General features: G+C 43.8%; 1 protein-coding gene across 5 annotated transcripts; it reads left to right on the forward strand.

Moving 5' to 3' along the window:
• The first annotated feature begins 1,721 nt into the window (after positions 1-1,721).
• On the forward strand, positions 1,722-44,489 carry LOC147424052 (pentatricopeptide repeat-containing protein At2g33680-like). Of its 5 annotated transcripts, none has more exons than XM_086501574.1 (4): positions 1,722-4,865; positions 4,982-5,035; positions 5,110-5,201; positions 44,305-44,489. In XM_086501574.1, exon 1 carries the CDS (start codon positions 2,165-2,167, stop codon positions 4,769-4,771), a length of 2,607 nt encoding a protein of 868 aa, XP_086357700.1. In that variant the 5' UTR covers positions 1,722-2,164; the 3' UTR covers positions 4,772-4,865; positions 4,982-5,035; positions 5,110-5,201; positions 44,305-44,489. The 5 variants fall into 5 exon arrangements, with proteins under 5 accessions (XP_086357700.1, XP_086357701.1, XP_086357699.1 ...); XM_086501575.1 differs by lacking the exon at positions 44,305-44,489 and adding an exon at positions 43,835-44,037; XM_086501573.1 differs by lacking the exon at positions 44,305-44,489 and adding an exon at positions 39,954-40,659.
• Positions 44,490-72,089: the final 27,600 nt, after the last annotated feature.

Consider the following 72,089-nt stretch of genomic DNA (forward strand, 5'->3'; position numbering starts at 1 on the left):
AATAATCGATTATCACATTCTATTGCTTGAGAGACGAACTCGCTTAATGTATGAACCTTTGGCATAGTCAATAAAAGATCTTTTACATCATTCTTCAATCCCCATTGAAATTGGCTAATGAAATATTCTTCATGCCAAGTTAAATCACATGTGAGATGTCAGAATTTGGATGCATAAACTAATGCAGGCCTTGACCCTTGGTGGAGATTCTAAGCTTGGTTTCAGCTACACTTGCTCTATCAATATCCCCAAAGGTCTTAGAAAATTCACGTATAAAAGCTTCAAAGTCATAGGGGAGGGGAGATTCATTTTCAAGTAAAGGAGCAAACCAAGAGAGAGCCTTACCTAAGAGGAGTGTGCCAATAAGGCCTACTTGAGAAGCATCATCTGGATAACGCTCTTGTTGTCTTCCAAAAGAGGTTGCTCTACAAAATGGCTTTGTTAAATGAACACAAATCTACCCCTTATACTAGGAATGAAGCTTCATTCTTGTTCTAACATTGTACCAGGCTTTTGATATTCAACGATCTTTGTAGAATCACTATTACTATCTTTGGTCTATGGTTTCTTAGAACTGTTTTGCGTTATTTACATATATGTATTAAAACATCTACACACAAAGTTTTGTGATAAACCCATGGGAGAAAGGGAAAGAGAACCCCAATAAAATAAAATAAAATCCATCATCACAAAGGAAGAACTAGTTTCCCATAATTTCAGGATGACGGATATGGACACTCGATCGGGAAGAGAGAGTGAGAGAGCCACATCATTATCATTTGCATGCACCACTAGTATTAACGCTTATCAGATGCGCTTCTACGTGGCATCCAAGGAATTACACATCGCGCATGGGCACATGGAGGTGGAGGTGAAGGCCAAAGGGAAAAAGAACATTGGTTGCGCAAAAAGAGCATGGGCAACCACTATGGCATGCCCATGCTCAGGTGGGGATTGAGCTTTCCAGCCTCAATCGGTTCCCTATGTTGCCTCACAACAACTAATTGACACCATTTTTGGGAGATGGATCGGTGGTCCACAATCTTTGAACAATGTGGATCATCTGATTGCTTTCAGGAAAAAGAAATATACATCCGTTTCTGCCCTAGGTTCCTCCTACACACAACACTACCAATCAACCGCTAAGCTATCGTATGCCAATTGAAAGGTAGGTGGGAATATATGTTATTATTGTGAAAATTACTGTGAGGGGTTTACATGCCGTTCATATGGGGTTCACTTTGGATTCAATGTGATCACGTAAAGTTCACTTGGGAATTAGAGCGTTCGCTTTGTGTTTACAGTTCACATTATATTCACAACGGGTTTACTTTCATGGGGTTCACTCGACGTTCAATTGGTGTTTAATCCAAGATCAGATAGCATATGCCCGCTACGCCACCTTGCTGGCATATTCATTATTCAATTTTATAAAAATGGCCCCGTGATGCTTGCTTCTCTCTCCTCGTCAACTAGATCTCTAAGGTCTCTTGGGATAGTTTTCTACGACATTGAAATTCTCTTCTTCTTGGGTGTGTGTGTGGGTGTGGGTGTGTGTGCTAATAAAAAGAGGAAAATGGTATAATCTTTGTATTACCCAAGTGTGGTAGATTGATTATGCCATTTCCCTCTTGACTAATAGGTCTCGAGTTCAACTCTCCTCGTCTGCTAGATCTCTAAGGTCTCTTGGGATAGTTTCCTACGACGTTAAAACTCTCTTCTTCTTCTTCATCTCATTGTGATTAAACGGGTTGTGGGATGGCAAACATAGTGACGAGGATGGCAATGGTGCAGCTTCACTACCCTTTAGCTTCCTCCACGCTGCTCGGGCTACCCTCGCAGCATTAGTAGTGCCACAGCAGCGAGAACTTTTACCGTCAGACTTTCCCTCTCCAACTCATACGTATGTGTCCTCTAAACACATATCTCTGTACTTATGCACTCTTTGAGATCGATCACTTCTCTGCAAATCATGGCTTAGTCTGCTGGAAGGTCATCGTTTTTGCTGATTGTGCACTCAGACTAACAATCTGCAAAACAAATACCGGATGCGTCTCCCTCATACAGACTTCTGTAAATATGCATTGCTTTGGCTTGTTGTGTCTCTCGGAAATAGACTCATCAGAATTACAAATCATTTTTTGGCCCGAACTTATCTGGAGCAATGGAGGCGGTTGCTTCCCAGCAGGGCTTGGATGTCACATTGACCAATGCCGCAAGCAACCCTTGCGGACATGCCAAAGAGGAGGCATTGCATTGTGCATTGGATGCTGTAGAGCTCGAGCACCGCCAAGGCATTTTAATCTCGAGAGAAACTCTCTTCTCTCTCCTGCAGAAATTCCTTCTACAAAGCAACATTTCACTTGCCCGGCGACTCTATGCTCTCATAAAAAACAATGGATATGCTTCAATTTCTATCTTTCAAGACCATCTGATACGCTTGTTTGGTTCATGCCACAGCTTGCCTGAAGCGCTTCAAGTCTTTTCGAATGTTGCCAGGCCTAGCACGCACACATGGCATGCCATTGTTTCAGCTTATGCAAAGTGTGGAGAAGGCCAAATGGCCCTCAAATTGTTTGACAGAATGCAGCAGTCGGGTTTAAAACCAGATGTAGCTCTGCTTACTACGGCTTTTAAAGCATGCAGCATGGTAGCAGATTTACAAAAGGGCCAAGTAGTACATAACCAGATTGTGGAGGCTGGAGTTGTCATGGATGTGACAATTGAAAATGCTCTCATACATATGTATGGAAAGTGCAACAGATTAGAAGATGCGCACAAGGTTTTTGATGACATGATGCATCGAGATGTGGTTTCTTGGAATGCTTTGATTTCTTCATATGTCAAACATGGACATGGCCTTCTTGCTATTGATCTATTCATGAAAATGTGTGCAAGAAATATCGCACCGTGTGACATTACATTTTCCTGTCTGTTGAAAGCTTGCAGCCAGCTAGAAGATGTTCAGACAGGACGATTCATCCATGAAAGGCTCGTGTTTAGTGGGCTGGAATCAGATACTGTTATTGCAAACACCCTTATTGACATGTATGCGAAGTGTGGAAAGTTACAAGAGGCGCAAAGCATTTTCAACTGTTTACAAGCCAGAAGTCTAGTATCATGGGGTGCGATGATTTCAGGCTATGCCAGGCAGGGGTGTGGTCTCCTTGCTTTGAGAGTTTTTAATGATATGTTGCAGGAGAAAATTAAGCCAAATCGTGTTGTACTCTCTTGCGTCTTAAAGGCGTGCGGCTATGAAAATGTGAGATGCCAAGGAATGTTTGTCCATTACGTCATTATCAGAAGCAATCTTGAATCTGAAATAACTATTGGAAATGCTCTCGTTGACATGTACATAGCATGTGATAGCATTTTAGATGCTCAGAGAGTGTTCACTAGATTGTCTCAAAAAGATGGCACATCCTGGAACGCAATGATTTCTGGATATGCCCAACAAGGTTACTATATTCTTGCTCTTGAACTTTTTCAGAAAATGCAACAGGCTGGTTTTGATCTATGCAAACCTCTGGCGCTGTGTATCATCAAAGTGTGCACTAGTGTAGGAGAGATGGTTCAAGGCATGATATTGCACTTGCTGCTTGTAGAAACCGGACAAGAATCAGATGTCATGATTCAAAACACACTTGTGGATATGTATGCAAAGTGTGGCAGCCTGGAGGACGCTCAAAAGATTTTTGATACACTGCAAGACCGTAATCTTGTTTCATGGAGTGCATTAATCTCTGGCTATGCAGCTAATAGACAGGGCCAGCGTGCTTTGGATACTCTGGCTGAAATGCAGCAGGAAGGAAAGGTAGCCAATGATGTAATTTATTTAAGCATTATGAGGGTGTGTGTAAATAACGGTGAACTTGAACAAGGGAGGCTTATTCATGATCAAATCATCAGGGCAGAGCTTGAGTCATTACCACTGGTCAGTAACATGATTATTTACATGTATACAGATTGTGGGAGCCTGGATGAGGGACGAAAAGTATTTGATAACTTGCCTGTTCGAGATGTGGTGTCTTGGGGTGTGATGATGGATGGCTGTGCTCGAAATAAGGATGGGTTTCTTGCCCTTGAGCTTTTTGAGAAAATGCAAAAGGAAGGCATACAGCCAAACAAGGTTATTTTCACACTAGTCTTGAAATCGTGTGGTATCACTGGCTCAATAGAGCAAGGTCGCCTGGTGCATGATCAAGTGATTGACTCTGGAATTGAAGCAGATGTCGAGATAGGGACCACCTTGATTGATATGTATGGCAGCTGTGGGAGTCTAAGTGAAGCATGCAAATTGTTCAACATGCTACCTAGACAAGATGTATTTTCATGGAATGCTTTAATTGCTGGTTACTCTCAGCATGGCTATGGGAAGCTTGCCTTGCAATGCTTCCAGGACATGCAGGGTCAGGGTCTTCAGCCAGATGCTTGGACGCTCACAAGTGTATTGGCTGCCTGCAGTCATGAAGGCCACTCTGAAAGTGGCACTTTCACTTTTGCAGCAGCAAAGAGTGATAATGGCCTTATGCCAACAATGGAGCATATAAATTGTGTCATCGACAATTTGAGTCGGGTAGGTTCCCTATGCGAAGCAGAACAACTGCTTCAAACCATGCCAAATATGCCTAATGCTATAGGCTGGCTAACTTTGCTTACAGCCTACAGAACCTTTGGTAGCAACATGCGAGGCAGAAAAAGTTTCCATGAAGCTGCCCATTTGGATTCAGATATGGTCTTCATGTCACTTGATGCCAAATATAATTGCTAGTTATACATTGGAGAGTTAAGCAGGTGCAGCAGGTTAGACATGTCTCGTCTTGCCTGGAATTGGTTGAGTGTTTGGAAACAGCATTAAATACAAGGTAGGAGCAAGGGGGATTTAAAATACAGGATTTTTGGCATTCAATTTGCTCGATGTTGAGCTTGGTGCCCAAAGTCTTGTATATATAATTGTTTTCGCTTGCTATTTCTCGAACAGGAAGAAGCTTGGGATCTTGGAAACGGAGTAAAAGTATTCCAAAGTTTGCTATAGGTATGATTCTAGTTCTTCTCCTGGACTTGTTACCTCACCTCCTAGTTGACTTGGACATTTTGTTGTTTGTTCAGCTTAGTGTATCAGGAGGAGCTAGCAGATTGTTGGAGCCAATTATGTTTTACCAAAAGCTTTTCCAGGCAAGCAGCACCAAATATATAATAAGGTACACTGTTTTCCAACATGTTTAACCAACTCTACCATTTTTCACCCGGAGTTTGAATCACAATCAAAAGCTGAATGTTGACCATGAATCAGGGTACTGAAGTTCTTTTTTTGTTCTTGCATTTTACTGTAGGTGCACAATTAGGGATCCATTTCAGTAGAGTTGAAGGCTGCAAGTGAAGCCTAGAGGTTTAATGTATTTGATTCTGGAAGAGGGTGAATATAGTTTCGATTAGGATACTCTTTTGTGATCTGCTTCCTGGCTGTCTTCCTGGTGGTTTTTTTATTCTTTAGGTGCTGATTCCTGAACTGATATTACCAACTAGCTATTTCTGTATAGAAGAAACTTAGTACATTAATGAAACCTATCATTTGTGTGGTGATGATTTTCTGCTTTTATTGTTTTCCTTTGTAAGGAAAATATCTTCCATCAACAATAATGTGACCATGGTACGTGAGGCCCAAGGGCACAGATCTGAAAGTTCAGTACAAATATGCTGGTTATAAGAGGGAGTGACCCTAAAAATATAGCCACATGGAACAGGGAATAGGGTACCAGCAATGGAGAATTGGGGGACTGCAGGGGCGGGGGGGGGGGGGGGGGGGGGGGGGGGGGGTGTGGGGGGGGGCGCGGCGGTAATGAGAGTAAAACATGGTAGGGATTATTACCTACAGAGAGAATCATGTTCTGATAGTCGATAACCATGTCCAAAAACATTCAGTCATTATGTTGTATTGATGTCACGGTTTGCAGACATGGAATAGCCACCATACAGGAGCAAGGTGGTAAGAGTCTTGGAGGTCATTCCTGCATGTCCAGATCTAGCGAGTGGGCTTCTTTGTCACTGTGCCCGGCCTTGGGAGGTTCTACTAGTGTCTAGGCAGCTTGGGGATTCACTAGACAAATCTGGTGTGCCCACCACTAGGCCATTTTCAGTGAGCCTATTTTGATCTGTTGACTTTTCATATTCATCAGATTTATGGGTCGTGGTATATTTGGGGGAGGTCTGGCAGATGGTTATCATCCCTCTATACGGGAGGGGGGCTGCCCCATATCTGGTAGATTGTGGTAACAGTTCACTCTCCTTTTGAGCAGAATTTGCCTGCAGGGCTCATGGAGTCTAGAGACCAGAGACAGCTTGGGCGTTTTCTACTCGAGATTCAGGTCATAGAGACCTGATACTACAGTCCTCCAATGGGAGTAGATAGTACCAGCTTACAGATTTCTTTCACCAAGCGACTCCAATCACCACACACAGAGGGGTTACTCTCCAGCAGGCAGATGTGACTCGAGCCAGGAGACGACCCAGAGCAGTGGGATATTGTGCTCAATGGGCACACCAGAGGGAGATCTACCAGATTCGGACACAGCATGAGCAGACTAGGCAGAGAGAGAACGAGTCTTCTCCGCATATGTAAGGTGCAGCGCACGTGAATGTTGAACTTTGCTCAAGATGAGTGCTCCGAACTGTGATCAAGGGTTCCTTTTACTTATGGAAGGGAGAGCCTTCCGTTCCTTTAGTGAGAGAGTGCAATAAACACAAACAAAGTGGTGAACACTGTGAATGAAGGTGCTGAGACTGAGAGATAGAGAAAAAAGAATACAACACCAGAAAAGTTGTCAAACCCTCCTCCGAAGGCCCCACTCTCTATGGCAAGAGCGGTCTACTATTGATTGCACAAATCTCTGCAATGCAATGGACTTGCCGACGATGTCGACGACGAGATGAGCTGAAGTCTGAAAACGCTAATGGCCGAAATCTGCAAATCTTTATCTGCTGAATTCTGACTCTATGTCGATGATGAAGATGCGACGACGACGCGCTGAAAATGCAGATGCTGAAATCTGTGTTTTCCAGACTGAATCTGCAAACGTTGGCTGATCTGATTGTGCGGCGAGGATCTACTGCGGGAAGGTGAGTGTTAGGTGCAGCGGAATGAATGTTGTATTTTCTCAAGATTAGTGATCTTTATTGCTCAAGGTTTCTTTTAGTTCTTAGGGAAAGAGAGAGCTTTCCGTCTTATAGAGAGTGTGGTGATCACGAACAAAGTGAGTGGATCTAGTGCGTGCAAGTGAATGAGACTGAGAGAAGGAGAGAGAAAGTTACGACACCCGAGAGGTTGTAAAACCCTCCTCCGAAGGCCCCACTCTCGTCGGCGAGAGTGGTCTATACTTGATTGCACGAGAGAGTACAATGCGAATGCAAAGGACTGATGCTGTTGGACTATGCCGGTGACGACGACGATGGTGATGTCGACGGCTTCGTGGCTGAAACTAGGACTGTTTTTGTCGCTGAAAATGGACTGTTCTTGTGGGCTTATGGCTGAATCTGAGTACTGGGAAAAACGCTAGGTTTAGAGTTCTCTGAGGCTGCGTTTTTGGGGATAAACCTTGGCTGAGAAAACGCTGATGCAGCAGGGTTTTTATTGCTGAAATTTGACTGTTTTGCAAGGGCCAAATCACACATACTGCCTGTGGATCTTCTGCTGCGACTGAGGGTGAAAACACTGCTGCTGACTGACAGTTTTCCCTGCGTTAGTGGTGCTGATTTGCTGCAGATCTGCCCTGCTTCGTAGCGTTAGTAAATGCTGGTTTATGGCTGCCAATGGAATAGCAAATCGCTGGATATGCTGAGAATGAAATCGCTGAGATCTGCTGAGGATGCCTGGCGTTGGTGGTTTGATGAAGACAATGCTGAATCTGCCTGTTTGCTGGCGATGGCTGCAAGAGGGGAAAACGCTAGCATTGCAAGAGAAGAGGGCGACACCAGGGGACTGAGGTTGCGGGGGAAATGGGCCTCACCAAAGTAGGAGAGGTTCTTGCTGAGAGAGGGAGGGAACACCTGCCGCTTGGGGGAAGCCTGTTGTGTTCTCTGTTCATCTGCCAATTAGTGCTAACTTGGGTTTGCTTATAAATTAACTTACCCAATTTGCCCTACTGACTACCCAACAAAAGTCACTTAATAAATAAGTGAAAAATGTCAAAAATAGGGAATAATGGGATAAAGTCATCTGAAAAATCCCCAAACTGATTCTGATGGAATTTGATGGAAATGCTTATGCTTATGCAAGGTGCAACCAGAGGATATGCTTCTACACTGAGTGACTGGGCATGCACGGTCTACGAATAGACTCACAAAAGTGCTAGATCACTTTTAATCTAACTTGACTGGACTTGACGGAAACCCTGCTATGGTGTAGCTTGTCCACGGACACATAGGGTTGGGATGTGTCACGTGACAGTGAGATCTGCAAGGTTTGGGGGCTGCAGTGCAGAGTCTATACGCTGAAAATGCAAAACGTTGATGTAGAGAAGGTGATGACACCGGAAAACTGCAAAAATGCTAGGCTGAGTTGAGGCCTGATGCAAAAACGCTGGTCCTGCTGTGTCTTGCCGTCGCCAGGTGGATCTGCAAATGCAAAATGCTGGGCTGATCTGCAATGTTAAGAAAACGTTGGCTGGTCTTGTAGCTTGAAAACGATGGGTCTTCTTGCTGGCCTTGTTGAGAAGGTGCACTTGGTCTGCAGCCTGCTGCCTCTTTGCTAGGAAACCCTAGCGCTAGCTTTCTTATATACTGCCTTGGCTAAATTGCCCTACCCAATTTTCCAACAAAGTCACTTATTAATAATAAGTGAAAAATGGCTAAAATAGGGAAAATAGGTTTTCTGCACTGTAAAATGCTCTTGATGGAATCTGATGGTACTGCTGATGATCATGCTGTGTGCAACCAGAGGATATGCATATACTCTAAGTGCATGGACTGGACATGCACGGTCTGCGAACAGACTCACAAAAGTGCCAGAACACTTTCTAAGCTAACTGAATTGAACCCATGTCATGAAGTAGCTTGTCCATGTACACATAGGGTTAGATGTGCTCGTGACATCCCCTCCTTTTTAAAGTGAGGTATTGGTACCGTTCTGCATGGCTTCCTTGTAGGCTGCCAACAATTCTGGATAATCTTTGAAAAATTCTTCATCAACCCACACTGCTTCATTGATGCCTCGATCCTTGAACTTCAAGAGGTATTCTCACTTGCTTCTTTGAACCATGGCGAAACCGATGCAACAACACTTGCTCCGGCTCCATGACTTCAGCTTCATCGATCTCGCGGTACCAAGGGATTTCGAGGAGGACGTCACAACCTTCCTAAGGGCATTACGTAGAAGTCCTCGTGCCCTACATACGCCTGACATTGCAAACGAAGTTTGCCAATGATTGGTGTAATGGCAACATTCCGTCCAGGTGCCGCTAGAACTGCCTCCACCTGTAGGCCGCCAAGGGGTGCGCCCGCAGGGAAGAGTAGAGCTAGGGTAAGAGAAGATCCTTCTCTAACACAGATTGCAAGCTAAAGAAAGACCTCAAGAACCTCAAGAACTCAAGGACTCAAGAACCCAAGAACCCAAGAACCTCAAGAACCCAAGTTCCTTGTGGACTTAAGTACCAAGAACTTAGTGTATGGTCATCACCCGAAGCGGAATGGATACTTCGCGTGACGGTGATGAGCATGGAGGTGGCGAAGAAGAATTTTTCCTACCAGGAGGTTTTCTCGACCCTCCCCCTTCCCCATCTACGCCACGGTTTGCACCAAATCCTACGGAGGCTTTGGTCAAGTCGATGATGGACATGATGCTACAACAAGAGGGGCAACGTGCCACCTTTGATCGCGAGTGTGAGCAAGCGCGCTTGGCAGCCAAAGAAAGACGGTTAGCCTTGGAGCGTGAGCGCGCTTGGCAGCCAAGAAAGAAAGGCAGCCTTGGATCGCGAGCGTGAGCAAGCGCGCTTGGCGGCCAAGGAAAGGCAGAATTGGATCGCGAGCGCAAAGATAGATGAGCGGCCTTGGAGTTAGAGCGTGAGGCGCAGAGAGACCAACGCATTCAAGAGTTGGTCCTACATGTACTTACCTCGAAGCCCGAGCCGGTCAAAGGTGTCACGTGACACATCCCAACCCTATGTGTCCGTGGACAAGCTACACCACAGGAGGGTTCAGTCAGTCCAGTCAAGTCTAGATTAGCAGTGATCTGGCACTTTTGTGAGTCTATTCGTAGACCGTGCATGCCCAGCCACTTAGCATAGATGCATATCCTCCGGTTGCACACAGCATGATCATCAGTATTCCCTTCAGAATTCATCAGGTTCAGTTAGGGGAATTTCCCAATGCATTTAGCCTATTTTCCCTATTTTTGGTTATTTTTACTTATTATTTTTAAGCGACTTTCCAACAAAAGTAGGTAGGGCAATTTTGCTAATTTAATATATAAGCAAACCCAAGTTAGCACTTTCTGGCAGAAGAGGCAGCAGGAGCTTCCCGCTCAACAGGCAACTTCTCAGCAGTACCCCCCAGAACCTCTGGCGTTTTGGCTTTTCCATCCTCGCCTACACCATCAGAGCCCTAGCGTTTTTGGATACAGACATCAGCCCGGCGTTTCCTCTTGCAGTTACCGCGGCAACACCAGATCCCCAGCATTCCCCCCTTGCATCATCGCCAACACCATCAGCCTTGTAGCGTTTTTGCTCACCAATCACCTGCTGTCCATTCCAGCGTTTTTCAGCATTGAATTGACCTGCTGATCCAGCGTTTTCAGCATGCAACAGTAGCCTAAAACGCAGCCTTATGGTACCAACACATCAGCGTTTTCATCTTCAGCAGTAACCCCGACAAAGCCATCATTTTCAGCCATAAGGACAGCAATAAAGCAATCCATTTCAGCCCCGAAACAGTCCAAGAAATTCAGCATATAGAAGATCACAGTTTTCAGCCTAAGTCGTCGTCGTCATCACCATCGTCGTCATCGGCATAGTCCCATTGCATCAGTCCATTTCATACGCATTGTACACCTTTGTGCAATCAAAGTAGACCGCTCTCGCCGACGAGAGTGGGGCCTTCGGAGGAGGGTTTTACAACCTCTTGGGTGTCGTATCTCTTTTCTCTCCTTCTCTCAGTCTCATTCACTTGCACGCACAATATCCACTCACCATAAAGATGGAAGGCTCTCTCCTTCCCTAAGAACTAAAAGGAACCTTGAGCAATAAAGATCACTAATCTTGAGAAAATACAACATTCATTCCGCTGCACCTTACATTGGTATCATAGCTTTGGAAGTGTTCTGCATTACTCAAGGAAAGAACCACAAGAACCACAATAAATTTTTTTTTGTTGGTTGCGGTCGCACAAACCCAAGTTTACTTGGGCGTGGCGATTCCTAATCGTGTTTTGTTGAAGAGTGACAGGAATCCCAAGAAAGAAGGGCTTGTCCAGCCTCCCCTTGTGTCTCTTTTCACTCATTGAGAGCAGACCGTGCACTTAGCGGCCGGCCAATCGACGTAGGTGGGAAAAAGCAACCTTGGTGTGAGCGCAAGGCCGCCGAGGGGTGCGCCCGTAGAAAGGAGTAGAACTCGGGTGAAGAGAAGATCCTTCTCCAACGCGATTTGCAAGCGAAAGAAAACCTCAAGAACCCCAAGAACCCAAGACCCTCAAGACTCAAGAACCTCAAGAACCCAAGATTCTCACGAATCAAGGACCCTAAGATCCTCAAGAACCCAAGATTCTTACGAATCAAGGACCTCAAGAACCTCAAGACCCTCAAGACCCTCAAGAACCCAAGTTCCTCGCGAGCTTAAGACCCCAAGATCATAGTGCATGGTCGTCACCCGAAGCGGATTGGATACTTCGCATATAGGTGATGAGCATGAGAGAGGCGACGAAGACTCGTCCCCACCCGGAGATGATTTCTTCAACCCTCCCCCTTCGCCATCTACGCCACCAAGTGCACCAAACCCTATGGAGGCAATGGTCAAGCAGATGATGGCCATGATGGATAGACAAGAAGCAAGTCGCCTTGCTCAGGACCGTGAGCGCCTTGCTCATGAACGTGAGCGCGATGAAAGAAATGCAAAACTTGCCGCACAACAAGAAGAAAATCGACTTGCTCTCGAACGCGAGCGCGATGAACGAAATGAACGCAAAGCAGAAAGGGACGCCGAGCGAGAAGCTCAAAGGGAGATTCGCAATCAAGAATTTATTTCCGAAGTGCTAGCCTCGAAGACCGAACCACCCAAAGATCGTGGGAGTTCGTCAAGTGGCACAAGCCATGACGCGGATTCCAACCATCTAGTCACAGAAAAGTTGACTTTCAGTAAGTATGATTGTAAGATGGATGCTACAGTTATTCATTCTTGGTTGCATCAATTTAATGCTTATTTTGCGACAACTAAGAAAACAAGAAATAGCAAAGTTTTGACGGCAGCTATGTACCTTGCCGGTGATGCCATCAATTGGTACCACGCATGGCAAGAGGCACAGCTAGCCGCGCACCTAGAGGCAGCCGACGATTTCACGCCCCTCTCTTTTAGCTGGGCTGATTTCCAAGACAAGCTCAAGGCGCGGTTTATGCCACCTCAGTACCTCGCACGCTTGAAGGACGATTGGCGCGCTCTCAAGCAAAATGGTATGCCGGTTATGTCTTTTTTTAATCGTGTTTTGCAGCTAGGTATCCAACTACGCATGTCGGATGATGAGCGCAAAGAGGCTTTTCTCTTTGGATTGGACGAGTATATCAAGTACGATGTCGAGGTACTCGATCCAATCGATCTCAACAAGGCGGTAGCGATTGCTCTCACATAGGAGAAGAAGCACAACAAGGGAAAGCCTAAGGAGAACAAGACTTCCACAAGTACCTCGCAGACTTCTCAGAACCCTCAGAACGGTAAGAACGGTAAGAATGGTAAGAATGATAACTCTGCTAACCAATCTACCAACAGTATCTCATCAAAGAATTCTTCGAATGAATCTAAGGGTAAGGCTAAGACAACTGCTAAACCTAAGCTTACTCCAGATGAAAAGGTAGCACAAGGAATTGTAGGAGGATACATCACGTCGGAAGAACAAAGCACTTATTCTAAGGAAGGTCGTTGTTTTCATTGTCAAATTAAGGGTCACATAAAAAGAACATGTCCTAAGCTTGAATCGAATGAATCTAAAGAACCCACAACACCCACTACATCTGTCAATGCAATGAATGATAACACGGGTGTGCCCAAAGTTTCTCAGGACCCTCCCATTGATGATTCTCTCATTAAATGTTATGGTCGTACGTCGGGGCGCCGTTTTGTCATATTGTTTGACCCAGGTAGTATTCATGATGTGATCAGTTCCTCTCTTGTTGAGAGAGCCCGCCTTGAAGTTAGTTCGAAATCTCCTATCGAGGTCTTTGGCTTTCGTCCTGGTATGGTTGCTCTCATCACAGAGGAGTGCCTTGATGTGTTGTTTGCAATTCAACAAACTGCCTTCACTAGAAGATTTGTTATTTCTCCTCTCTCAGGATGTGATATGATTTTGGGCATTCGTGATAATGATGCTCTCATAAAATTTTCGGCTAACACTAACTCTCAATGCCGACAATGATTCTCCTACTGTCTTTCATGGAGTGGACATTGCTCCTTCTCCATCTCTCATTGCTAATATGCAGGACAAGGTTGAAAGGATTCAGGAGAAGGAGACTCTCTCAGTCTTTTTTTCTCCACAGCATAACACAGGATTTGCATGATTATGAGAAGCATGATGATTTGAATGATAATGATTTGCATGATCAAGATGTGATTTCTTACAAGCATGATGATTTGCATGTTGAAGATGTGATTGTTCACAAGCATAATGTGTTAGTGGATGCTTTTCCTAGCGAAGCTAACCTCGTTGTAGATTCGATCAATCACGAAGATCCGATCTTGGCTTTCGAGTCGAGGTCCAACGAACCCCCACAAGACGATTCGATCATTCAAGAAGAACCGATCTTGGCTCTCGAGCCTTGGTCCAAAGAACCATCACAGGAAGTATTGTGTGTTCGCATGATTGATACGCAGGCATTGTTCTAGTGTTTCATTCGTGAAGGTTTCCTGTATTTTAATCAACATCGTTATGTGATCCCTTTTCCTAGGCATGACATATTGCATGTTGAGCACGTTTCTCTCATGGATGAGCACGAATGTATGCGGATTGTTCATGAAAAGTTGAAAAGTTTGTATGTCAGGAAGTCACATTCCATGTCTCTTCCTTGGCATGACACAGTTGTAGAAAGAGCACATGATAGTATGAGCACCAAGCATGGGCATTTCCATTGTGATTTGCCATAGTTGATTGATTTCGATCAAAGAGAAAAGATTCGATCGCATTGTTTGCATATGTGTGGTGAACGGGTTGTCACTCCGTCTCTATGTTCATCTACATTGCATACACAGTCTTTAGAGAAGACAAGATTTTTTTCCTTCACTTTACATGGAATGGGTATGTTCATGGTTTTGTGTTGGAGATGGTTTCAGGATTTTTCAGCCATGGAGATTCTTGAAGACGAAAGAAGTAGGACTCTAGACGAAGTTGAAGCATCAAAGGAGCCACAAAAGACTTTGAGTCGCTTTCAGCGCGGCCCAAAGAAGCAAGCATTGCAGACCTTTATGAAGTTCAAGTACTGCACGACCCGCACAGCAGAGTGGGCCGACGAAGAGTCCCTTCCAGGATTCCGGATGCTGTTGGTGATCTCTCTCGACGCCATACAGTCCGGTACCAGTACCTCACTTTGAAAAGGAGGGGATGCCACGTGACACATTCCAACCCTATGTGTCCGTGGACAAGCTACACCACAGCAGGGTTCAGTCAGTCCAGTCAAGTCTAGATTAGCAGTGATCTGACACTTTTGTGAGTCTATTCGGAGACCGTGCATGCCCAGTCACTTAGCATAGATGCATATTCTCCGGTTACACACAACATGATCATCCGTATTCCCTTCAGAATCCATCAGGTTCAGCCAGGGGAATTTTCCAGTGCATTTAGCCTATTTTCCTTATTTTTGGTTATTTTTACTTATTATTTTTAAGCGACTTTCCAACAAAAGTAGGTAGGGCAATTTTGCTAAGTTAATATATAAGCAAACCCAAGTTAGGACTTTCTGGCAGAAGAGGCAGCAGGAGCTTCCCGCTCAACAGGCAACTTCTCAGCAGTACCCCTCAGAACCTCTGGCGTTTTGGCTTTCCAGTTTTGGCGTTTTGGCTTTTCCATCCTCGCCTACACCATCAGAGCCCTAGCGTTTTTGGATACAGACATCAGCCCGGCGTTTCCTCTTGCAGTTACCGCGGCAACACTAGATCCCCAACATTCCCCCCTTGCATCATCGCCAGCACCATCAGCCTTGTAGCGTTTTTGCTCACCAATCACCTGCTGTCCATTCCAGCGTTTTTCAGCATTGAATTGACCTGCTGATCCAGCGTTTTCAGCATGCACAGTAGCCTAAAACGCAGCCTTATGGTACCAACACATCAGCGTTTTCATCTTCAGCAGTAACCCCGACAAAGCCATCATTTTCAGCCATAAGGACAGCAATAAAGCAATCCATTTCAGCCCCGAAACAGTCCAAGAAATTCAGCATATAGAAGATCACAGTTTTCAGCCTAAGTCGTCGTCGTCATCACCATCGTTGTCATTGGCATAGTCCCATTGCATCAGTCCATTTCATATGCATTGTACACCTTTGTGCAATCAAAGTAGACCGCTCTCGCCGACGAGAGTGGGGCCTTCGGAGGAGGGTTTTACAACCTCTTGGGTGTCGTATCTCTTTTCTCTCCTTCTCTCAATCTCATTCACTTGCACGGACAATATCCACTCACTTTGTTTGTGATCATAGCACTCTCCATAAAGATGGAAGGCTCTCTCCTTCCCTAAGAACTAAAAGGAACCTTGAGCAATAAAGATCACTAATCTTGAGAAAATACAACATTCATTCCGCTGCACCTTACAAAAGGTGTTGGTAGTTCATCGAGTCGCACAAGCAGAGATTCGGACTCCAACAACCCCGTCACAGAGAAGTTGACATTCAGAAGTATGACGGTAAGATGGATGCTAGTGTTATTCATTCTTGGTTGCATCAATTTAATGCTTATTTTGCGACAACTAAGAAGACAGGGAATAGCAAGGTTTTGACGGCAGCCATGTACCTTGCCGGTGATGCCATTAATTGGTATCACGCATGGCAAGAGGCACAGTTGACCGCGCACCGCCGACGAATGCGTGCCCCTTTCCTTCAATTGGGCCGACTTCCAAGACAAGCTCAAGGCGCGGTTTATGCCTCCTCAGTACCTGCACGGTTGAAAGAAGATTGGCGCAATCTCAAGCAAAATGGTATGCCAGTCATGTCTTTTTCTAACCGTGTTTTGCAGCTCGGCACCCAATTATGCAAATCGGATGATGAGCGCAAAGAGGCATTCCTTTTATGGGTTGGACGAATATATCAAGTTTGATGTAGAAGTCTTTGACCCCGTGGATCTCAACAAGGCGGTAGCAATTGCTCTCTCCCAAGAGACCAAGCACAACAAGGGAAAGCCTAAGGAGAACAAGTCTTCTCAAAGTACCTCTCAGGCTCCTCAGAACCCTCAGTATAGTAAGAATTGTAACTCTTCTAGCCAATCTTCCTCTAATCCTTTGGAAAAGAACTCACGAAATGAATCTAAGGGTAAAGCTAAAACACTTGCTAAACCTAGGCTAATCCGTGATGAAAAAGTTGCAAAAGGAATTATAGGAGGATATATAACGGCAGAAGAACAAGTCATTTATGCTAAGAAAGGTCGTCGTTATCAATGCCACGTCAAGGGTCACATTAAAGCGGCTTGTCCTAAGACAGCCCCACCTAAAGAACCTAAGGCACCCGCAGCTACCACAAGCACTCTAATGAACCAGTCTGAATCTTCACATGTTTCTGACACACACATTGATGAGTCTCTCTTTAAGTGTTATGGTCATGTGAAGGGTCAGTGTTTTGTCAAATTGTTTAATTTAGACAGTATGCATGATGTGATTAGTGCCTCTCTTGTAGAGAGAGCCTGCCTAGAGGTTAGTCAGGCGTCTCCTCTTGAGGTGTCGGGCTTCGCTCCTGGTATGGACTCTCTCATCACGCAAGAGTGCCTTGATGTGTTGTTTACAGTTCAAAAAGCTGCCTTCCGTAGGAAATTTGTCGTGTTGTCACAACCCAGTGACGTGGCATGGTGGATACAGCATACACACACACACACACACGATGCAGTCTGGCTGAAAATCGGAAATTGCGCTGCGATGCTGATGTGATAGGCAGTGTACCGACCAGTCTGGATTTTTGTCACGTGACACATCCCAACCCTATGTGTCCGTGGACAAGCTACACCACAACAGGGTTCAGTCAGTTCAGTCAAGTCTAGATTAGCAGTGATTTGGCACTTTTGTGAGTCTATTTGTAGACCGTGCATGCCCAGTCACTTAGCATAGATGCATATCCTCTGGTTGCACACAACATGATCATCGGAATTCCCATCAGAATCCATTAGCATCAGTTAGGGAAATTTTCCAGTGCATTTAGCCTATTTTCCTATTTATTGGGATTTCCACTTATTAATTTTAAGTGACTTTCCTACAAAAGTAGGTAGGGCAATTTTGCTAAGTTCATATATAAGCAAACCAAAGTTCACACTTTCTGGCAGAAGAGGCAGCAGGAGCACCTTGCTCAACAGGCAACTTCTCAGCAAGACCAACCCCCGCGACTACTCTAGCGTTTTCTCCACAGAAGACCTAGCGTTTTTGCATCAGATCAGCCTTGGCAATTTGTGCACAGCAGATCAGCCCCGGCGTCATCACGACACAACAGATCAGCCTAGCGTTTGTGCATTTGCAGAACCCCGGCGATAGAAGGACCAATTTCAGCCCCTGGCGTTTTTGGATTTCAGCAGCAAATTAAGACCGGCAATATTCACCTAAAGTGTAGCAGATTCAGCCCGTAAAGACCATCAGTTTTCAGCCCTAAGAAACCTCATTTTTCAGCCAAGAAAACGCAGCCAAAACAGTCATTTTCAGCCACCGAAACAGTCCCGAAATTCAGCGATTAGAAGATCTCAGATTTCAGCCATCGTCGTCGTCGTCATCGTCACCGTCGTCGTCATCGGCATAGACCAAGTTGCATAGTCCATTGCATACGCATTGTACACCTTTGTGCAATCAAAGAATAGACCACTCTCGCCGACGAGAGTGGGGCCTTCGGAGGAGGGTTTTACAACCTCTCGGTGTCGTATCTCTTCTCTCTCCTTCTCTCAGTCTCATTCACTTGCACGCACAATCCACTCACTTTGTTCGTGATCATAGCACTCTCCACAAGACGGAAAGCTCTCTCTTTCCCTAAGAACTAAAAGGAACCTTGAGCAGTAAAGATCACTAATCTTGAGAAAATACAACATTCATTCCGCTGCACCTTACAATTTTGCAACGCAGTCCATGGGACTGTACGAAAATGTTGACGTGGCAGCTGGCGTACGGAAAGAAAAAAAGCAGAGCAGTCTTTTGCGGCAGTTTTTACTTTCTTTTGCCTACGCAATTTGGGAGAGAGAGAAAACCTTATAATTGCTTTATTTTTGAAAGCCTTTAGAGGCAGTTTTTATGGGCAGCTTTTTAAAGAACCTTTTGGGGCTCTGCTTTTGGCATCCCTTGTACTCTTTAAATAAGCGGAGTGGCCTTATAACTTAGAGCATCTGGACGCAGAGTCTGAGTGTGAGTGCTTGCCCGCACTCTTGTACTTTGAACTCAGATTAACACAAAAAGAAATACCGAAAGGGGCGCCAGTCTTTGGGGCCAATATCTCTAGGCACGGAACTTCGCCGGGCCAGTGCCGAATAAATTATGAACTGTGAACTATTTTGAAGTGGTTATTTGGTGCTGTCGCGGTAGATTCTTGACTTGGAGTGTCCAAGTCTGCTACAGTGGTGTCAGAGCCAGGTTTCGATCCTGGGACCTGTGGTATCATTGTTTTCTCCAAGAATGAGGCAGAACATAGAGATCATCTGCTTCAGGTCTTTCAGGCATTACGAGATCACAAGTTGGTGATTAATGCGAAGAAAAGTGAATTTTTCCTACCAGAGATACACTTTTTGGGACACATTGTGTCAGCGAGCAGGAGTGCAGATGGATCCAGCCAAGATAGAGACTATCCGTGATTGGCCCGATTTGAAGAATGTCCATGAAGTTAGAAGCTTCTTGGGATTGTGTTCGTACTACAGGCAGTTCATTCAAAAGTTTGCAGAGGTGGCTTCCCCTTTGCATATTTTGACACAGAAAGGAGTCCCTTTCTCGTGGGGACCCACAGAGGTGACTGCCTTTCAGACTTTGAAAGAGAAATTGACTATGGGACCAGTTTTGACTTTGTCGGACTTGCAGAAGTCATTTGAAGTATATTGTGATGCTTGTGGTCGTAGTCTGGGTGCGGTCTTAATGCAAGAAGGCCACGTCATTGCTTACAAGAGCCGATTGTTCTCAAGGCCGGAATTGACAGCACAGATTTATGAGAAAGAGCTTTTGGCGGTTATCCATGCTCTTACTCAGTGGCGGCACTACCTACTCGGAGCGGATTTTACTGTCTTTACAGACCATCAGAGTTTACGCCACTTCTTGTCACAGAAGCAGCTATCGGAAAAGCAGACGTGGTGGGCAAACATCTTGTTAGAATTTCACTTCCAGATTGTCCATGTTCAGGGACAGAAGGATTTGGTGGCAGATGCTTTGTCTCGGAAGCCGTTGGTTCTGGCTATTTCCGTGATACATCATAGGAGCTTCGAGGATATGGACGACCAATATGCCATAGGTCTGGATTTTGCAGAGGTTTTCACACGGATACAGGATGGGGAGACAGTAGCGGGATATTCCATTCGGGATGGCTACTTGATGAGAAAAACCATGTTGTGCGTTACACAGCCGTTGAGGGAAAAGGTTATGACTGAATGCCACTGGCCGCCTTTTACGGGTCATCGCGGCATTGCTACCACCATGAAAGGGGTAGAGAGATACTTCTTTTGGGCGGATACTCAAGAAGGATGTGGATGAGTTTGTGCGCAGTTGCTTGGTATGCCAGAAGGTCAAGTTTGACAGGCATAAAGCACAGGGATTGTTACAACCTTTGTCCATACTCACCCGCCGCTCGGAAAGTATTGCAATGGATTTCATTTTTGATCTCCCGAGAACATTGAGTGGTCATGATGGTATCTGGACTGTTATTGACAGATTTAGCAAGCAGGCTCATTTCATTCCAGTAAAGAAAACAGTCAAGCCGGATCACTTAGCGAGACTGTTTGTGGCCCAGATTTTCAGATCACATGACATGTCTGAGACGATTGTCTCCGACAGGGAACCCAGATTTATGAGTTTGTTTTGGAAGGCAATTTGGGAGAACATTGGCACGCGGTTGCAGTTCTCGTCATCTTTCCACCCGCAGACTGACGGGCAATCAGAGATTGCCAATTCAGTGGTTTTAGTAAAAGTATCTACCTTTGGTGGAATTTGCCTACAACAACACGATACACTCTTCGACGGGAAAGGCGCTATTTGAGATTGTTGAAGGTGCTGCGAAGGTTCCACCCTTCCTAAGCACGAAAGATAAGATTTTTGAAGCGGATGAATACACGCGCGACTTAGATACGGGCTTTGCCAAAGTCCACGAGGCTTTGCAAAAATCTCAAGAACGTCAGAAAAAGGTAGCGGATTGGCATCGTCGCGATTTGAAATTGAAGGAGGATGATTTGGTGCTCTTGCGTTTTGAGAAGGCACGCCTGAGAAAGAAAAAGGGAAAGGAGAGGCTTTTTCCAAAGCTTAGTATGAGATACTATGGACCTTTCCAGATCTCTAAAAAGATCAATGACTTCTCCTTCCGACTGAAACTGCCTGACACTTGGAGGATTCACAATGCATTTCATGTGAGTCTCTTGAAACCTTTCAAAGGTAATGTGCCTGATGATGGGGAGCCTGATGAGCAACCCGAAGTGGAGAAAAACGAGGAGATCTTTGTTCCTGAACAAGTTTTGGCACATCAGGACACAAAGAAGAAGGGTAAAGTACGAAGGCGGTTCTTGGTTAAGTTCAAGAACTATCCTGCATTGGATACGAAGTGGATGGAGGAGGAGAACCTAGCAGATACTCAAATTGTGAAACTTTGCCTTGAAGCTTTTGGTTTAGCATATAGTCTATTCCAAATGGAACCCCGAATTCAGCTTGGCTGGAGATCCGGTGCAGTGGGATGCTCAAGAGGGGAGTTATGTAACAAATTGCTGACGAGTCAAAGCCTAAAGAATGGAGCCAACTTACATATGTGGCCGAGGGGCCTAAACTCTACGGAGAACAAGTAACAGAAGAAGTGTCACAAAGTGATGACGTGGTTGCCTGAGAGCAGAAACCCTAACCCTAATTTCTGCCAAAAACCCTAATTTTGGAAACCCTAACCCTAAAATCTGCAAGCCCTAATTTTGGAAACCCTAACCCTAAAACCTGCAAACCCTAATTTTGGAAATCCTAACCCTAAAACTGCAGAAACCCTAACCCTAACCCTAAGGACAGCTAGAGGATTTGTGAAAATTGCACTGGTTGATGACGTGGCATGCTGTACGGATTTCCGTGATTTACGCCGACAGCTTTTGGGCTTTGCTTTTGGACCAGATGCTTTTAAGTTTGAAGGCTTTTGTTATGGAACATGTGATTTTCTATTAACATGTCTATGTTGTTATACTTTATTGTTTGATTGGGCAACTTGTCGGACATCTATATTTTTTTGTTCACGTACATAAATAGGATTACGTATTATCATAGATTTCCGCATCTGAATGAGGTAAGTATCAGGAGATTCAATTCTTAGTTAAACCAAATCTCTCCTAAATAGGCTTTCAATTAGTTTTCTTTTCACTGTAATTGCTTTTAGGCCAAGGGCCTTTAAATATGAGGTTAGGGCTCATTCTCTGGCATGCTTCTTGGAGAAGGTGCAGTCTGGAGTACCGGCTTGTACTTTGATGATGCAATATAAAGAAATACCGAAAGGGGCGCCAAGGTTTGGGGCCAATACACTCTGGGGTGGAATTCCACCACTCCGTGCAACGTGTCGTCTCTCTCTCTCTCAGTTGAGTTGTTATTGAAGTGCTAAAAGTCTGTTTAGTCTATTCTTTTCTATTGGCACGTGGTGCCCGTCTTGTGACAGTGGTATCAGAGCATCAGGCGAGTGCTTTTTTGAAAGCATACCGGTCCTACCAAAGAGGAGACAGCAAGATTGCACTCCCCGGACTTATTAGCCACTCCCACCCTTACTTCATCGCGCATCGGGCGCGCTCCCGTCTTCACCGCTTATGTCTTACAGGGCATAAGCCATTAAGATCACTTGCAAAAGAAGGATCCCAGATTTGTTTCGAGTCACTGTTTTTCTCAGAAGCAGTGTCATGCAGATGTTCTATACCAAGTGACTGGGCATGCACGGTCTACGAATAGACTCACAAAAGTGCCAGATCACTTCTAATCTAGACTTGACTGGACTGACTGAACCCTGATCATGCTGTAGCTTGTCCACGGACACATAGGGTTGGATGTGTCACGTGACATCCCCTCCTTTCCAAAGTGAGGTACTGGTACCGAACTGTATGGCGTCGAGGGAGGTCGCCAATAGTATCCGGAATCCTGGAAGGGACTCTTCGCCGGCCCACTCTGATGTATGGGTTGTGCGGTACTTGAACTTCATAAAGGTCTGCAACGCTTGCTTCTTTGGGCCGCGCCGAAAGCGACACAAAGTCTTCTGTGCCTCCTTAGATGCTTCAACTTCGTCTAGAGACCTGCTTCTTTCGTCTTCAAGAATCTCCATGGCTGAAAATTCCTGAAACAGCTTCCAACACAAAAACATGAACATACCCATTCCATGTAAAGTGAGTGGAAAAAATCGTGTCTTCCTCAAAGACTGTGCATGCAATGTAGATGAACATAGAGACGGAGTGACAACCCGTTCATCAAACACATGCAAGCAATGAGATCGAATCTTTTTTGTTTGATAAAAATCAATCAACTGTGGCAAATCACAATGGAAATGCCCATGCTTGGTGCTCATACTTTCATGTGCTCGTTCGGAAACTGTGTCATGCCAAGGAAGAGACATGGAATGTGACTTCCTTACATACATGCTTTTCAGCTTTTCACGAAAAAACCGCATAAATTCGTGCTCATCCATGAAAGAAATGTACTCAACATACAATATGTCATGCCTAGGAAAAGGGATCACATAACGATGTTGACTAAAATACAGGAAACCGTCATGAATGAAACACTCGAACAATGCGTGCGTATCAATCATGCGAACACATAATACTTCCTGTGAGGGTTCTTTGGACCTAGGCTCGAGAGCCAAGATCTCTTCTTCGTGATTGATCGAATCTGCAACGAGGTTAGCTTCGCTAGAAAAAGCATCAACTAACTCATCATCCTTGTGAACAATCACGTCTTGTTCATGCAACTCATCATTATCATTCAAATCATCATGCAAATCATCATCATGCTTCACACAATCATGCAAATCCTGTGTATCATGCTTTGGAGAAGAAGAGACTGAAAGAGTCTCCTTCTCCTGAATCCTTCCAATCTTGTCCTGCATATTAGCAATGAGAGATGGAGAATGAGCAATGTCCTCTCCATGAATGACAGTAGGAGAATCACTTTTGGCATTGAGAGTTAAAGTGTTAGCCTCAAAATCAATGAGAGCGTTAGTATCACGAAACCATCGAATGCCCAAAATCATATCACATCCTGAGAGAGGAGAAACAACAAATCTTCTAGTGAAGGCAGTCTGTTGAATTGCAAATAACACATCAAGGCACTTCTCCGTGATGAGAGCGTCCATACCGGGACGAAAGCCAGAGACCTCGATAGGAGATCTCGGACTAACTTCAAGGCGGGCTCTCTCAACAAGAGAGGAACTGATCACATCATGCAGATTACCTAGGTCAAACAATATGACAAAACAGTGCCCCGACGCACGACCATAACATTTAATGAGAGAATCATCAATGGGAGGGTCCTGAGAACCTTGGGGCACACTCGTGTTATCATTCATTGTATTGACAGAGGAAGTGGGTGTTGTGGGTTCTTTAGATTCATTCGATTCAAGCTTAGGACATGTTCTTTTTATGTGATCTTTAATGTGACAATGAAAACAACGACCTTCCTTAGAATAAGTGCTTTGCTCTTCAGACGTGATGTATCCTCCTACAATTCCTTGTGCTACCTTTTCATCTGGAGTAAACTTAGGTTTAGCAATTGTGTTAGCCTTACCCTTAGATTCATTGGAAGAATTCTTTGATGAGAGACTGTTGGAAGATTGGTTAGAAGAGTTATCATTCTTACCATTCTTACCGTTCTTACCGTTCTGAGGGTTCTGAGAAGTCTGCGAGGTACTTGTGGAAGTCTTGTTCTCCTTAGGCTTTCCCTTGTTGTGCTTCATCTCTTGTATGAGAGCAATCGCTACCGCCTTGTTGAGATCGATTGGATCGAGAACCTCGACATCGTACTTAATATACTCGTCCAATCCATAGAGAAAAGCCTTCTTGCGCTCATTGTCCGATTTTCGTAATTTAGTGCCTAGCTGCAAAACACGATTAGAAAAAGACATGATTGGCATACCATTTTGCTTGAGAGCGCGCCAATCGTCCTTCAATCGTGCAAGGTACTGAGGTGGCATAAACCGCGCCTTGAGCTTGTATTGGAAATCAGCCCAATCGAAGGAAAGGTACGTGAATCCGTCGGCTTCCTCTAGGTGCGCGGCTAGCTGTGCCTCTTGCCATGCGTGGTACCAATTAATGGCATCACCGGCAAGGTACATAGCTGCCGTCAAAACCTTGCTATTTCCTGTCTTCTTAGTTGTCGCAAAATAAGCATTAAATTGATGCAACCAAGAATGAATAACCGTAGCATCCATCTTACCGTCGTACTTACTGAAAGTCAACTTCTCTGTGACTGGATGGTTGAAATCCGCATCGTGGCTTGCACCACTTGAGGAACTCCCACGATCTTTGGGTGGTTCGGTCTTCGAGGCAAGTACTTGGGAAAGCAATTCTTGAGTGCGTAGCTCCCTTTGAGCTTCACGCTCGGCCTGCCTTTCTGCTTTTCGTTCATTTCGTTCATCGCGCTTGCGTTCGAAAGCAAGGCGATTGGTTTCTTGTTGTGCCAACGCAACTCGATTCGCTTCTAAAGTAAGGCGAGTCGCTTCTTGTTGTTGTAGTGCGTTTCTTTCATTTCGTTCCATCGTAAGGCGAATCGCTTCTTGTTGTGCCAGCATCATGTCCATCATTGACTTGACCATCATCTCCATTGGAGTTAGAACAACTCGTGGCGTAGATGGCGAAGGGGGAGGGTCGAAAAAATCTCCTGGTGGGGAAAAATCTTCGCCGCCTCTCTCATGCTCATCACATGTATACGAAGTATCCATTCCGCTTCGGGTGACGACCGTGCACTATGATCTTTGGTTCTTAAGCTTCGAGGAACTTGGGTTCTTGGGAGTCTTGGGTTCTTGGGTTCTTGAGGTTCTTGAGGTTTTCTTTCGCTTGCAAATCGCGTTTGAGAAGGATCTTCTCTTCACCCGAGTTCTACTCTTTTCCGCGGGCGCACCCCTTGGGGGCCTTGCGCTCACACCAAGGTTGCTTTTTCCCACCTCACGTCGATTGGCCGGCCGCTAAGTGCACGGTCCGCTCTCAATGAGTGAAAAGAGACACAAGGGGAGGCTGGACAAGCCCTTCTTTCTTGGGATTCCTGTCACTCTTCAACAAAACACGATTAGGAATCGACACGCCCAAGTGAACTTGGGTTCGTGCGACCTCAACAAGCAAAAAAAATTCTTGTGGTTCTTTCCTTGAGTGATACAGAACACTGCCAAAGCTCTGATACCAATGTTAGGTGCAGCGGAATGATTGTTTGCGCTTTGCTCAAGATGAGTACTGTGCTCAAGGTTCCTTTTAGTTCTTATGGAAGGGAGAGCCTTCCATTCTTAATGGAAAGTGCTATGATCACAAACAAAGTGAATGGACACTGTGTGTGCAAGTGTATGAGACTGAGAGAGAGAGAGAAGAGAGATACGACACCAGAGACGTAAAACCCTCCTCCGAAGGCTCCACTCTCGTCAGCGAGAGTGGTCTACTTATGATTGCACAAAGTGGTACAATGACGATGAAATGGACTGATGCAATTTGGGACTATGCTGATGACGACGACGGTGACGACGACGACGACGACGACTTTAGGGTTGAAATCTGCGGTCTTCTAACTGCTCAATTTCGGGACTGTTCGGTGACTGAAAATGACTGTTTTGCCTGCTTTTGTATGGGCTGAAATTGGGGGATATCTGCAATGCTTCAAGGGCTGAATCTGCGATTGTGGAGGATGCTGAAAAACGCTGCTATTCTGCTGTCGCTAAGGCTGAAAATCAAAAACGCTGGCTGACTTGTGTCCTTAGCAAAAACGCTAGGCTTGATGGAATCCAAAAACGCTGATGGGCTGAAATTGGAAACGCTAGCAATTGGAGGTGCTGGCGATGGGAGGAATCTGCAAACGCTAGGATGCTGGTGATGATGGCGATCAAGGCAATGCTGAAAACGCCAGAATGGGGGGTACTGCTGAGGTTGTCCAATCCAAAAACGCTAGGCTATGGGGGAGCTTGGCGCTTGAGGGATCCTGCTGAGAAGAAAGCCTGTTGACCATGTGCTCCTGCTGCCTCTTCTGCCAGAAAGTGCTAACTTGGGTTTGCTTATATATTAACTCAGCAAAATTGCCCTACCTACTTTTGTTGGGAAGTCACTTAAAAATAATAAGTGAAAAATATCAAAAATAGGGAAAATAGGCTAAATGCACTGGAAAATTCCCCTGACTGAATCTAATGGATTCTAAAGGGAATACTGATGATCATGCTGTGTGCAACCAGAGGATATGCATCTATACCAAGTGACTGGGCATGCACGGTCTACAAATAGACTCACAAAAGTGCCAGATCACTTCTAATCTAGACTTGACTGGACTGACTGAACCCTGATCATGCTGTAGCTTGTCCACGGACACATAGGGTTGGATGTGTCACGTGACAATGAAAGCATTCCTTCCTTATGCATCAGCTTGTGGTTCTTTGATATATGCCATGGTTGCTACACGCCTGAATATCGCTTATGCAGTGGGAGTTGTTAGCAGGTTTATGTCTAACCCTGGGAAACCACATTGGGAGGCAGTGAAAATCATTTTCAGGTACTTGAAAGGTACAATAACACATGCATATGTTATGTAAAGGGTACATTGTCTGTGCGGGGATTTTGTGATTCGGACATGGAAGGTGATCTTGACACTCGGAAATCTACCACTGATTACGTCTTTACGTTAGCTGGTGCAGCTATTTCCTGGTGTTCAAGATTGCAAAAGATTGTTGCATTGAGCACTACAGAGGTTGAATATATTTCAGTCACAGAGGCTTCAAAGGAAGCCATTTGGCTTGGCCGTCTTGTGAGGACTTTTGGTCTTCCAGCTCTTGCTCCTGTGCTTGGTTGTGATAGTCAGAGTGCTGTATGCCTTGCTAAGAATGCCATGTTCCATGCTCGTACCAAACACATTGATGTGTGGTACCATTTTATATGCCAGGTACTGGATGATACCTTGTCACACTGACAAAAGTCAAAACATAGGATAACCCTGCAGATGTTCTCACTAAGTGTCTTGCTAAGACACAACATCAGCATTGCTTACACTTAGTGGGAGTTACTTAAACGTACCACATCGGGCCTTTAAGTGGGAGGTTGTTGGGTCTAAAGGCCCTCTGGCCACCCTTGTACACTTATTATTTATTCTTTGGGTGTGAACCACCTCTAGGGTCACTTAAGTGACCCTATAGTGTGTACCCTCTGAAATCAATAAAAATAACAATGTAAAGTGTGCCGAATTGCACACGCCAAGACTTGCGTACGTTTTCTCTTCTCTCTCTCTCTCCCCGAGCTCTCCCCCCTTCGTTGTTTGCAGAAAACACCATCACTACCCTCTGCCTGCTGCTAGCGCTTCTTCAGAGGTGACCCGCACTCTTTATCTGTTGTTCCATTTGAATTTTCTGTGCTACCACCGTTCCCAATTTGTTGGGTGGGTGGGTTCGTCTGATTCTTACGGGAGTCATCTCCTGAATCCACGTGTGTCGCGGTAAAAGGATCGGATTTCCCGGCAGAAGAGAAATCGATTGAGCTATGATACCATTGTTACAAACTTGGACACCCTAAGTCGAGAATCTGACACGACACACGAGAGAAAATCACTTAAAAATACTTCAAAAAAACTTAACCACAATTTACTTGAGTCGACACGGCTCGACGTATTTCTGTGCCCAGAGAGATTGACCCCAAAGGCTGGCGCCCCTTTCAATATTTCTTTTTATATTAATGCTCGATCGAAGTACAATTGCCTGCGGGTCCTCTCTGCTTGTAGGCTCGTCAACACAACTGAGCTAGAGAGTGGCCCAAGGGTCTTATTTAAAGGCCCTTGGCCAGGGAAAAGCAATTACATGAAAAGCTTTCAAACTCAAAAGCAATAGCTCCCAAAAGTTGGCGCTATTTTCAGCCAGCGCGAATTACGGAATTTCGTACACTGCCACGTCAGCACAGTCAACGTGGTTTCTGACCGTCCATATAGGCTGTTAGGGCGATTTGCAGCTGTCCGTACAGCATGCCCGCCAGCTTCTGATAAGTTCCTAGCGTCCCTAGGGCCCCATCGGACAGGACAACTTATAAGTTTGCATCTAATCCATTTGTCATGCCACGTTGTCAGTTTGTGACAATGGCCTTCTTGACCATTTCTACTATGAAGAAGGAAGAGCTCGTGGGTCGAAGCCCGGGTAGTTGTGAGATTGGAGAGTGATTTGGCACCTCATAAAATCTTTGCATAATCGTTCCATACCTGTGGATCCTCAATAGGAGTAGTCGGTTGTGGCTCCTGAGGGTGCACCATGCTGTGGCATTGTCCATGCTCATGAACAAGTGGTAGAGCTCTAGCTCCTGTGCCTCCTCGAAAGCTTGTCGCTTTCGGCATGTGAGTGTCTTCATCTGGTATCTTGCCTCTCAATCAATAATCTCTTCAAGAGTTCGTTGTGCACGCAGCCAGTGGTAGAGGTCTCTGCACTCATCATCATACCAACGGTTCTGTGGCATAGTCCCTGGGGGGGGGGGAGTGTGGCCTGTATGGGTGGTGTGCGGGAAAGAGTTGATGGTTGATGTCTGAAGAACAGATGTGATGTGGGAGGCAAGCATAGGTAGTGGTGTAGCGGGGTGGAGCAAAAGCAGTCCCTTTTCGACCTCTGTCGAGTATAAGGGGGCTAGCTCATGTGTGAAATGGATCGTGGTGTGGGGGGTGCGTGTCATGGGCGTGTGGGGTGTGGTGTTGCCAGTAAGGGAGAGTGCAAGATAGGTGTGGTCGGCTCCAATCGGTATGGGTGGGATGGTGAAAGTGCTAAGTAGGTGGTCGCCTCTCTGGATCCCATGACGTAATCCATGGTACCCCCCCCGGCTGCAACTCCATGTGGTATGCATGTCAACCCTCCTAAAGTGGGCCACTGTGCCATCCCATTATAAATAACGAGATGGTGTTGAGAGCCTAATCTGAGCAAATGATGGCCGTTCTCTGTAGTGCGATTTGTGTCTGCTGAATCTCTCATGGTGGCCTCCTCCTGTATGGCGAATAATGCCATCCTCTGTGTCGTATGTCTCACACTGATTCCGACCTGTCCTAGCATTGAAGTTTCCCATAAGGAAGACTTCCCCTAGTGTAGAGTACTCCATAATCTCATCGGAGAGGCATGTGTATGTGGATGATCTCTCCTCCCCCTCCCCTGCCGTCTCTATGGTAGCAAATTTGGAGCCTGAGGGGGCGAAGTAGCAGAGGGCGATGCAGATAATCTTGGCCCGTGATAGCTCAAAGAGGATCCAAAGGAAACGGCCTTTGCATCCCGTGCAACAATCTGTATCCTGCTCTGGAGTCCCTATCTGAAGAGTATAGACAACTTCTGACCCTCGTGTGGTGTGATGGCGAGTGCTTCCTCAATGTGAAGACTCCCTGAAAGCCCAAGATCTTTGGTACTGTCCAACCCTATGTGTCCGTGGAGAAGCTACATCACGATAAGGGTTCAGTCAGTCCAATCAGTCTAGATTTAGAAGTGTTCTGGCACTTTTGTGAGTCTGTTCGCAGACCGTGCATCCCCAGGCACTTAGTGTAGATGCATATCCTCTGGTTGCACACAGCATGATCATAAGCATCCCCATTAGAATCCATCAGAATCCTTCAAAGGGAATTTTCCAGTGCATTTAGCCTATTTTACCTATTTTTGATATTTTTCACTTATTATTAATAAGCGACTTTTGTTGGAAAGTAGGTAGGGCAAATTGAGTAAGTTTGTATATAAGCAAATTTAGACTAGTACTAATTGGCAGAAGAGGCAACAGGAACCAAGCTCAACTGTCACAAGGCGGGCACCACGCGCCAATAGAAAAGAACAGACTGAACAGACTTTTAGCACTTCAATAAGAACTGAACTGAAAGAGAGACGACACGCGACACGGAGTGGCGGAATTCCACCCCAGAGAGTATTGGCCCCAAACCTTGGCGCCCCTTTGGTATTTCTTTATATTGCATCATCAAAGTACAAGCCGGTACTCTAGACTCTGCACCTTCTTCAGGAAGCATGCCAGAGAATGAGCCCTAGCCTCATATTTGAAGGCCCTTGGCCTAAAAAGCAGTTTACATAAAAAGCTTTCAAACTCAAAAGCTTCTGATCCAAAAAGCAGCTCACATGAAAAACTTTCAAACTCAAAAGCTTCTGGTCCAGAAAGCAATGCCAAAAGCTGCCAACGTAAATCACGGAAATCCGTACAGCCTGCCACGTCATCATGCCAGCGCAATTTTCGAAAATCAGCCACGCTGTTGCAGTTTTAGGGTTAGGGTTTCCAAAATTAGGGTTTGCAGGTTTTAGGGTTAGGGTTTTCAGAATCAGGGTTTCAATAGTTAGGGTTTCCGGAATTAGGGTTTTTGGAATTAGGGTTTCAGCAGTTAGGGTTTTCCAGAATTAGGGTTTCAACAATTATGGTTTCTGGCAGAAATTAGGGTTAGGGTTTTCTGCACTCGGGTAACCACGTCATCACTCTGTGACACTTCTTCTGTTGCGTGTTCTTCTTAGGGTTTAGGCCCCTCGGCCGGTAGCTCCGTTCTTCAGTAGGTCGACACGTCAGCAGTTTGTTACATCTCCCCTTCTTGAAAGAGAGTAATCGTCCGCGATTACAACATATCTGCAAAACAACTCAAGTTAGCTCAAAAATTTCTGAGGGTCATTCCGAGGGACACTCCGAGGGACAATCAGTTTGCTCCTTTTATTAAGGAGTTAGCTTCTCCTTTCTGCTCTTTTGATCAAGGAGTTAGTTGCTCCTATCGGCTGTTTTGATCAAGGAGTTAGCTTCTCCTTTCGTCCAGATCAGAACTCTTGATATTCCGGCGTAGTAAAATTAGCCATCACACTCAGACCGTACTGATCTTCCACGGGTGTCTTGATGCACTAAAATTACATACCCAGGCAATCTCATCCAATTAGGAATATTCAGTGGTTGGCACATCACAATGCAACACAAATGCTCACATATGCATGTTACAAGACATAGAAACATAAGCCGCCGATGAACACTCCTCCCGCATAACCTAACAAGGTCCGGGCCGGGAGATATTCAACGACTCCCTCATCACTCCTCCCGCATAACCTAAAAAGGTCCAGGGTGGGAGATATAGAGGCCTTTTACAACCAAAAGCCCCCTAGACCGTAGCCTGCGTCGTTTGGAGGTGCTGAGAGTAACCACTGCTCAGACTTCTTAATACTCCTCCCGCATAACCATCCAGGTCCGGGCCGGGAGTCACAACAACAATTATTTTACAAGCATACAACCAAACGCTCCCCAGGCATCGGCCTGCGTCGTTCGGAGGTTTTCGAACATACAACGAAACGCTCCCCAGGCATCGGCCTGCGTCGTTCGGAGGTTTTCGAACATACCAAAACAGTATTTCTCACTTCTCCACCCGAGAGTAAAATCACCAATCATTGAAACCAGTATCAAACCAGAGTCAAACAATTCAAATCGGCAGCAAAACAGGTTCAAAACAGATACCTTCCATTTCAAACAAATTCCAAACAGGATCACCAAACAAGATCAAACAATACTCAAACTTAAAAAAGCAATCTCGACATTAGTTGAGCTCGAAAAGTCGACTGACTTTCCATCTTGAAACCTGCACCAAAATTAGGGTTACGCTCCTTCCATGAGGTCGTAGCCGAGCACGGCAAGGTCCATCAGCTCTTGGACAGACTGTTTCTTTGGCGGCGATGGTAGTCCCAAGAGATAGCAATCACACTAAACCTCCAAGGTCATCTGCTCGTGAAGAGACATCTAGTGGGAGATGTCGAGAAACTTCGAGTTATAATTTGCTAGTGGCAAGCATTTCAGGATACCCCACTCTGCCAGAAGTTGCACTCTGAAGGAAGATGTCAGAAACCATATAACTTCGGGCAAAAATTTTCTTGAAAGCTTGCCAAGTACTTGGAGTATGCTGCTTGGTAGGTGTAGACATCAACATCTCAAATATAATTCAATTCCAATAGCTCTGTGTGCTCTTTTGTAGGACCGGTATGCTTTCAGAAAAGCACACGCCTGATGCTCTGATACCACTGTCACAAGGCGAGTACCACGTGCCAATAGAAAAGAACAGACTGAACAGACTTTTAGCACTTCAACAACAACTGAACTGAAAGAGAGAGACGACACGCGACACGGAGTGGCGGAATTCCACCCCAGAGAGTATTGGCCCCAAACCTTGGTGCCCCTTTCGGTATTTCTTTATATTGCATCATCAAAGTACAAGCCGGTACTCCAGACTCTGCACCTTCTTCAGGAGGCATGCCAGAGAATGAGCCCTAGCCTCATATTTAAAGGCCCCTGGCCTAAAAAGAAGTTTACATAAAAAGCTTTCAAACTCAAAAGCTTCTGATCCAAAAAGCAGTTTACATGAAAAACTTTCAAACTCAAAAGCTTCTGGTCCAGAAAGCAATGCCAAAAGCTGCCATCGTAAATCACGGAAATCCGTACAGCCTGCCGCGTCATCATGCCAGCGCAATTTTCGGAAATCAGCCACGCTGTTGCAGTTTTAGGGTTAGGGTTTTCAAAATTAGGGTTTCAGCAGTTAGGGTTTCCAGAATTAGGGTTTCAGCAATTAGGGTTTTTGGAATAATGGTTTCAGCAGTTAGGGTTTTCCAGAATTAGGGTTTCAGCAATTAGGGTTTTTGGCAGAAATTAGGGTTAGGGTTTTCTGCACTCGGGCAACCACGTCATCACTCTGTGACACTTCTTCTGTTGCTTGTTCTTCTTAGGGTTTAGGCCCCTCGGCCAGTAGCTCCGTTCTTTAGTAGGTCGACACGTCAGCAGTTTGTTAGATCAACAGGCAACTTCTCAAGCAAGACCTTGGCGGTTCTCCCCTCCAAGCAAGACTCAACACCTAGCGTTTTGCATCATCAGGCATTATCGCCCTCATCTGCATCAGCCTAGCATTTTCATCATGTAGACCTTCACCGCAAGAAGTCCCAGAACCTAGCGTTTCCAGATGGCAATCGTAGCGTTTTGCACACGAGATCGCCCCCCCTTTTTGGCTGGCTTTTTTCAGCAGTAAAGCAACATCAAATCAGCGTTTTCAGCCATAAAAGAAGTTCAGTTTTCAGCCTAAGACTTGCAGATTTTCCGCGACAAAGATCATCAGAAAGCAGCCCCAAATCAGCGTTTTGGATTTACAACAGATTTCAGCCTATAGCGTTTTTGGACAGCAGATAAAAGATTGCAGATTTCAGCCCTAGTGTCGGCCTTGCCATCCTTGTCGTCATCGCCGACATAGCCTAGACTTGCATCGGTCACATGCATTCAGTTTGTACCAGATTGTGCAATCATAAGTAGACCACTCTCGCCGACGAGAGTGGGGCCTTCGGAGGAGGGTTTTACAACGTCTCTGTGGTCGTATCTCTCTTCTCTCTCTATCTCTCAGTCTCATACACTTGCACGCACAGTGTCCATTCACTTTGTTTGTGATCATAGCACTCTCTCATTAAGAACGGAAGCTCCCTTCCATAAGAACAAAAGGAACCTTGACCACAGTTCGGAGCACTCATCTTGAGCAAAGCGCAAACATTCATTCTGCTGCACCTACCATTGGTATCAGAGCTTTGGCAGTGTTCTGTATCACTCAAGGAAAGAACCACGAGAACCACGTAATATTTTTTTGCTTGTTGAGGTCGCACGAACCCAAGTTCGCTTGGGCGTGTTGATTCCTAATCGTGGTTTTGAATAGTGACAGGAATCCCAAGAAAGAAGGGCTTGTCCAGTCTCCCTTTGTGCCTCTTTTCACTCATTGAGAGCGGACCGTGCACTTAGCGGCCGGCCAATCGACTGAGGTGGGAAAAAGCAACCTTAGTGTGAGCGCAAGGCCGCCAAGGGGTGCGCCTGCGGAAAAGAGAAGACCTCAGGTGAAGAGAAGATCCTTCTCAAACACGGTTTGCAAGCGAAAGAAAACCTCAAGAACCTCAAGACCCTCAAGAACCCAAGAATCCAAGACTTTCAAGAACCCAAGTTACTCACAAACTTAAGAACCCAAGACCACAAGAACCCACGACTTCAGTAGATGGTCATCACTCGAAGCGGAATGGATACTTCGCTTGGAGGTGATGAGCATGAGAGAGGCGAAGAAGAATTTTCCCCACCAGGAGGTTTTTCCGACCCTCCCTCTTCCCCATCTACATCAAGGATTGCACTAACTCCTATGGAGGCTTTGGACCAGATGTTTATGGACAGGAAGTTAGAACGCGAAGCAAGACTCTCAGAAATAGAGCGTGAACGCGAAGAAAGAGTGGTAGCCATACATCGCGAAGCCAAAGCAAGACAAGAACAGAGCGACTGACACATGAAAGAGTTCTTGCGACTCTTTTCTCAAGTTCAGGCACAGATGCAAGAGAATCAGGAACAGAAGACTCTCTAAGTCTCTTCTTCTCCAAAGCATGACACACAATATTTGCATGATGATTTGAATGCCAATGATTTGCATAATGATGATTTGAATGACAATGATAAGCATGAAGAGTTGAATGACAATGACAAGCATGATGATTTGCATGATCAAGATGTGATTTCTCTCAAGCATGATGAGTTGCATGAAGATGATGTGATTGTTCACAAGGATGATGTGTTAGTTGATACTTTCTCTAGTGAAGCTAACCTCATTGCAGATTCGATCAGTCACGAAGAACCGATCTTGGCTCTCGAGCCTAGGTCCAAAGAACCCCTTCAAGAAGAACCAATCTTGGCTCTCGAGCCTAGGTCCAAAGAACCCTTACAGGAAGTATTATGTGTTCGCATGATTGATACGCACGCATTGTTCGAGTGTTTCATTCGTGATCATTTCCTGTATTTTCGTCAGCATCTTTATGTGATCCCTTTTTCTAGGCATGACATATTGTACGTTGAGCACGTCTCACTCATGAAGTTAGCGCTAAGCTTCGCCCTGATTCATAGCCAGTTTTGGCCTGCCGACCTCAGCCAGCCTTGTTCTCCTCTTCGACTCATAGACAGTTTCGGCCTGCCAACCTCAAGCAGCCCCGTTCTCCTCTTCGATTCACAGCAGGTTCGGGCTGCCTCAAGAAGCCCTGCACTCCTCTTTGATTCACAAGTGCGAGTTTTGACCTGATGACCTCAAGAAACGACTTGATCATTTGGTTTCGACCTGCCTCAAGAAGGAGCATTTTCAACCTGCAGACCTAAAAAATCAAACGCTCTGGTTTCCTGGAGCATTTGAGTTTGATTTTGAGCATTTGAGATTGCATTTGATTTTTGCGACAGTGAGCAAATAGCATTTGATTTTGCTCTGGTCCTGAGACAGTGAGTATTTGAGCATTTGTTTTTGCTCTGGTTCTTGCCACAGTGAGCATTTGAGCATTGATTTTGGGCATCTGGAGAGAATGTTCTCACCAAAGTCACCTTCAACAAGTGAGAAGATGGCGACCAACATCCCAAAAACACTGGGGAGAGCAAGGGCCAGCTTGCCGCTGTCCTAGCAGCCCTGAGCAAGACAGATCGCATTGGACAATTGCAAGCTGTCCTCGACATGGTCATGGAAGAAAACCGCGACCTCAAAGCGTGTCTTAGCACGCTCGAGGCACGATTTGATTCCATGCTCGGCCTCACAATAGACAAGGTGAAGAAAGTCGAAGAAAAAGTCACTTCACACGATCACACTCGTCAAAGTGGAAACTTGTGTGAAGATAGAACTGCGGGAACGTGAGCTTCAAGAAGAGAATGCCCTCAAGCGTCGCATTGGAGGGCTGCCCCAAGCATGGGACGAGTGCAAACAAGACTTCTGCAAATTAATCGACCTCCTCATTAATGAGACTCTTAAACCGGTCCATGTCGACTACGATCCGGTAGAATGTATCGTCAACAAGTTCAACACCAAGTGCACACCTAGTGGACATGCCATTCTTGAGTTCAAAGACAAGGAGGAACGGCTCCGACTACTCCAACAATCGCGTCTCCTTAAAGACATTGGGTTTTGGATCGCCGAAGAACTCACCCCGACACAAGTAAAAAAAGTGTGTGAAGCACGAGCCAAAGGCAAGTGGGCAGTATACCGCGGAGGGAAGGCTATCATCCAGGAATTTCGAACTCCTAAACCGGCCCCTGCCCTATAGGACCCCCATTAGGCTTTGCTTTTTCTTTTGATGGACCCTTAGTCCCTAGTGATATGTATCGATTGCCCTCACTTAGAAGAAGTGGTTGTAATGTTTTGTTTTTGGTCCCATGGGTCATATTTGACCTCCGTGGACGATAATTCAATCTCTCTCTCTCTCTCTCTCTCTCTCTCTCTCTCTTTTTTATACATTGGTGACACCGGTTCTTCTTTATGGAGTTGAAGTGTGGGGCAGGAGTATCTCAAAGTCTACTTGGAAAGAGTTTGAGAATGTCCAAAAGCGTTTTCTTACAAACTTTCTCCAAGTTAAGACAAACACCATATACGCTCCTACTTCTTGAGTCAGGATCTCTTCCAATTGAGGTTATGAGCATGGAAAGGGTTGTCTAGTACATAATAAAGATGCATCAAAACCCCTCACATCGACTTCCTACAATTGCATGGGAAGCAAGCAAAAAAGTTCAAAAGACGCATAAAAGCAAGATCTTGAGCACGGGATGGATGCGAGACATAAAGAAATGGTTTGGGAGATGGGATGCATTACACTTGCTACATGATGCTTCAATTGACTCCCAAGTGAATGAAGCTTTTGTACAACGCCAATGTATTACGGCTTGGGAGAAATCCGGTGGGTCATGCTTCATACATTACACCACCCATATTGCCCCCAACTACAAAACCATGTCCTTCGTTGAAAGAGGAAAACGTACTCACACTTAAATGCTTTTGCCTATCCCCTTGTTGGCGATACGCACTATCGCAGCCATTCGGCTTAGCTCCCATTTCCTTCAATGCGAGACAAGGCGTTGGGAAAATGGAGTAGAGTCAAATTGACTGTGCACATTATGCTCATTGCAAGTTCGAGAGTCTCAATACCACACACTACTAGAGTGCTCAGCTTTTGGTCACATCCGAACTTTCTTCTCTCACATTTTCAGCCATGACTTAGACCTACACACTTTCCTCTCCCAGCCACAGTGTGGTCTTTCCATTGCGACTCTCATCACCACAATTTTGGAGCATCGAGAGTCACTCATCAGCCATACACATACTGCATCACATGTAGCTTTGGTCCCATAGGTCATATTTGGCCTCCGAGGACGATAATAAAATCTATCTCTCTCTCTCTCTCTCTCTCTAAGTTTCATTCTCTATCCCTCTGTTTCTATAATTATCCTACACTCTAAACATGTCCACTCTCTCTCTTTCCTCTCACCATCGCCTTGTCTATCTACATCCCTCTTCTACACCCTTCCTGATTGTATCTCCCTGCATCCCTCTCTCTAGAAAGATCCCTCTCCCATGCGCTCTCTCTCTCTCTCTCTCTCTCTCTCTCTCCATGGAGAGAGAGAGAGAGAGAGAGAGAGAGAGAGAGAGAGAGAGAGAGAAGAGGCAATTAGATTTAAGCAAGACATTATATTTTTTCCATATCTAGCCTTAGGATGAGCACATGTATTTTCATGTTGAGTCAGGGATCTGCTTCTAGAATTCTTGTTAATGGAAAGCTTTCCAAGCATAATCACATTGTTAGATCAATCACATCGGGGTGACCATTAAGTCCTCTCAAGCGCGATGTCAGTATAATATAAACACCCTCGTAGAGCATAATGTCAGTGTAGTCCCCTTGTTGAGAACAAGAAAAGATCATGTGTTATGAACCAACTCCTTGGAAAATCTTGTTTGCACTGCCCTGTTGCCCTAGAGGACCCTCCTCAATCACCCCACTAGCTCTCTAAAGTAAGGACCAAATCTATCTATATCCCCACAAAAATCTCAATGTTAGTAAATGGCGCAACACTAAGAATGTGAAGGTTACAAATCTACATACATACCAGAGTGTCATATATATACACCAAAGTGCAACATTAAGAATGTGAAGGCAACAAACCTTCCATACATACTAGAGTACCACACACACACACACACACACACACACACACACACACACACACACACACACACACACACACACACACACACACACACACACACAGAGTCTATAGGCCTTGATTGACCTGATTCCTTTTTAGGTTGGCAGGTGTTAGGTAGTCTTTCTTTGACTATAGATTGGGTTCTTGCTCACGGTTGTTGTAGTCTTTTGGCTCTGTTAATTTTAGGTTGAAAGTTAACCCAAATTCACTTACCATGTTTGATCCATTTACTTCTTGTTTCTTTTCAGGAACATATTACTTTTAAACGGACTGCTTGTATGAGGGTTATCCACGACCCTAAGAAACATGCAAAAATCATGGAAAATATCCTACAATATTTAAAAAAACACCTCACACATAAAACCCCTACCCCTAGAACTAGGCCTTTTTTGGATAGAAAATCCAAAAACAAAAAGTTCACTCATTCCACTAGCTACCTCTTTACAACTTATCCCTAAAAAAAAATTGATACAGGCCTTGGCCCTTTCCCAAGGGCTTGAACTTGCTTCTGAACCTCTTTTTGTTGCTAGCTCTAATGTTCTTTGGTGTATTAACAACTTGGAAGCTTCACAAATTATTTATGAGACTTCATTATTAGCAGAAAAGAAATCCTCTATTTTGCGTAAGCTTTCTTTCAATGATTGGGTCAAGATCCTTGCTGCTCTAGACAAACAACCTGAGGATGGCTGTGCAATGATCTCTGAGTTTATCTCCCAACTCCCTATTTTGGCTCAACAATATAATCAAGAATTGGCCCATTTTTCCTCTTTTGGTGCTAAACTTGCCAACTTTTTGAAAGAGCTTTGTGGTCTTGATCTAGCTTTTGTCAGTACGCTAGCCACACCCATTGTCCCACAATCAAGTTGCCTCTTTTATAGAGATAAAGCTACTTTGGAAGCTGTCAAAGAACTCCAAAACAACTCTCAGTGATTCTACTCTTCTCGAGACGGTCCATAAGGTTTCTAAAGTGTTCCCTTTCTTCCCAGTCAGACAATTTGAAGTCGAGTCATTTGGTGTCGACCATCAACTTTGGATTCTACTAATAAAACCTTTTCTGCCTCCCATACTTAGTGGAACCTGGGTTTACCTTGCTAAGCTGCCTGCATCCACTGTTGCTTTAAAATTTTGAAGGGTGGACAATTTTTGGATAAGGGGAACTCATTAAATCCCCCTCCAACCTCAATTTCATTGATCAAGCTAAATGTGCTTCAAATGCAGGTCTCTATATATGCGCAAAAGGGATCATGGAGTTTGCCAAAACTAATCCTGACTTCTACAGAGAATCTATTTGGAATGTTTACAGGCCTTATTTAAAGTGTTCTAGCAAATTTCTTGACCCTAAGGCATTTTGTGAGTCAAGTATTATGTGGTTTGAACATGCTATCTAGCACATTCTAAACCATCTTGAGCATCTCTTCCTTGAAAAACCGATGAATTTTCACTTTTCTCTATTTTTCTCTTGGCTTGGTGGACATGCAAGATCTCTTGTGATTGCCTAGATTGCATTTAATGATTTTAGAGGCATGATGCTCGATATTATCAAAGAATTAAAATATGATGAACCTGGTACTTATCTTATTACCTATGCCAATTATAAAGAGGTCAAAATTGCCATAGCTTTGCTTAAGCCATGCCTTGAAGAAGATAGCATTCCCTCTCTTAAAAGGCCAAATTCTCTTACGACACCCAATAGCTTGTTTACTTCTTTTCTAACTCTTGGGTCCTCTACTAGCCATAATAGAGGAAAGATTCAAAGCTTTACTAGAGGGAGAGGGAGGAATGCCCCTATTCAACACCTCCTTGATATGTAATTTAAACTGATGTGTAGGTACTTTTTGGCCGTGTGGCAGAAATACAATTTCCAAGAAGGCGCATATGAATAATTAGGTTTATGTACATTGTCTCTACCACAATGAACATCTTGGATTGGTTTTTGCCTAAATCTATTTTTGTGAATGTTTTGATGTTCTCTTTGGTCATCATGATATGCTAAACAATGTCATGATTGGATGCACTTATCATCATCCCATCAAAAATCTTATTTACACCACGAACTTTTTACTAAATAATATTGTTCTTGAATGCTTTTGTGCACAATATGATATGTTCTGTAAAGACTTCGATGATCTAGGCAAACATGTTTGTACTTGTGACCTTAAGATCTTAGACAATCCCAAAATTTGGAAAATGGTTGCTAAAGGATTGAATCACATCCCAATGTTTCCAAAAAATCCACATCTTTTCCTTTTAGCCTTGGATGTTTGAATGATTTGGTCAAAACTCTCTGACTAGAGATGACATTCCAATAGGACAACCAATCTGGTAAAAGATTTCTTTTTACAAAAAACTGCTCTACTCTCACCTAAATTACTATCCACTATGAACTCTTAAATTACCCTATATATTGGTAGATATCTACAAATGCTTTCATAAAGCTGGTTTATTGTGGGACTTGATAGAGCTTCTAATAGTCCTAGAATTTTATGTTAAAAATTAGCTTGGATTGCTGCCCACATTTGATTCACTGGGTTGAATTTAATCCCCTCTACTTATCTTCTAGTGCTATCTTCACCATTATCTTAGACCATTACAATAATATTCGCTATTTCATAGATTTGAATAAACTTTTGGTTTTATTTCCAACCTATTAACCTTACAAACATAAGTTTAGATGGATTTTTGATGCCTCCAATGGTATTTACACAAATATTACAAAAGACATTATCGCTTGTCTTGATCTTCACACTCCGATGAACACGACCTTTGTAGTATCATTTCATGGGTACTTGAAAATTGTTTCGTACAATTTGATGGACAATGTTTTAAACAATGTCTAGGCATGCCGATGGGTTTTTTGTGCTCACCTAAAATGTGCAATGTAGATCTTGCCTATTTTGAATACAAATGGTTTTTAAATGCCATGGCAGACAAACAAACATTTCACAAGCTTGCTCTCTTTTCACATACTTACAAATACATGGATGATCCCCTTAGCATCAATAATAGATCCTTTCAAAATGGAATTTTTTTCAATCTACCCTAACTGTTTAAAAATAGAGCCCATGCTTGGGTCTGGGTTTGATACTCCCTCTGAATTCTTTTCTATCTCTATACAGTTTTTAAACTTTTCTATTCCCTTGCATAGCCCCTATAATGGAAATTTTGACTTATGATTTGTATGGAAAAGAGAATTTTAAATCATCCCTACTCTGTTTGTTAAACAGAAAAGTAATAGGATGGATAAAGACACCATTAATACTTATCTGAGATTACTCTACATGATCCTTTACTCTTCATCTAACAGTTTTATTGCATGGGAAGAAATCGACTGCCTTGTTAATAAATTTTGCCTCAATGGTTGTAAAAGATATGAGCTATTAAATGCCATTTCACACAATAATTGGCCTGGACTTAAATTGAATCACACTAATCTCATCAAATTGATGAGGCAGTAGGCCCATACTCAATGGACCTAAAGCTGACTCATTGAGTATGGTGCTTGGGATTGGGTGGGTGCGTGTACACGCACACGCGCGCGCATACACACACACACACACACACACACCCTTTTGTCACTGATTTTCCTTGAAATTTCCTCAAATGGATTATACCTAAATAATTCTCATGTTTTTTTCCCCTTAACGTAATGTTTTCCCCTCTTGCTCCCTTCTCTCTCCCCTCTTAGGTCTATCTTTGATACTACCCACTTTTTCAGTGGAAACTAACCTTGGTAGATATTTAACTTTCTCTTTGTTGATTTGGTGGGAACTATCTATACCATCTATCACATTCATAATGGGGTACTAAACTGATTTACTACTACCCTTGTTCTTTGTTATTTCTTTCTCCTTCTCCCCCTATGCTACCACCCACTTTTTGTGTGGGAGCTAACCTTGGTAGATATTTGGTGGGAACTCTCTATACCACCTATCACATTCATAATGGGGTACTAAATTGATTTAGTATTGCCCTTGTTCTTTGTTATTTCTTTCTCCTTTTCTCCATGTGCTGAACTGATGTAGGTCCAGCTATGCTCCTTTGAGGCCACTGGTTTACATTCAAGGCTTACCTCAATATCTATACCCTTTTGGATTCTTACTATGCATATTTTTCTTGGGTTTGGGCAACAATTGATGATGTGGATGGTGGCACCCAATTGGCTTCCACTTTGCAGGTGCTACTATATAACTGGTGAGGGACATTTTTCTCCCTCACTTAGCCTTGCAATATTGCATTTGATAAATGTGAGAGAGGGTCGCGTGGTCTGCCTATTGTTTTGCATACTCACGGTGCTTACATCCTGTTTTGTAAATTTGGATATGGAAATTGTAGAGAATATAGCCTCTCAGATTAATTTTTTAAACCGACTTTTTCCTTTGCAGATGATTATAATAACTTGTTGTTGTGCTTAAACGATTCTTTTGGGTTTTAGACTTGCTGTGGGAACACTCTTGTCTATCTTTTCCCAGACTTATCACTTGTAGTTGCAATAATGGCATGCATATCACAAATGGCTACGATAAAGGGTTGGCTTGTCAATCTTAGCCTTGGTAAGAGTATTGGATTGTTGTGTTAACCATACTGGACTCTTATGATTTTGAAACCGGTATATATATATATATATATATATATATATATATGTGTGTGTGTGTGTGTGTGTGTGTGTGTGTATAAAATACACAAACAAAATTGATGGTGGTTAATGCTCAGCATCTCTTGTTCACAATAAAAGTAGCACTAACTGGCATAATTTTGACATTCATAAAACATAAATTGGCTCCCATAGTTGAGATTGTGTCCCCTTGATTCTAGAAAATATAGTTGTTTTACCTTAAGTATGTCCTGCTCTACTGGTGTAATACCCGAGAAACTGTGCCAATATTGAAAAAGATGATACCTTGTTTTAATTAAGTAAACATGTTGAAATTATCGATAAAGTTGTAAATATTAACTGTTTTTACTCATGTTCTAGTATTAAATAGAGGCTAAGTGTAAATAAAACTAGTCATATGCATAAGATGGAATACCAGTAATAAAATAAAGAGTTATGATTGTTTGAATGTTGGTCTAAAGAAACTTTTTTTTTTTTTGGGTTTCAGCTGGAAACTAGTCTTGGAAGATTCATTGAGTATAGTCCGGTTGAAAAAAGAGGGGGATTCTTCTATTGAAGTTGCCTCACTGGGATGCTTCTAGAAATAGATTAGCACTCTAGTTCCCTTGGATGGATTTATACATCTGGCATAGCTTTTGAAGAGGCCTGTAAGAGAATACAATGTAATGAAGATTCTTCAAAACTCGCATAAGGAAAATTTGCTTAAAGATTTCTTCATACTTTGTAAACAAGACTTACTTAAGACAAGCATAGACACTTGGATTAGCAGGGGTGATCGCCTTCTTATGCTTCACATTATATACTCTAAATATATGTACAAATTAAAACTTTCTAGATAGTAGTTTAAGTTTTTTTTAATAATGAAAGTAGGACAAGGATAACAACTGATAGGTTCTTTGACACTTGTAATACGTATTCAAAGCTAACAAAATTGTCGTCTTGTTTATATGGATGCAGGTGAGAATGATATCTTTAGTTAAAAGCGTTTTGGCTTAGCTGCTATCTGACTTTGAAGATCCCTACTGTTTCTTACCTAAATAACCTCCACAACTCCATTTTTTTGTATAGAATTATTGGAATGATGCTTCATTCTTACTATGTTGTACAAAAATGAATCTAATACCAAGTCAAGTGTTTGTACTGATCATTGTCCAATTATCTAAATCTAGTTGTCTTTCGAACGTTATTTTCTTTTGTGTATATGTATTAAGTTTAATATAGCAACACACACATACACACACACACACACCCGCCAATGTATTTTGGCTTCGTAGGAATCCAATGGGTGACGCTTCATACATTAGACCACCCATATTGCCCCCAACTACAAAACCGTGTTCTTTGCTAGAAATGATGAAACCGTACTCGCCTTTATATGCTTGAGCCTATCCCCTTGTCGATGATATACACTATCTTAGCCATTCAGCTTAGCTCCCACTCCCCTCGATGCAAGACATAAACATGGAAAAGGGTCACATCAACTATGAACATGGTGCTCACTGCAAGTTTGAAAGTATAAGTACCACACACTATTGGAGTGCTCAATGTTTGCTCACATCTAAACTTGCTTCCCTCTCGCTTTTAGCCATGACTTAAATCTACACAATTTTCTCTCCTAGCCAGAGTGTGGGCTCTCATCCATGTGATTCTCATCACCACGCTCTTAAAGCATTGAGAATCACTTATTAGCCCCATACAAAGCACATCATATGTATCTTTGGTCCCATAGGTCATATTTGACCTTCAAGGATGATAATAGAATCCATCTCTCTCTCTCTCTCTCTCTCTCTCTCTGTCTCTCTCTCTCTCTAGTTTTTTTGTTTGCGAGCAATCCCAAGCCCCTCTATAGTAACTCCCGTCCTCCTGTTCAAGCGCAAGGTAGCACTTGGTAGGGAGGGTTAAGCCCTCAGCCATGCATGCGTTCTCCTAGCTCATAACAATAGAGCCATTGCTCACCTCTTCATAGAAAGCCACTCGCCGCATCTTCTCCCAGCTCACAATAGAGCCATTACCTGTTGCCCATCAACTTGGGTTGAAGACCAGTTGTCAATTATGCTCCTTTGAAATTTCCTATTTGTGGTGTACCCATATTGATGGTGGAAAAGCTTATTAACAAGGATGAGAATTCCATGGAGAAGAACTTGTGTGTGGAAGGGCTAGCAGACAAAGCCTTGAAAGAAATGTGAGGAAGTAGAGGAACATGTTCCCACGAGGTTTATGCATGTAGAGGTAACAGAAGAGTGTAGCCAAGTTTCAGATGCCAAGGGCTTGGAAGTAGATGGAAAGGATGTGCAAAGATAAGATAGTGTTCAAGCTTTTGTGGAGTAGCAAGAGGACAAAGATGCAGATACGGAGTCAGCATATGGTGATGATGAAGAAGGTATGAGCTCAAGATTTTGGGAAATGAGCAAAGAGGATAGCTGGGAAGATGAGTCCAAATCTTATGGAGAGCAAATAGATTTTGATAAACCTGTGTTGGTAACAGTGAAGCTACCTTGTTGTGTGTCTGATAATATGATGGTCGGCAATGTGAATGAAGAGTAGGGGAAATTGTATGAGCTTGTAAGTGAGTATATGCAAGTGAGGGTGCTATGTGGCACAATGTTGATGACTATGCTTGTGATGGTCGTTGTGGAGTGTGCTACAGTTGTGTAGCATGTACAAAGCTCTTCCAAGAGGGAAAGAATAGCTTCGCCTATGAGAAAACCCTAGGTGAAATAAATGGTTGTTTCCAATATACCTTGTGGATATGGCAAAGTGGGCCCATGTTTAGGTTTGGTGGAGACGAACAATGATGAAGTGGGGAAAATTGAGTATACATCTCCTACGAGAAGGGAGATTCTACCAATGCTATGCTCCAAGACGATGCAGTAGGGGATGGATTTGTTTCTTCTTTGGATGAGGATGTGGTAGCAAGATAGGTGCTTAAAGAGCAAGAAACTGAAGTCAGCATGCAAGAGGTGTTGGTTGGTCCCTATGAGCTGGGTGATGGGAAAGGGCTTGATGATGCTGGGATTGAGGATCCTATTTGTATGGAGGTAATCATGGAGCCAAAGATGGAGGAGCTTTTAGTGTATCAATCATGCTTGATGATGCATGAAGGAGAATCCCTGGGTGGGGCCTCATCCAAGATTACGAAGGAGAATCCCACGGTGTGGCCTCATCCAAGATTTTGAAGGAGAATCCCGGGGTGTGGCCTCATCCAAGATTTCAAAGGAGGTATGTGCGTTGTGGTTGAAGAGTATGCTTGTGAGTGCAATTGGGCAGTGGGATGCATGTCAGTTACAGGAGTCTTTGGAGGAGTACTCATGGTTGGGAGGGAGGGTTAGGTCTGTGTGGTGAATATGATGATGCACAAAGAGATGCTTGTGGTTTGAAGCAAGAAATGTGCCAATGGATGCTCGTAGTGATGAAGGTATGCTATGGGTAGCTTATATGCATGGTTGGTTGTGTGCTTGGGTGCAACACTATTCGAAGCTATTTTGCAAGTGAATGGGTGCACTAATTTGTCAGGTATTTGATCTAGTTGGTGATGCGGGGGGTTGGGAAACCTGCTTGAAAAGGAACACTGTGAAGCAAGAATAAGACCTTGTACATATGGTAGCCGTTTTTTTGGTTTACTTAGTGTTTGCTTAGTTTTGCAATTTTTGAGTTCAATAAATGGACTTTTGGTTGAACATAAATGTTCAACAAGGGGGTGCAGCCAAAGATGGTCAAGCTTAGGAGTGGGCATAGGCAAGGGCATGTATGTTCGTAGATGCATGCTAGAGTGCTAGAGCAGGTATGAAGATCCTTAGCAGGCAAGTGATTGCGGAAATGTATATCTATGGTGGTTTTAAGGCCAAAAAGGCTCCATGAAGGGTTAAGTAGGTTGGGAGATCAAGGTGTCCCAAGAGTTGGAGATATGTGGCAAGATGTGGTCTTCAAAGTGCTCTCCAAGTTGGTCCAGACGCCCCTCAAACAAAGCTACAAGGTGGACGTTATTGCAATTCAACAACGCAATGGACAGGTGCAAATGGGTGATCAAAGTAAGGTGAATGGATTGGTCCAAGATGCTCAATTTATGGAGCATGTCGGTCTTCTCAGATTTCCAATCAAGCTCTAGATGCCTAAGACATGGTCAACCAAATTTTTGGAGGGGGCTAGGTTTGTGCCAGTTTGACTGCCTTGATAGGCATGCCACCATTCGTCTTTTTGAGTTTTTGAAAGTTACTAGAGATAGTTTTTTATTGGGGGGAGCTCACTGGAGGTTACCGCTTGTGAATTGGAGACATGAGCACCAAGATACACCCGGTCGAGTTTGGGAGCAGTTGAAGGTGGGCTGTATTGGATGGTTTTCTCCCTTTTTTGGGTCCTCTGTTTGTGGCTTTGGAAAGGTTGAAATGCAGCAAGGTTCTTGTTGTTTATAGTGGGCAATGGTAGGTTTCACCTGGGCTTTACGCGGTAGCCATCGGATATGGGAGCAAGAGATGGAGGCTCTTCAAAGTTGGGGGAAAAGGTTGGTCTTTTGTAAAGCTTTATGCAGAGTTTTTTTCCGCTCACAAGGGGAGCCCCCTCGTAGTGCCATGTGGTAGGCCAAAATCCCATACGCGGGGGAACGGTCCAAGTGAGTTGGGTATATATAGTATGAGTGGCCATTACGATAGTGTACCAAGGGGGAGAGAGGAGAGTCCCCATGGCTCCTCCCCCTTTCCCGCATGCGTGCACGCGATGACGACATAGTTTGGCCATGGGCAGCGATGTCACTGGACTGTGGCACTGCGCTTGCCTCTGTCATGTGTTCTCACAATGATGATGTGGCAGCTGGTGCCCTTAGTAGCACGTTCCCACACAGGTCCGCAAGGGCCCCCGCTTTTTTTAATAACTTGAAGCACCCTCCACCCCCACTAGCGACCTCACTGGCGCTCGAGTAAGGGAGGGAATTCTTGTGTGTGTGTGTGTGTGTGTGTGAGAGAGAGAGAGAGAGAGAGAGAGAGAGAGAGAGAGAGAGAGAGAGAGAGAGAGAGAGAGAGAGAGAGAGAGAGAGAGAGAGAGAGAGAGAGAGAGAGAGAGAGAGAGAGAGAGAGAGATTTTATTATCGTCCGTGGAGGTCAAATATGACCTATGGGACCAAAGCTACATGGGATGTAGTATGTGTATGGCTGATGAGTTACTATCGATGCTCCAAAATTCTGGTGATGAGAGTCACAATGGAGAGCCCACACTGTTGCTGGGAGAGTAAAGTGTGTAGGTCTAAGTCATCGCTGAAAATGTGAGAGAAGCAAGTTTGGATGTGACGAAAAGCTGATTATTCTAATACTATGTGGTACGCAGACTCTCGAACTTGCAGTGAGCATAATGTGCACAATCGATTTGACTCTTTCCATTGCCCCAACGCCCTGTCTTGCATTGAAGGGAATGGGAGTTAACCCGAATGGCTGTGATAGTGCGTATCATCAACAAGGGGATAGGTTCAAGCATGTAAGTGTGAGTGGGTGAAAGAATGTATAGGTGGTCCAAAAAGGGTTGTCTTGGACACTCCTTTTTAAAGTAGTTTTTGGGAACTTTTGAGTCTACATTTGATTTTTGGGGGAGGAAACTCAATGATGAGTAATGAAGATGGGGGGATTTTTAAAAAAAGAGGGGTATGCATTTTTTACCACCCCTATAGTTCTTGGACGTGTTGGACGTACGAGCACCCCCTTTGTCTCCTTCTCTGCGTGCGGGTTCTACACAAAGCTATAGGTTTAGGGTATTCTCAGCTCGTGGTTTTTGCATAGAGCAGAATACCTTTCTCTCCTTCTCTGTGTGGTGTTTCTGTGGCGCATTCCCTTTCTTTCCTTTGTGCGTGGTTCTCTACTGTGTGCTTAGTTCTCCATCTCTCTCTCTCTCTCTCTCTCTCTCTCTCTCTACAAATAGGATGAAGCCTTCTCGCCAGTTAGGGGTGTGTGAGTGTCTGTGACATGTTTGGTCTTGTTGATGCCTAGAATCTTCCTGATGTATGTTCATGCGTTGAGCTCTTTTTCTTCGGGTTTTCTTGATCCGGCTCAGTGCCCACCAGTACACAGTCAAGCAGAGTTTCCCGAGTAGTTCACAGGCTGCTTATGCGATTACTCGGTGGCAAAGAAAAGGGAACAAAGAGAGAGGGAAAGGCATCAGACTCTCTGTGCTAAAACGTGGAAGGATGTTCAGCTCGGTGAGAAGCAAAAAAGGAAGATTCTTCATGCCATGTCAAGGTGTTGGCAAGAGAAGATACAAGGATCGACAACCAAACTCCAAGGAGAGACTTTTGAATAGTTACTCTAGAAACCAGTATTTTACAACATGTAGAACTTGGCACATTCTATACAGAGAGAAGTGCTTTTCGACATTCGCAACACCTTGTCAGAAGTCAAGGTCCCGCACTCAACCACGGAAATTCTTTTCAAGAGGGCACCAATCATGGCATGCCTTAATTCAAGGGATGAAGTAGATACACGTCCCTTTTACGGATAGAGCACTTGCAAAGTTGTTGGGCATACATAGAAGAAACATCGGTCTTGCAAATGTACGAGTCCATTTAGAGGATGAGAACAGTCCTTTTCCAGTCTTAGCATGTCAATGGCAAGCTCATCGTTCTACAAACATCACAGAGGACATTAAGGAGCTTGTGTTTGGTTTACGGAGAATAGAGACCCGAATCTCTCTGAACAAGAAGGACATATGCCAAAAACGTATCGACAAAAAGGTTGTTCTTAGGCATCCATTGCATTTACTGGATCAACCTCAGGTATTATGAACTATGCACAAATACTTTGTCAAACTATAACAACTGTCAAACTGTAAAAAACCACTTTCAAGTAGTATATCGACCCGTGTTCACCACTGTCAAGCTGTAAAAAACTACTTCCAAGTAGTATATTGACCAATTTTCACCATTGTCAAGCTGTCACAACCACAATCAAACTATAAAAAACCATTGTCAAGTAGTATAGTGACCACTATTCACCACTTTCAAGCTGTCAAAACCATTGTCAAACTGTAAAAAACCTTTGAGAACTGAGAAAACAATCAAAAAGTGGTTTAATCCCCCTTCAAGTACTTTGCAAAGAAGTTAAAATACTCATAGTGATTTAAAGTACCTAAAATACTGCTTTCAACCCCCTTCAAGTGGAAGCTTGTACTTTGCAAAGTGCTAAAATAGTGTCACCACTTTAAAGTATTTTAATAACCACTTGCAATCTGCCAAGTCCTTAGGTGAGCACCTATGTAAGCACTTGGAAGTTTTCAAACCACATGAAGGTGATTGAAAGTGAGAAACAAACCACTTGAAAGTGGTTTAATGACCATTTTTAATCTTTTTTAGGTGGTTTTAAGTGCTTCAGGTGGTTTGAAATCTGTCGAGTGCTTTAATGAGAACATTGAAGATTTCAAACCACCTGAAGATTGAAAGTGGTTCGATGACCCTTTTCAATCACCTTTAGGTGGTTTTAAGTGCTTCAGATGGTTTGAAATATGCCAAATGCTTAGGTGAGAACCTATGTAAGCACTTGGAAGATTTCAAACCACCTGAAGGTGATTGAAAGTGGTTTGATGAAATTTTTCAATCACCCTAAGGTGGTTTAAAGTGCTTCAAGTGGTTTCAAGTAGTTCAAAGCCACTTTCAAACATGCAAAACTACTTCTAAGTGGTAAATGTTCCTCTTGAGTGCATTTACAAATCCGAGATTTTGGTGTTATCCACCTGAAGGTGATTAAAAGTAGTAAACAAACCACTTGAAAGTGGTTAAATGACCACTTTCAATCACATATAGGTGGTTTAAAGTGCTTAGGTGAGGACCTATGTAAGCACTTTGAAGATTTCAAACCACCTGAAGGTGATTGAAAGTGGTAAACAAGCCACTTGAAAGTGGTTTGATGACCTTTTTCAATCACCTATAGGTGGTTTAAAGTGCTTCAAGTGGTTTCAAGAAGTTTAAAGCCCCTTTCAAACATACAAAACAACTTCTAAGTGGTAAATGTTCCTCTTATGTGCTTTCACAAACACAAGAGTGGGTGGTGGTACCAACCATTTTGGTTATTTGTTCCCACATTATCTCTTTATTCCCTGCTTTTTTTTGCAGGTGGGATTTTCCAAGCCGTTTCAAGAAATGCATCTGTCGGTGCGCATTTCGTTGAGATGCTTTAAGAATTTGAAGCCCATTTTTGTTCGAAAATTGCGGGACCGCAATACCTATTGCTTCGAATACCATGTGCAAGCTGTCTACCTAAAAGACGCTTTTAACCAAAAGCGTCACGGTAGGTTTGGAGTACATGGAGGCTCTTGTTGTTGTGCTTGTGATGTTTGTGACCCTGAAGTAAGTGGCAATATATGTGTGACTGCAAAGTCAACATTTGAGAGCCTCACAACACTATGGGAGTTCTTTTTGTGTCCTAAACCAAAAAATCCCATGTTTCATTTACACATAAGCTTGATGGAAAAATGCGATCAGTGCGGTGCCAAACAACTTAGATCTTGTCCTCTTGAAGTACAGATTGACAACTTTCAGGTGGCTGCAAAGGTTTTTGTTGGTGTGCAGACACAATCTATAGATGAAGATGGCCAGCACCACAAAAGGAAAGATCTTGTTATTTACCAGATTGGGTGCTCCACTTTCATTTCACTCATGAAAGACAAGATGACCAACTTTATCAAACATAACTACATCTACAGGTGGCAGGCCAACCAATTCAAAGAGTATCTACATATTGGTCTTCCGTTTGGTCCTCTAGAGAAAGCAAGATAACATAGGAGTCTTCGTCGTTTACGCAGCACCTAGAATATTTTTCATCTAGCAGGAGGGTGTTATCTTTGTTGAATTGTGGAAACTCTTTCCAAAAAGTACCCAAGACTAGAAAGAGTATTTGTTTCCATTGCTCGTCAAGCCATGAGCTTCTACTCCATGCCTCCTTTGCAATCCACCCATTCAAGCACCTGCAGGCCTGAGGCAAGCACAATTCTAACCTCTTTTCCAAGTCTAAGTAGTGGCTTGTGTTCCAGATGTACACTTCAACAATCTGGCTAGCCCCAAGAACAAACCACTCTACAAAATGGTGCACATAATGGTTCAGATTATTGTCCTGCTTCACCTTCCGAAAGTGCAGCATGTCCATGTTAGGCGGGCTTGGTCCCTCTCTCTTGTCCTAAGTGTGAGTGCGCGGATGTGGTGCGCGTCCATAGAGAGTACGAAGGGAAGAGAGGGAGAGATAGAGAGCACGACATAGGATGTGGGGTGGAGCTCCCAAATCTCACTATGTGAGCATCATGTGAGAATGTGAGTGAGAGCTCCTTATTCTTTGTATGTATAAAGAATAAGGAGATAAATGTGGGCAGCTGGACACTGGTCGGCGGACACAGGCCAAGCACGGTGAGGCACACCGGCTTTACCTAACATTCTCCCACTAAAGGATGTGTGTTGATAAGTGGCGAGAAGACTAGCCTACAACTAGTATATACAAGAGGTGAGAGAAAACAACTCTCAACCTATGCCCACTGACTCACTCCAAACATGCTCTAGTGTAGATGCAACATGCATACCACTAGGGCTAGAGCTACGATGACACTCATGATGCAGGTATCGAGTGACGACCTGCATGGCTCCACAATGCACAATGCCAGTGTCAGTCATCGCACGACTAAAAACTCCCACTGCAAATGCACCAACCACACAAGCAAGATTAGGTCTCGAAACCAAAAGGTCAGACATGAGAGACTGGAAAGCCGACGAAACATGCACTATGTGTGCCAATCTATCCCTGTCAGCAACCTCAGTGCCATATGCATCCTCATCAGGAACCACCTGACTATGCATCACCATGTCAGCATCATCTGGCAAAGGCATGTCTGCTGAGAATGATTGCAAAACCAAAAAATCAGCACCACTGCAATCACACACAACTGTCTGAAGGACACTGTCGCCCTCAAACATATCAGACGCATCATATAACAATGCATCGATCTCTGGCTCAATCGATGTCACCTCAACTGATGACTGACAAAGCTGTGCATCCCCAGAGATACCACTGTCTGCGTGAACATCACCACAAGGAAAATGCACAACCTGCTCTCCATGTAGCACATCCGCAAAAGAGACACGCCTCGTCTCTCGCTCCAAACATGGCTGTAAATACACAGAGACTACACCGCCTCATGTGTCAAAAATATGCAAAGGGTATACCAAACCACTCCTTATGCATCTGAAATGACTGCTCTCTAAGTAGTATACAATGTCTACTACTCTGAAACTGACGCACCGAAATGAGACTCTGACTGAGTCTTGGTACATAACGTACATCTCGTAGTGTAAGCAATGCACTGCTAGGTAAATACATGCATACATCTCCAGCACCCTCTATGTCATATGTTGAACCATCAGCAAACCGCACACAACCAAGTCTCCTACTAGTGAAAGAGCAAAACAAATCACGACGTGGCGTTGTTAGGAGTTTTTTGGAGCAAGGGATTGCGCATATGTACATATACATGCATGGTGCATCGAATAAAGGATTGCCCATTTTCTAGAGCCAGGTGGTTATGTGGGGCCCACATGTGTACAGATAGGACAGCATGTACATAGTGCATCGATTTTCACTATTACCAGTACCACTGTGTTTTTCTACAATAATGAGGAGTTTATAGCGCGTAAAACTTCTCGAGGAAGCTATCCGCGGGCCGACGACATGAGGTCAGCAGGTGCGTCAGATGGCATCTAGTGGCGTCAGGAGGGCGAACGAGGTCAATATTTGCACGCGGATGAGGAGGGACACAACGTGGGTGTTTTCTTGTGAGAGTTATGCAGAAAGGTCATCATTAGGACCACTTTTTGGGGCCACTTCACGTGGTGGCGAGATGCATTATTGGAAAAAAGTTGAGTGCCAGGTGTGCAAATGATGCAAAAAGGTGACAACTATGCACTGCGAGGTCAGTTTTTGGCCTGTTCGGGGTCCGTTTGAGGTCATCTAAAAGGCCAAGGGTGCCCAACTAATAAAGCTAAGTGTGGGAACTGAGAAAACAGAGAGAAGACCAGAAAAAACGTGGAGAAGAGAGGAGGAACAGCCGCAGCTGTGTTTTTGCTCATTTTGGAGCCTGTTTTGGCCGTAAACTGCTCATCCGAAGTCGTATTTGAGCACTTTGACATTGTAGACTGGGGTTTTGGGCCGTTCCGGACGCGATGGCGCTGTCCATTTTGCCAAATTCCTCACTCTTTTCCTGATATTTTTCTGTGTAAGTTTCTCCTATGAGCGAAGTTTCTGCTCTAGTTTGTGATTGTATCTGGTATCTTTTACCCATATTGTGTGAGCTGTTTGCCCCATTGGTGTTGGCCCAAGCTCATTTGTATCTAAACATCAGAAATTCTCCTCTTTTGAGCTGAGTTTTTTGGGTGTGTGTGTGTGTGTGTGTGTGGAGTGGGCAAGTGGATAGTCTCTTTCCTCTCACTCCAGAGGTGTGTTCCCTGTCTCGGCCAGGTGTGTTGTGTAAGCCGAGTGGTGCCCCATAGTGTGTGTGTGTATCTTCCCAAGAGTGTGTGTCGGGTCGTTATAGAGGCGCTGTGTGTGTTTTCATCCCGCTCACATTCTTTTGGCGCCCCCACGGAGGATCTTCTTCGAGTACCTTCTGCTTCGAGCTTCAAGTTTCGAGATTCGGGATTACAGGTTGCAGATTACAGGTTACAGGTTACAGGGACATGTACAGGTACAGGTGATTCACACAAGTACAGGTAGCTGGAGTACAGTGATATACTAGCAGTGATGTCACTTGCAGTTGTTGTGGGAATGCATCACTTGACGCCTATTTGAGCGCATTGTCTGCTGGATTGTACGTTACTTGTGGAAACTGCCATTGTACGCATTTGTGGAGCCATACTTGGTTGTATTTGGCAGTCCCAGCCATTTCTGAGACTTGGTCTGGAAGATAGTCATTTCTGAGACTTGACTATATGCGATTTGCATTAGCCTTCGTGTGAGGGTCGATAGCGTGAGGTTTTTATTGAGCTGGGGGATTCTCAAATGTAGAGATCCTTTCGGTGATACAGGTAGCTGGAGCACCCTTTTTGTGACCTCGCCATAGGCTATGTACTAGTGAGTCCTACTTGATGCTCGGGTTCTATTGTTGACAGTTTATGCATACATATACAGTCTATATTTTGGGTTCCTACTGCTCTATTTCTGGGGAAGCTCTGCCAAAATTTTTCCAAGTTATGATGGCTGGTTGTTTGGTCTTTTGAGCCATTTATGCTGTTATGCTGCTGAAAGTTTGGCAAAATCACAGGTTAAGTCAGGTGTGCCTTCTTGGGAGCTTCATGGTTGGCTTTAATGGATGATCAAAATGGCCCTCAGTTCACTCCTTTTCATTTAACTCAAAGAATCCAGATTAATGTTCATGTGTCCAGGAAGATCTTTTTCCAGCAGCGCATAGTCTTTATGTTTGGGCCAAGAAGATTGAGAGAGATCCTGGAATGTCCTTTGCCTGTTGTAATTCCAATGATCAACTATGAAAACTCATTTGATGTGCATGTGCTTGTCCTTATCTAAAGCTGAGCTCCATTGAAGTTTCTAGGGATTTGGTAGTGAAAAGTTTTGGGTTCTTGCACGTGTGTTCGAAGGGGTTCTCAAAGCATCATAATTTGGGTAGCCATGGCTTTCTCTTATCCCGAGTTTCATGGAAGAAGTAATGAAGATGTGGAAGAATTTTTGGAAAAGATGGAGGTTGCCTGCATTAGCAACCAGATTTATGACCCTATGCAAATGTTACGCCTTCTCCAAATTTGTTTGAAGAGTGATGCACGAGTTTGGTCTAAAGCATTTGAAGAGGAGTTGCGTGTGGCTGATCCACCTGTAAGGTTGAGTTGGGACAATCTATGACATGGGTTGGAAGTGAAGTTTGTGAAGATAGAAGATCCTGACAAGGTGTGGCAAGAAGTACAGGCTTTAGTGCAAAAGGAAGGTGAGCCAGTAGATGCGTATATACGAAAGTTTTCATTGGCATGGGAGCGGATGTGCAAGGCTTTAGCACCACAGGTACCCCCGCCTGACATGATGAAGAAGGACAGGTTCTTGGCTGGTCTTTGGGAGAATATACGTTGGAGAGTGGAGCTAAAGAAGCCTAGGACATATGAGGATGCACTAGAGGTAGCAAGGAACAAAGAGTGGAAGCTGAGGAAAATGAGCCAGTTAGGGGTGGAGTCTTTGCTAATGAGGTCTGAATTTCAGCGTATAGAGTCTTTACAAGGGCGCATGTCAGGGGCTCATCATGAACCAGTGGTTCCTGTTACTACTCAGGTTATGCCATCAGTGGTCACTACAGCAGTGCAAGATGATGGGCTAAGGCAAGACATGAGGCAAATGGTAGATTTGATGAAGAATCTCAGCCTAAACATGCTAGGTCAAGTGGGAAATAATCGAGGTCGAGGGAGGTTTGCAAATCAGCCAGGAGGTGAAGAAAGGCCTAGGAATGGTGTTGGACAAAGCAATGGTAGGTTTTGGAGGCAGACGCCCACATGTTATAATTGTGGAGAGTTGGGTCACATCAGCCCGCAATGTGATAAGCCACCAAGGATGGGGGGAAACATGTATCCATTGCCAAGACAGGTGCTAACTAGGTCAAATGATTATGGCATCGAAATTAAGGGAGACGAAGGAACCAACGGATTAACCCAGGAGGAAAAGGGAAAGACAAAAGTGCTAAGTGTAGTCACCTTGGAGAAGGCATCAAAGCTAGAGGATACATTAGTGATGCCTATTGGGAAGAGGACGACAGAGGAAAAGGAAAGAAGAAGTGTCCCAGGTCCTAGCAAGAAGAAGGGAAAGAGCCATGAAGGCGAGGATGTCAAGGCCAAGAGGAAAAGGAGAGCTCGTCGAAAGTTTCATGTTTCAGATTTTCCACTAGGGGATGGGCAATTAAGCTATGACTTGAGGGAGGATCTGACGAGCAGGAAGGCAGATGTTACTTTTGGGCAGCTTATAGAGATGGTGCCTAAGCTAAAGCGACAGTGGAAGAGGATGGTTAACCCAATGGAGAAAGAGCCAGAGAGAGGTTCAGTAAAGGTGTTGGCAATGGATGAGCTACCAGACATTTGTCCAATAGTAGATGTGTGGCATAAAAGGAAAAATTTGGGACAAGGTTATGTGGATGGCGGAGCCCAAATATGCGTCATAACACACTCATGCGTTGAGAAGATGGGTCTCACAGTGGCTGGGGTGTCAGGTTTTCGGATCAGATTGGCAAACCATCAAAAAGTAAAATGCTTAGGTGTTGTAAAGAGCTTAGAAGTGGAGGCATATGATGCAAAGGCAGTGGTTGATTTTCATGTGATACCAGCAGGGTTGGGAGCATATCCTATTATACTGGGCAGACCATGGTTACGTGCAGTGGGAGCCGTTCAAGATTGGCGACATGGTACGATTAGCCTCTATGGAAAGACAGGTACCAAGAAGCTTTATAATATGGACACAAGGAAACGATTAGAGGAGCTTTATGAAGATGAGGATGAGTCTAGTGATGAAGACTCTTCCACGGTGACAGATGAGGACAGTGATAGCACTACCAGCAGTGATGAGGATGCTGATGTTGCATTTCTTTTGATGGACAAAGAAATCCAGGAGATTGGGTTAGTTGCATTTGCGAATGAGGTTGAAGATGAAAGTGAAGGGCCTTATGAAGTGATTGAAGGGCTGATGCAAACCAAGGTTGAGTTGTCAAAGAAGCAGGAATTAATGACGCAAATGATTAGTGGAGACCTCTCAGCTATGGAGAAGGATATATTTTTTCATATGCTGGCTAGTTTTCCTGATTTGTTCATTACTTCATATGAAGAGATCAGAGGGTTCAAGGGTGAAGAGATGCATATAGAGCTGAAAGAAGGTGCTAAGCCAGTGCGGCAAAGGCTAAGAAGGATGGGTCAAGAGCAAATGGAAGCCTTGCGAGAAGAGGTGGACAAGTTATTGAAGGCGGGGTTCATAGTTCCAGTGGAGACCACAGAATAGGTGAGTCCAGTTGTAGTCAATCCAAAGAAGGATGGGAAGTGGAGAATTTGTGTGGATTTTAAACCCTTAAACGCAGCCACTAAGAAGAACCCATATCCTCTTCCATTCATCGATCAGATCTTGGATTCAGTGGCAGGTTATGAGAGGTACAATGTGTGTGATGGTTTTTCAGGCTATTTTCAATTGAAGATTGCTCTTAAAGACCGCACAAAGACAACTTTTATTACTCCATGGGGTTGCTATTGCTACACAGTATTGCCATTTGGGTTGTCAAATGGACCTTCCTTCTATCAAGAGAGAGCAAATTGGGTGTTGGAACCATTCATTGGTAGTTGTGTTAAAGCTTTTATGGATGACTTCTGTGTCTATAGCAGTAGGGTTGATCACCATGAGAAGCTACAAATGGTATTGGCTCGATATGATGAATGTGGAGGACAACTAAATCCAAAGAAATGTCATCTAGCACAGCCAAGGGTGAAGTTATTGGGCCATATGGTGTCAGAAAATGGCATTGAGGCTGATCCAGATAAGGTGAAGTCTATTATTCTTCTTCCATCACCTATGAGTACGAAGCAATTGGCAACCTTTATACACAAAGTGAAGTACATGGCACGGTTTATTCCATTGTCTTCGCAGCTTCTTTATCCATTACAGCAAGTGGCAAAGCATGATCCATTGCAATGGGATGACAAGTGTGAAGAAGTGTTTCAAGAGGTGAAAAAGGTGTTAGGGGGTTTGTCAGCCATGCAGGCTCCTGATTGGGAGAAAGTTTTTTATGTAAATCCATCAGTAGGGGATGATGCCATTGGAGCTATGCTATTGCAAAAGGGGAAGGGCAGCCATTATATGAGGCCAGTGTATTGTGCAAGCCGAGTGAAGTTGGTAGCGGAGAGAAAGTTATCAAAAGTAGAGCTAGTGATGGCCAATGTAATATTTGCTTGTCAACGATTTCGTCATTACTTGCTACCACGGCCTTTTGTTTTCTTGACGAGTTATGCCTTTTTGCCACAGTTAATTAATGGTACTAACATGTCAAATGTGGTGAAGAAATGGGTAATTGAGCTGCAAGAGTTTGAGTTCTCTTTTCTAGTGGAAGATAGTACAAGGGCTACCCTAGCTGATTTGTTGACCTACAAGGAGAATCCCCTTATTGTTAAGGAAGAGGTGGTGAGAAAGATAGTTGAAGAAGTGCCACAGATCAGCCATGCACATGTGTTGTTCTTTGATGGTTCATACAGAAAGAGCCATGATGCAGCTTCAGGGGGTATAGCACTTTATGATCCAGAGGGGAAGCTAGTATGCAAGAGAGGGTTCAAATTGGATGCGCATAGTAACAATGAGGCTGAATATGCTACATTGGAAGCCGGATTACACATTTGTTTGAAGCATGGGGTTCGAAGGTTGAGCATAAAAGGTGATGCCTTGTTAGTGGTGAAGCAAGTGCTGGGTGTGTGGAAGAGCAAGAACACCTCATTGAAGGAAATGTGCTTTAGAATTAAAGGCCTGTTAAAAAAGTTTGAAGCATGGAGCATCAAACACATTGAGCGTGCTCTAAATGGAGAGGCACATGAAGCAGCTCAAGGCATGATTGGGGAGCTATTCGTGTTGAGGACCAATTTACCTCTTTATCATGGCCGGAAAAGTTTGGCTCAAGAAGAGGAGTTTTTGCTAACAGGAATCATTCCAAAGGAGATTCAGAAGTCTAAGAAGTATGGCTTTGTGCGTAGAGCATACAGGTACAAATTGATTGGTGATGTCTTATACATGAAAGGGGCTGATCTCGTGTTGAGATGTGTACCTTGGCGGGAGGAGCTTTACAGAGTGTTGGAAGAGAATCATGAAGGCGCATGTGGTGGCCATTTTGCTCTAAAGATCACCTTGCATAAGATTTTGCAAGAGGGGTATGTATGGCCTAGTTTGCACAAGGATGTTCACCATTGGTGTAGGTCTTGCAATAGATGTCAAGCATTTGGGAAGAGAGTTTTGAAGCCAGAGCTACGAAAAACCATTATGGCGTTTGATGTGTTTGAAAAGTGGGGGATTGATGCAATAGGCCCGTTACCTATCACAAGCAGGGGCAAAAGCTATATCTTGACGGCAGTGGACTATCTCTCTAGATGGGCAGAGGCTATAGCAGTAAAACAGATCACTGCAAAGGATGTGGCAAAATTTGTGTATGATGAAATATGTTGCAAGTTTGGGGTGCCATTAGAGCTACTTTCAGATAAGGGGCCAGGATTTAGAGCTAAACTGCTAGACTTCTTATGCACAAAGATGAAGATTAGGCACCAGCATACCACTCCTTATTACCCGCAGTGTAATGGCTTAAATGAAAGATTCAATGGTGAGTTGGTACAAATTCTTTCTAAAGTGACAGAGCACCAAGGAAAGAATTGGGATTTGGAATTGCCTAGTGCATTATGGGCTTACCGTACTTCGGTGAAGACAGGTACAAGGTTTACTCCATTTCATTTGGTGTATGGAAAGGAAGCACTATTGCCTGTGGAGGTAGAGTTGCCTGCGGTCAAGATGTTAGAGAAGTTGCTTGGGTCGCCTAGTGATGCATTCAAAGAGAGGCTCTTGCAGTTACAAGAGGTCCAGTTGGATAGGATGAGCGCATTGGAGCATTATGGGCAGATGCAGGATAAGGCTTTGGCAAAGATAAATGAAAAGGTCAAAAGTAAGGGTATCAAGAAGCATGACTTGGTTTTGCGCTACAACAGCAAACTGGACAACACCTTCCAAAAGAAGTTTCAAATTAAGTGGGAAGGCCCTTTCAAGGTAGTGGAGTGTTTCCCGAATGGTACATATCAGTTGGCTAACCTGGATGAGATTTTACATACGTCAAGGGTAAATGGATTGCGTCTTAAGTTGTATCATGCTAGGTTGATGATGGTGGAGCAAGATGAGTTTTCTGAAGAGCGAGTGATGTCTGTGAAGGATGAGGAGACCTGTGATGCGGCGAGTCTCACATCTCTCTTTGCTGCTGCTGATCATGAATGATCTAGCAGGCTAGGGGATGGGCAAATTATGTTAGGAGTTTTTTGGAGCAAGGGATTGCGCATATGTACATATACATGCATGGTGCATCGAATAAAGGATTGCCCATTTTCTAGATCCAGGTGGTTATGTGGGGCCCACATGTGTACAGGTAGGACAGCATATACATAGTGCATCGATTTTCACTATTACTAGTACCACTGTGTTTTTCTACAATAATGAGGAGTTTATAGCGCGTAAAACTTCTCGAGGAAGCTATCCGCGGGCCGACGACATGAGGTCAGCAGGTGCGTCAGATGGCATCTAGTGGCGTCAGGAGGGCGAACGAGGTCAATATTTGCACGCGGATGAGGAGGGACACAACGTGGGTGTTTTCTTGTGAGAGTTATGCAGAAAGGTCATCATTAGGACCACTTTTTGGGTCCACTTCACGTGGTGGCGAGATGCATTATTGGAAAAAAGTTGAGTGCCAGGTGTGCGAATGATGCAAAAAGGTGACAACTATGCACTGCGAGGTCAGTTTTTGGCTTGTTCGGGGTCCGTTTGAGGTCATCTAAAAGGCCAAGGGTGCCCAACTAATAAAGCTAAGTGTGGGAACTGAAAAAACAGAGAGAAGACCAGAAAAAACGTGGAGAAGAGAGGAGGAACAGCCGGAGCTGTGTTTTTGCTCATTTTGGAGCTTGTTTTGGCCGTAAACTGCTCATCCGAGGTCGGATTTGAGCACTTTGACATTGTAGACTGGGGTTTTGGGCCGTTCCGGACGCGATGGCGCTGTTCATTTTGCCAAATTCCTCACTCTTTTCTTGCTGTTTTTCTGTGTAAGTTTCTCCTATGAGCGAAGTTTCTGCTCTAGTTTGTGATTGTATCTGGTATCTTTTACCCATATTGTGTGAGCTGTTTGCCCCATTGGTGTTGGCCCAAGCTCATTTGTATCTAAACATCAGAAATTCTCCTCTTTTGAGCTGAGTTTTTTGGGTGTGTGTGTGTGTGTGTGTGTGTGTGTGTGTGTGTGTGGAGTGGGCAAGTGGATAGTCTCTTTCCTCTCACTCGAGAGGTGTGTTCCCTGTCTCGGCCAGATGTGTTGTGTAAGCCGAGTGGTGCCCCATAGTGTGTGTGTGTATCTTCCCAAGAGTGTGTGTCGGGTCGTTATAGAGGCGCTGTGTGTGTTTTCATCCCGCTCACAACGTCACGTGAAAAACTGCATGCTCGTCTAATAGAAACCGCGTAGACAATGTGCTATTCCAAGACACAAAGTAGTCTGAAGGCAAGCTAGACTCAAAAGTGACATGCCCGTCACATGCATACTCTCTAGCATCTGTCCTCATAGTAGCATGCATCTGCCTCTTTTGCTGCCTCATACACCTGAAACAACGGCGCCTAATATGCCCCTTGTGGCCACAATACCAACATGTCAGTCACCGTCAACAAAAAATCGCCTCTCATGGCCATGACAAACAATGGCAAACAATGCTCGAGATCACAAAACTCTCCCACTTGAGAGCAAACCACTATCTCAAGCAGACAAAGTGAGCAAACTGTTAAGCTCACAAGCCTCTACAATAGGCAAACAAATTTGACAAAATTTTGGCAGAGTCTCCCTTGTAACTGGAGCAAAAACTCAACAGTAAATCGCAAATAGAGACAACACAAAATGGCCAAATGGCCAAATCCGGGAATGTAGTCGTCCGAAATCACCTCACAAAGTCATACAAAGAGCAAGCACGCTCTAGTCGGTGTACCACTCAACATAATATTGACAAAACTTGTCAACTTGTTTGCATAAACAAGCTTCAATGGATGCGCATAAACAAGTGCTCAACTGCGAGCATCAACCATGCATCCAAAATACTTAGCCATGATGGCTCCACATCTGTTCTCACATAGAGCATACATCAGCACAAAACCATGTGCCGAGAAACTGCATACGGATGTGCCTCATTCCAAGAACCACATCCCAAATCAACAATTACAAGTTAAATCAGCACCCAATGGACTCCACAATGTGACGTACATATCCCCAGATGCAATCTACACAACGATTTGCAGTATACAAGCCATTAACTATCAAATCTTTTGTGTCTCAAAAGAAATGCAGGTTGCTGCAGAAAATTCAGAGATCATAATTTCAAAATTTTGATATCAGCATTGCGTCCGGAACGTCGACAAACCCTGGGTTAGACCCCTAGATCATATAGATCTGAGTCCGAGTGTGCAAGATATGCCAAAAAACACTGTTTTCGGCTAAACAACGCAGCAAAAACTTGCTGCTGTTGCAAAAATTTCAGAGGTCAAAATCAGATCAAATAGACATCATCATTGCATCCAGAGCATGCCAAAACCCCAGGTTACACCCTGACCTTGCATAAATCGCATTCCGTATACAAAAGTTATGCAAAAAACAATGTTTTTGGAGTCCGAAAAATGACCTGCGGAAATAAAAAATCTGCATTCTTACTGCAAATATGGCTGCAGATAACCATACACACTTGCAATACACTCTTCCCTCAAGCTTGAGAATGGCCCTCAAGCTTTCATGAGCACAGATCTGGTGTTTGCTCACCGATCTCAAGCTTCCACCGAAAGCAAGCTCACCATAGCCAAAAGCTCACTTCTCTGTAGCACTCCATCTGTCACGAAGCCAAAGCTCTGATACCAATTGTGAGTGCGCAGATGCGGTGCACGTGCGTAGAGAGTGCGAAGGGAAGAGAGGGAGAGAGAGTTAGAGAGCACGATACAGGATGTGGGGGGGAGCTCCCAAATCTCACTGTGTGAGCATCATGTGAGAATGTGAGTGAGAGCTCCTTATTCTTTGTATGTATAAAGAATAAGGAGATAAATGTGGGCAGCCGGACACTGTCTGGTGGACACGGACAAAGCACGGTGAGGCAGACCGCCTTTACCTAACACTAAGTGACTATAAGCATATCATTAATATTAACAATCAAGGCAGGCCTATTATCCTTTGAAAGGTGAGGGACACGAAACTGAGTTACTAGGGGTGTCTCCTGATCAAAGTGCCCCAGATCATCTTGAGCACAATGTTGGTGCCCAACATTACCAATCACTTGTACTTTTACTATAGCACCCAAAAGACCACACTTAGTAAATTGTAGTGAAGATTGACACCATGAGACAAAAAATATATCTTATATTCCAGATAAGTAGATAGCACAAAAAGCACATGGAACTTAAAGTTTCCTATGTGTGCGGGTTTTAGGGGGGTCTTGATTAGTACTTTTCTTTGGATTTGGATGATACACTGCTTCCTCCTACTACTGCTTGCGTTTCTTCCTTAGGGTATCTGCAATTACTCGTAATGTCTCCACATCCTCTACGTCCTCCATTTTATCCGCGGTTTCCAATTCTGGGATCACAATAAGGTTTAGGGAAAAAAATCAAAATCTTCTCAATAAAAATGAAACACTACATATATGCACTTCATTACCTTCCTAGTTGTCGGTTGAGAGCTTGACGGAGTTATGTCCAATGGTCTCCTTGCCATGGTTCTCAACCACGAAGGTTTCAGTCTCGGGGTCCTCCACTCTATCCCCACTTTTTACAATAGCCTTGCCATGCTGAAAACCCTCAAATAGCTCTATGTCGTTATCATCAAGTTCAAACAGTTCTATGTCATTCTCGTTAAGTTCAAGACGATGAGAACTTTTGTTAGCATTGGTTTCTGTGAAGAAAAACATCATGTTAAGGGACTTATCTCATGACAAGTGGATTTAAGCTGAGTATAGCGAACCCACCCCCCGGCATGTGTACGCAATTCCAAGTGCCCAGCACTTGGCAATTTTTGGAATCTTTAATGTGCACAATGGGTGAGTGCACTGTGCCATAGTGCTGCATAGAACTGCAAAGCAAAATGGGTGATATTTGCGTTGACATTCCAATGAGAAAGCCCAGCCATGTGGTTAGCTGAGAGGGGTTTCCCACATGCAACACAGTCACCTCCAATACACACAAATGGTTTCAAAACAGAGGCTTTAGTCGGCGATGAAGGGACAATGATGCCTCTACCCTTTTCCTAGATATATTGGATGGATGTATCCATAAATTCTCTTTAAGACGTCAAGGCTTCTAATTCAAATTCCAAAGCCATATTCCTTTGGTGCCAACCATAGCATAGACAACAGTGAAGAGTAAGATTATTTCATGCTTGGATGGACTTAAGTGCACAAGCTTGAATGCTTCTATTAAACTTCTTCTAGATAATTCAAAGCAAATTAGAAAATGCTTGACAAATCTTATCAAAACGCTTTCTAGGCATTTCTAAGCACTTTCTAACCACTTGTTTAGCACTTTTTAACCACCTATTGAGCACCGTTGAGCACTTCAAAGCACTTTCTAACCACGTGGTCACCACTTTCTAAGCACCTAGTTACCACTTTCTTGGCATCATAAAGCATTTCAAATCACTTTCTAACAACCTATTTAGCAACATTGAGCACTTCAAAGCACTTCCTTACCACCAAGTCACCACTTTGTACTCCTTAGGAGCAGAGAAAGTGCTTCAGACTGCAAATTGGTTCCTTGAAAGCACTTTGAAGTACTTTCTAAGCACCATTCAGCATTGTGGAGCACTTCAAAGCAGTCTCTTCACTCAATCCTTACCACTTGGTCTAAACTTCATAACCACCTAGTAAGCAGTTAAGAGCTATCTCAAAGTACTTCAAAGTACTTTCAAGGGCCCTTTTTAGCACTTTCTCACCACTTTTTGACCACCTATTAAGCCCTTTCAAGCATATTGTAGGCACCATTGAGCACTTCAGAGCACTTTCTAAGAACCTGGTTACCACTTTCTTGGCACCATAAAGCATTTCAAATCACTTTCTTACCACCTATTGAGCAACAATGGTCACTTCAAAGCACTTTCTTACCATCTAGTCACCACTTTTACTCCTTGTGAGCAATTAAAGTGCTGCAAATTGCAAATTGGTTCCTTGAAAGCACTTTGAAGTACTTTCTAAGCACCGTTCAGTATTGTGGAGGACTTCAAAGCAGTCTCTTCACTCAATCCTTTCCACTTGGTTAAAACTTTATAACCACCTAGTAAATAGTATAGAGCTATGTCAAAGCACTTCAAAGTACATTCAAGGACCCTTTCAACACTTTCAAGCACTTTCTCACCACTTTCTGAAGCACTTTCAAGCATATTGGAGGCACCATTGAGTACTTTAGAGCACTTTCTAACCACCTGGTTACCGCTTTCTTTGCACCATAAAGCATTCCAAATCACTTTCTGACCACCTATTAAGCAACATTGAGCACTTCAAAGCACTTTCTTACCACCTAGTCACCAGTATTTGCTCCTTGTGAGGAGTTTAAGTGCTTCAAAGTGCTAATTGCTTCCTTGAAAGCACTTCAAAGTACTTTCTAAGCACCATACAACATTGTGGAGGACTTCAAAGCAGTCTCTTCACTCAATCCTTACCACTTGGTCAAAACTTCATAACCACCTAGTAAGAAGTATAGAGCTATATCAAAGCACTTCAAAGTACTTTGAAGGACCCTTTCAACACTTTGAAGCACTTTCTTACCACCTATCAAGCATTTTCAAGCATATTGTAGGCACCATTGATCACTTCAAAGCACTTGTAGGTGCTTTTAAGGCATTTGTAAGCACTTTCTAGGCACCAGTGAGCACTATGAAGATTTTTCTCACCACTTGCTCAGCACTTCCTACTCTAAGTAAGCAATTTAGACCTATCTCAAAGCACTTCATAACATGAAGAACTTCTAGTATGAAGTCTAACCACTTGGTCAACACATTCTACTTATTTATTAAGCAATTTGAATTTATCACAAAGGACTTCTAGGCACTTTTAGCAACAAGCTTACCTGCAAGGAGTCCAAATCTTCTTTAAGCAGCCCCGAATCAGTAGTGGCACATGTCTTGGACAACATCTTGGTGATAGTTGTGACCTCTATCTCTTTGTGGTCTACCTCACATGGATTTGAATTGGGTGAGGTCTTGAGCACCTTCAGTTCCTTGTTTAGTTGGTCCAATTCCCTGTAGAAGTCACTGTAATAAAAAAAATGCCCTTCATTTCTAAGCCACAAGGTCCCTCTTTTCCTATAGCTGCACTTTCACCTCGCCCAACATCCTTTTTTGCTCATTCTCCTGACCACTAAGTCCCACCACCATGCTAAGCACTAGTTGAATATACATTGGCGTCTCTACTACCTAAAATGGTTGCAGCTTGCTTGCCGAAATTGTCGGTATTGATGGCAAGGCATCGTTCATAGATAGATGCTTCTATTTGAACGAAACCTGTCAAGCCATAATCGGTGCGGAACTTGTTGATCTTCTGCTCCAAACCCCCTTTTTGCATCTTGTAGTTTTCAAGGACATGGCCACCAAACCTTGCCCATGCAATCCGATGTCCAGTTGGATCACTGGTTGCTGTTGGACACCTCTCATACACGAAACCCTGTGCAAATTTTGCTAGCAGCTCACCATTGGATGGGGTTGCTTGATATACCTTCTGGTACAAAAGCCGACACTCGTCAACGAACTCATCCCTCACATGGTTGAGAAATAGCTTTGTGCCTTTCTTGTGCAGGCACTTGAAGACACTCAGCTACTCCTCATCGGGGATATCTTTATATGTGAGCTCTTTAGGCAGATTCCCCTCTAGGTTGAGCCTACTCCTCATGCAGTTCCTCACCCGAGAAGAAAAATCTTGATAGTCGCGGGTATTCCAATGCTGCAAGCACTAGAAAACAAAGCTTGTTGAAAGCCCAACTTTGCAAACACTGAAGCAATGGAAAAAAACAATGCAAAACATACACATGCATACCTTTCGATGACTTTTTTGACAGTTTCGAGTTTGATGCAATGCATTCCAAAGTGTCAGGCATAGCCTTTACCTCCTCTTTTGATGGACTTCTTTTTGTCGCTTGCTCATTGGGTGGAGGGGTTTGATCTTGAAGTTCAAGTTCAGACATTGTGCCCTTCACGGTCTTGTGCCTTGGTAAACCGCGTGCGAGTGACTTCATCTTACATCCTAAAACTTGACTATACAGTAAAGAGGATGAGCTTATGAGCACTTAGAGAAAGACTAATGCCTATAGCTCCAAGTGCTACAGTATGATGCATGCAAAGCTTGACTTTGATAAAGCAGATAGGCAAAATGGGACATGCAGACATGTAAGCCTCAACAGTTCAAAACTGTTTTTGGGCATGGCCGGCGACCTCTATTTGCAAAAAGGATACATGTCTTATGAGCACAAGGAGAAAGATTAATGCATGCATACAGCTCCAAGTGCTATATTATTCATGATGCATTCAAAGCTTCACTTCAAAAGCAACAGGAAAAATGGCACATGCAGACATGGAAACCTCAGCAGTTCAAAATAGTAGTACGGTTTACCTTCTTAGTCCGGCAGAGTAGAGGCGAGAGTGAATGAGACGAGTGTTTGAGTTACAAAGCTCAACGAGATCACTTGGCATGCGGGAAGAATCTGTCAAAAGTTGACGTCATCCTATGACAAGTCACATCACACATATTCTTGAAATGATAACTAACCCGCCCCTCCCTACAATCAGTGGCCTCTTCCAACTACTAAGGCCATCAACATTTCAAAATTCCCCTTTTCTTTTTTGAAATTATCACAAATTCCTTTCCAAAGTAGTCTCTTGGTGGTACCCCAAAAAGTGAAACAATGGTACCACCAATACATGCTTAGAACCGAGTACGGTTTCCTCTTTCCTCTTTCCTCTTTCCTCTTTCAGAGAGAGAGAGAGAGAGAGAGAGAGAGAGAGAGAGAGAGAGAGAGAGAGAGAGAGAGAGAGGGATGAGAAACCCTGAGGATCACAAAGGGTCACTAGCAATATCGCTAATGCTCCTTGTTCATGAGAGAGAGAGAGAGAGAGAGAGAGAGAGAGAGAGAGAGAGAGAGAGAGAGAGAGAGAGAGAGAGAGAGAGAGAGAGAGAAGAGAGAAAATTTGTAAAGCTAAAGGGCACCGCCCTCCCAAGAGATGCCAAATCAAGCTAGCAAGTGGACCAATGAGATCAAAGGGGCTAAAAATGTTATAGCACCTCTACAAAAGAGGTGTTTTGAATCATTTTGGGGATTCTTTGGAGCTGTTGGGTCTGCAGAGGGACTTTTTTAGAGAGAGGAGTGTGCATGATGGTGGGTGTCAGTGCTGTGCGATGATCTTGCTGGGCTTGGTTGCATTGAAGAGTGTGTAAGCGATAATCTGTAGTTAAATTTGGTTGTTTTGAAGGTCTTTTTGAGAGGACCAGGGTGCTATGAATGCCCTGAGTTATAGAGAGGCATTTTGTGTTGTGTTTCGGGTATGTTCCCCATCCCCCTTCTCCATCTTCATCAACATCCATCGTGAGCATGTTGAGGCCTGGCAATGGAGTCTTCTCATTTGCCTCAGCCTATGAGGCCTCTTCTATTAGTTGAAGGACCGGCTGTTTATGTATAAGTAGTTCATGTTTTCCATAGTGTGGTAGTTGGCATGGGTCTCGGATTCAACGTGCTAGACCATATGCAGCATGTGTCAAAAATTAGCGACTATGCAGCCCATACATGAAAGGGATTGGGATTATGATAGAAACAAGAATGTGGCATTCATGATTGTGTTAGTGTACTAACTACATGAGATTAGAAAGAGAGATTGACACTAATAAAAGTATCAAAACATGACTAGATTAATGATAATTTAGATGCTAATAATGGGTACAAAGTAGGCTAGTAATTTAGATGCTAATGATGGGTACAAAGTAGGCTAGAATGATGGGTAATGCTTGGGTATGAGACAGATACAAAGTGTGTAGCTTAGGCTTCTTTTATATAGTTGGGAGAGAGCATTTGATGATGTAATTAGTGATGTCAAATGTGTAGACTTTGCACTAGTTGGTGGTGTGAATGTGTCACACACTCCAGTTTCCTCCCCTATAGAATTTAAAAGCAGGGTGTAGGATCAAATTCAAGCATCCTCCCCATAGATTTTTCAATTGGGTGTAGGATTAAAGATTCCTATCCCTATAGAATTTAACAGTAGGGTATAGGCAAAAAGTAGAATGGTAGGCAACTAGGTGGTAGGTCAAATATAAATGGAGCTTTCTCCAATGTTGGAGATCAAATGGTGAAGGCCTACTGCAGATCTTCGAATCATTTTGTGTTGTGTTTTGTTGTCGATGTTGGCTGCACAGTGTTGATGTTGTCGAGGTTTTAATCATCAATGCTTCTCCTCCCCTCCAAATGTGTTGTAAAATTCTTCAAAATAGATGTCGACGTCAACATGGCATGTGTATCAATTTTTGTGCAAGATTTTGCATGTGAGAATGGTCTTACCCAAAATCGGATGGTTTCTTATCTAATTTGTCATCTTTGTGAAGCCAAAAGTGGTTGTGCTTTGATCCAATGCAAAAGTAGATGCAAAGATTTTGTGCAAAATGCAAAAGCAAATTTGTGCACGGTGTGGGGCAACTTGGGTAATCAAAATCTGAGGATTAAATGTTACATACATTACTTTGGGATGCAAAGGTTCAAAGATTTTCTTGCCTAGTTGCATTTTCATTATCAATCAAGAACCTTGCTGCTGCTCATGGGAAAATATCCCTTATAAGGATTTGAGATGGGGGTGGCTCCTCGATATGGGGGAAGCCCGTGGGAAGCAACTCCTTTCAAGACTCGAAGCTTAGGGTAGGCAAGCCCGTGGGAAGGCACTCCTTTGAAGTATCAAAGCTTAGGGCAAGCAAGACCATCGGAGGGAACTCCTAAGAGAGTCTTAATGGCAAAAGGCTTAAGGTCAAGGAGCACATGAAGAGCTCTTGTGGATTAGATTTTGAATAGGTTCTTGTTGATGGATGTTGGCATCTAGGTGGCTTAGAATATCTCCTCGCATGGGAAATTTTTCTTACTAAACTGCTTCACTTCTAAAAAGGCCAATTTGAGAAAGACCATGAAATTTGCCCCGCTTGCCCAATTTAGATTGCTTGTTTTGAGCTCAAGACAACACCCCCACCCAAATATAGAGTGAAGGCCTTAGCCAACACACCCATGTGGGTTTCTTGAGAGCAAAGCCAAAGATAGGTAATAAAATCTTGTCTTGGTCGCACTTTACACAAGCAAAAAAACTCCACACACATCTAAAAATAGGATGGAGATTAGTTAGAGGCTAATGAGCTCCAAATTAAGAGTTTAGAGTCTCTATAGAAAGATCTCAACAAGGTCTTGTAGCACACACAATTGAAGGGTCAAATCTTGATCATTTGGAAGCTCTATAGAAAGGCATCAAAAAAAGCTTTGCACACACATAAATTTAACGAAGTGATGATGGCTTTAATGAGAACTATAATGCAATGAAGTGGCCTAAAACTGAGCACAATAAAAATAAACAATTGCACACAAACACAAGTATTAAGTGCCACAAGTCAAAATTTCACAAATCAAGAAGGGTATTGGCTCATTGGTATTGCCAAGAGCGTGCCCAAGCTTAATTGGCATTAGGGAGAAAGAGAATGTAGATCTAGAAGGAGGTTGATATGCTTAGGTGTGGAACCATTAGCTTTGATACCACATGAAAGGGATCGAGATTAATGCAAAAACAAGACTGTGACATTCATGATTGTGTTAGTGTGCTAATTACACAAGATATGAGATTCTAGCAGAAGCATTAGGAACATGTGATTTACCACTTGCACAAGAACCATGAGAAGTGGTTACATTCTTGTTACCACTGTTTCATTGAGCAACAATAAACGCCCACTACATGCTATTTAGCCCTGTTTTTCCTGGAAA

Source organism: Adiantum capillus-veneris, chromosome 26 (genome assembly GCF_014529385.1).
Source record: "Adiantum capillus-veneris isolate H3 chromosome 26, ASM1452938v2, whole genome shotgun sequence".
NCBI lineage: Eukaryota > Viridiplantae > Streptophyta > Polypodiopsida > Polypodiales > Pteridaceae > Adiantum > Adiantum capillus-veneris.

Bases quoted from the DNA above. Each gene is read 5' to 3' on its own strand.
- LOC147424052 (XM_086501574.1), top strand. From the start codon at position 2,165: ATGGAGGCGGTTGCTTCCCAGCAGGGCTTGGATGTCACATTGACCAAT.